This window comes from Phocoena phocoena, chromosome 6, assembly GCF_963924675.1.
Source record: "Phocoena phocoena chromosome 6, mPhoPho1.1, whole genome shotgun sequence".
Taxonomy (NCBI): Eukaryota; Metazoa; Chordata; class Mammalia; order Artiodactyla; family Phocoenidae; genus Phocoena; species Phocoena phocoena.
Genome location: NC_089224.1, coordinates 6456186 through 6528274, shown reverse-complemented (window position 1 = coordinate 6528274; position 72089 = coordinate 6456186). Strand labels below are relative to the sequence as shown.

General features: G+C 39.1%; 2 protein-coding genes across 2 annotated transcripts; one reads left to right on the top strand and one right to left on the bottom strand.

Annotated features, from left to right (window-relative positions):
* The first annotated feature begins 22447 nt into the window (after positions 1-22447).
* On the top strand, positions 22448-43209 carry SCRG1 (stimulator of chondrogenesis 1). The gene is made up of 3 exons (XM_065879593.1): positions 22448-22535; positions 40102-40357; positions 42717-43209. Exons 2-3 carry the CDS (start codon positions 40116-40118, stop codon positions 42769-42771), a joined length of 297 nt encoding a protein of 98 aa, XP_065735665.1. The 5' UTR covers positions 22448-22535; positions 40102-40115; the 3' UTR covers positions 42772-43209.
* Positions 43210-52860: 9651 nt separating this feature from the next.
* SAP30 (Sin3A associated protein 30) lies at positions 52861-58009 on the bottom strand. The gene is made up of 4 exons (XM_065879464.1): positions 57390-58009; positions 55737-55862; positions 55236-55334; positions 52861-53194 (listed from the first exon to the last, which is right to left on the bottom strand). The coding sequence occupies exons 1-4, from the start codon at positions 57708-57710 to the stop codon at positions 53072-53074; spliced, it is 669 nt and encodes a 222-aa protein (XP_065735536.1). The 5' UTR covers positions 57711-58009; the 3' UTR covers positions 52861-53071.
* Positions 58010-72089: the final 14080 nt, after the last annotated feature.

Below are 72089 nucleotides of genomic sequence, written 5' to 3'. Positions count from 1 at the left end.
GTTCTACCCAGAGCAATTAGGTAAGAAAAAGAAATAAGAGGCATCCAAACTGAAAAAGAAGAAGTAAAATTATCTCTGTAGATGACATTATCTCACATATAGAAAACCCTAAAAGATTCCACACAAAGAAAACTATTAGAACTAATAAATGAATTCAGCAAAGTAGCAGGATACAAAGTCAATACATAAAAATTAGTTGCATTTGTATATACTAATAATGAGCAATCTAAAAAGGAAATTACAAAAACAATTCCATTTATAATATGGAAAAGAATAAAATACTTAGGAATTAACTTTACCAAGGAAGTGAAACACTTGTTCAATGAAAAATATAAAACATTGCTGTAAGAAATTAAAGAGATAAATAAATGAAAATAGATCCCACATTCACTGATTATGAGACCTGATATTGTTAAAATGTCAACATTACCCAAAACAATCTACAAATTAAATGGAATCCCTATCAAAATCCCAATGACATTTTTTTTGCAGAAATAGAAAAATCCCACCCTAAAATTCATAGAGAGTCTCATGGGACCTTGAATAATTAAAACAATCTTGAAAAAGAAGAGCAAAACTGGAGTACTCACACTTCCTGATTTCAAAACTTACCATAAAGCTACAGAAATCAAAACAGTGTTGTATTGGCATAAGGACAGACCTAACAATAATAGAATAGAAAACCCAGAAACAGACCCTTGCATCTATTGTCAGCTGATTTTTGACCAGGATGCCAAGATGATTCAATGGGGAAAGAAGTCTTTTCAACAAATGGTGCTGGAAAAAACTGGATATCCACAAGCAAAAGAATGAAGTTGGGTCCTTAACTAACACCATATATAAAAATTAACTCTACATAGATAAAAGACCTAAATGAAAGGCCTATGGGAGGAAAAAACAACTCTTTGAAGAAAATCTGAGTCAAAGCTTCACAGCATTGGATCTGGCAATGATTTCTTGGATGTGACACCATATGGGACTTCATGAAAATTTTAAAATTCTGTGCATCAAAGACACTATCAACAGGGTAAAAAGGCAACCCACAGAATGGGAGAAAATATTTGTAAATCATATATGTGATTAATATCGGAATTAATATCCAGAACATACAGAACACATAGGGAACTCTTAAAACTCAACAACACAAAAAACAAACAACCCAATCAAAAACGGGCAAAGGACTTGATATACAAGTTTCAAAGATATCCAAATGGCCAATAAGCACATGAAAAGTTGCTCAATATCACTAATTATTAGAGAAATTCAAATCAAAACTACAATGAGATACTACCTCACACCCATTAAGATGGCTACTCTCAAAAAAACAAAACAATATGTGTTGGCGAGGATGCAGAGAAATTGGAACCCTTGTGCACTGTTAGTGTGAATACGAAATGGTACACCTGCTGTGGAAAATAGTATGGAGGTACCTCAAAAAATTAAGAATAGAATTACCATATGATCCAGCGATTCTACTTCTGAGGTATATATCCCAAAGGAGGCAGGGTCTCAAAGAGATATTTGTACACCTATGTGCACAGCAGCATTATTGACAATAAATAAAATGTGGAAACAAGACAAGGGTCCATTGACAGATGAATGGAGAAGCAAAATGTAATACATACATACATGAAATATTACTCAGCCTTAAAAGCGAAGGAAATTCTACAATATACTACAGTGTGCATGAAACTTGAGGACAATATGCTAAAATAAGGCAATCACAAAAAGACAAATACTGTGATTCCACTTATATGAGGTACTAAAAATAGTCAAATTCGTAGAGACAAAAAGTACAATGGTGGTTCCCAGGGGCTAGGGGAAGAGGGATGAGGGAGTTATTGTTCAGGAGGAATAGAGTTTCAGGTTTTTTTTTTTTAAGATTCTTTTTTTTAAAATTTTATTTATTTTTGGCTGCATTTTGGGTCTTTGTTGCTGTGCATGGGCTTTCTCTAGTTGTGGCAAGCGGGGGCTACTCTCCCTTTTGGTGCACAGGCTTCTCATTGAGTGCAGGCTTCTCTTGGTACAGAGTAGGGCTCTAGGCATGCATGCTTCAGTAGTTGTGGCTCACGGGCTCTAGAGTGCAGGCTCAGTAGCTGTGGCGCACGGGCTTAGTTGCTCCATGGCATGTGGGATCTTCCTGAACCAGGGATCGAATCCATGCCCCCTGCACTGGCAGGTGGATTCTTAACTACTGCACCACAAGGAAAGTCCCAGAGCTTCAGTTTTATGAAAAAAGTTATGGAGATGTGATGGTTGTACAATATTATGAATGTATTTATACCACTGAACTGTGCTCTTAAAAATGGGTAAGGTGGTAAATTATATATTATGTGCATTTTGCCAGATACACATACAATTGAAAAAAAATAATTCAGAGTAGCAAAACTAAAAAAAAAAGAAAAAAACCCTTAGGCATTTATCGAGTCTCTTGTATGTCAATATGGCAACATAGCACAACAGAAGGAGCAGTGGCTTTGGGGTCAGATAGGCCTGGTTTTAAATCCAGAAATCCAGCTCTACTGTATTATCACCTCACTTCTCCTGTATAAAACTAAGCAGAAGAGAGCACGTTTGTCTTCAGCTTCGAAGGTTTTCTATTACCTGGAGCAAGTTACTTAATCTCTCTGGTGTCAATCCCACCTATAACATAGGGAAAATAATACCAATCTCATAGATCAGCCATGAGAAATAAAGATAGTATGCCTACAGAGTAAGTAATCAGTAAAGGTCAGTTCTCTTTCCCTTTAAAGAAAAGGCTATTAGGATGCCCTTAGGTGTATCTGTCAGACAAGTTCAACATCAGCACAGAGACAGATACAAGGCCTTGGTTATCTGTGGGCACTTGTTGCAAGAACTGCTGAGCTCTCATGATGCGAGACACTCAAAAATCAAATCTATTAAGCTGGCCTGCAGCTTGAGACTGAGGGTATTCACTGGTTCACAAAAAATAAAGAGGAAGAAGGAGTTACACAATGCATCTCTGTTCTAATTACTCAATCTCTACCCAACTGAAAACTTGCTTCATGAGAGATTAGCCACAGCCCCTGGAAGCAATAAACATCCTGTGTTGCAAACCCCATTTTGCCATCTCACAGAACCTTCATAAATCTCGGTTGCAGTAAATGCATCTCTTATCTATGAAGCGACTATTTTAAGAACATTTTTACAACAGTCACCCTTATTAGTCCTTCGGCCAACTCTCCCAATTAGGGGAAGAAGAAATTAATACGCAATACTGATATTTCTATTTTACATTTAAAGGGAAGATGGCTTGCTGTTTTCAAGGGATACAGGGCAATTTCTGGGATGTAAGGCTAATAGGTAATTCCCAGAGTTGGGTCATTCCTGCTTCCATCTCATTCTGGAAATGAGCAAAAACTATTGGTCACCAAAGTGGACAAATGCCCTCCAGCAAACAACCAGTGTGGAGTGTCCACCATAGGAGTGCACGGTGCCACCAACTTACTCCGTAGGAAAGTGAAGACTAAGCAAAAGTCCTTGAAGCGATGGTGCCTTTGTGAGAGTCAGGGATGAGGATGCCAGGGCAGGTCACAGAAGGACCGTCTCTCTGATGGGGGAAGGGCCAAGCTCACAGCTATTGAGGGCACAGCTGACAGACAGAAGTGCCATTCTAGTTCTGCTCCTGCGGATGAGAACATGCACTCCTTTCAAGTTACTTGATCAAGAGGTACAGGGGGACCCTCAGTACATCCTCATGTGGCCTAACCATAGCCCAGCTCTCCAAGTGAAGAGGGCAGGAAGGACCACAGGAAGCTTAAAGTTTGCAACTGGGTAAAACTACATGGTCACAGTGTGATCACAGGTAATGCAACTTGTTTCCTAAGGTTCAAGGCTACAAGACACGAGAAGTCATTGCAGAGAAGATAATTTAGAATTACCCTCTGCTAATTTTAAAGAAGCGGTAGGGAGGTGACTATGGGGGATGGTTTATGCTGAATTTAAAGAGAGGCACAGACCCTGGGCTGTGTGGGTGGAGCCTCACAAGACTGCATATGGAGCAATGGCCAGAGATTCCGGGTTCTGGCACTCAGCTGTGCAGGTCCAAAGAGTGGATTTTGTCTGTCCTGGCAGGCATGTAGGTTGCAGGACTAACCTGTGCTAACCACACCTTCAAACGATTGACATAGCAAACAAAACACAAATTCACTTATTTGTAACAAGTATATAATAAGCCTTTCCAGTGACCTCCAAACTTGTTTCCTCAATCCCGCCCGTTATCAAGGTAACTGGGAGACCAAATTCATAATCAGAATGTTACTTGTTGAATGCAGACTCAGAACAAAAGAGCGGAAACACTTAAGGGGTGTTTCATCAGGTATCGGAAAAGCCTTCTGAGTGGGATGTACTTTCCAGGTGATCTGAACACGAGTAACCACCAGGAAAAGTATTAGATAATCAGCAACAAATTCTGAGGCCGTATCGCCCCTTTTCTAAACAAATGCGGATTACCTGTCTGCCTCATTAACCCCAGACAGGATTTCTTTAGATGGAGCACAATACGATTCTCACTGCTTTGTGTATAGCCAGTCATTTTTCTGAGCCTATACCTGTCCCTGATATTCTCAGCGTGTCATCACGGGCTCTCAGAGAGGGTTACGATGGGTCTCTTCACTTATGTCCTGATTCTTATTACCTCCCCGATGGAGTGATTTTCCAGTTCTGGGGGCACTTTCATGCGTGTGTGACAAGCTCCCTGAGCCTGTCTGGACGCAGGAGGATACCTCCCACTGCCTGGTTCAGCACCAATTATTCTGTTCATCTGTGGAATGTGCTTGTAACATGTTGTATTTGTTTTGCCTGCACACATTCCTGCCTTCCTAGAGGAAGAGGTGAATAAATCACCCTGGCTTGCCTGCCAAGAAAGTAATTTTTTTCACCTTAGGTGGGCCGTCTGTTTCTCCGGACATAGCTCTGCTTTGACTAGAATTGAATACATCTTGTCCCAGGCATTTTGCCAGCTGTACCAAAAAAAAAAAAAAAAAGCTGTAGGCTCCAGGAAATGAAGCAACTAAAAGTGGTTTCCTTGTGATGTCAAGTCTTTTTTTCTTTTTGAAATGCAACTTACAGAATTAACCTAAAGGAAATTGTGCATCACTGTCCATAGGGGTGGTTTACAGAGGGGCAGGAGGCCCAGATAACAACCAACCACGAATTTCCGAAGAATCAATCCGATTGAGGCATGTCGGTACATCCAGCACTGGGCCTACAAATGGAGGGGACAACTGAGTACGTGCTTTGGACCCAAACAGAGGGCCCCTAAGCTAAGGGCTCTTCTCTTAGATGTTTTTTGTTTGTTTGTTTGTTTGTTAATTTATCTTATTTATTTTTGGCTGCACTGGGTCTTTGTTGCTGTGTACGGGCTTTCTCTAGTTGCAGCGAGCAGGGGCTACTCTTCGTTGAGGTGCACAGGCTTCTCATTGCAGTGGCTTCTCTTGCTGCGGAGCACGGGCTCTAGGCACGCGGGCTTCAGTAGTTGTGGCTCGCGGGCTCTAGGCGCGCTGGCTCAGTAGCTGTGACACAGGGGCTTAGTTGCTCCGTGGCATGTGGGATCTTCCCGGACCAGGGCTCGAACCCGTATCCCCTGCATTGGCAGGCGGATTCTCAACCACTGCGCCACCAGGGAAGCCTGGTGTTCACCCTGGATGAACATCCAGGTCACCTATGGAGTTTTCAGTATTCATGCCTTGGTCCCACTCAAATGGCTGCTTCTGATGCCCACGTGTGTTGAGCAGAACGTCCTTAACCCATTGGGGATTAAAGACCTCTTCGTAAGCTACCAAGCTATTGGGGGAAGAAATGACCCAGAGTAGAAAGAGTGTCAAAATATTTAGGCTGTACAATGAAATTAATAATCAAGAAAATGAAATGACAACCCACAGAATGGGAAAAAGCATTTGCAAATCATACACCTGATAGGGGGTTAATATCTAAAATATATAAAGAACTCATACAACTCAACAGCAAAAAACCCCCAAATAATCCAATTTAAAAAGGGGTAAATTCTACTTATAGTTCCTTAAAAATGGAACTACCATACGATCCAGCAATTCCACTTCTGGGTATATATCTGAAAGGAACAAAAACACTATGTTGAAGAAATATCTGTACCCCTATGTTCACAGCATCATTATTTACAATAGTCAAAACATGGAAACAACTGAGGTGACCACTGAAAGATGAAGGAATAAAGCAGTTTTGGTATATACGTACAATGGAATAATCAGCCATAAGAAAGAAGAAAATCCTGCCGTTTGCAAAATGTGGATAGAACTTGAAGGCATTGTGCTAAGTGAAATAAGTCAGACAGGGAAGGACAAGTACTGTATGATCTCACTTACATGTGGAATCTTGAAAAGAAAAACGGCATAGAAAGAGAGATCAGATTTGTGGTTACCAAAGTACCAAAGGCAGCAGAAGCAGGGGGTGGAATAAGATTGGTCAAAGGTGCAAACTTCCATTTATAAGATAAACAAGCCCTGGGGATGTGACATACATCAGGGTGACGACAGTTAACCCTGCTGTATGGTATATTTGAAAGTTAAGAGGGTAGATCCTAAGAGTTCTCATCACAAGAAGAAAAACTTCTAAAAAAAAACAAAGAAGAAAAACTTCTTTTCTTTACCTATATGAGATGTAATGTTTACTAAACTTATTGTGGTAAGCTTTTCACAATATATGTATGTCAAACCATGACGCTGAACACCTTAACTTTATACAGTGCTGTATGTCAATTATTTCTCATTAAAACTGGGGGGAAATGTACAGGCTTAATCCAGAAGATGATGAGCTGTGTGGGCAACAGTCAGCTGCCGGGGTAGATGCTGGGGTTACTGTCTGGTATGGTTCCAGAGACTCAGGGTGCAGTGAGGAGCAAGTCACGAAGAGAATAAGGCAGCTCAGCCTGGCAACTGTGAGCCCATCAGGCCAGTGGAGGGGGCCTTCTCCTGCTTCAGCTCAGAGACAGAGCATCCGAAGGGCAACACTACCTGAGGGATGGTTCCAGGAATCAACACATCAACGTGGGAGCCACTGTACGGAGGTGAGAGACAGAGCAGGAAATGGTAGGTACCGTGAGACAGAAGGGGAGGGTTCGCGGCCTAGCCCTAACACATGCATAAGACTTCGCGACTCTCTGAACCACTCAGAAGGGATGGGGCCAGGGTTGATATTCAGCCTGCATGCACTGGCATGGTGTTCCTGCAGGTTATCACACAGAACTACAGTCCTGAAGGCTGGTAAACAGCTGAGGTTAGGCCACGCATCACCGAATGACATCATCCAGTGGCCACCGAGCAGGTGGCAATGGGACTTGGGACGGGTGCACCTGGACGCTGGTGCATGAGCCGAGCAGGCCAAGGTGGTAGCCGAGCGGACGCAGTCCCTGCCTGACCTCAGGAGGGGCCCAGGGGGGCAGAAGTGGGGGGGACAGGCTGGCTGGGGCAGTGCTGTAGGTGAGGGTGGAAGCAAAGGCCCTCCAGGTACGGGCTCCGTGAGATGCGCCAGCATCCAGAACATGAGGGACAGCCCGCCTGGTCACTCTCCCACTGCAGCCATGCCTGGCCCCAGGTCTAATGACCATCAAGTTCACAGGAAAGGCATCGGAAGAGCTTGTTTCCTCTGCAGAATCATAGCTTAGAGACGGGCAGCGTCCAGCTTCATGAGTGCTTATCAAACGTAAGACCACCCAGTAATTTCTGAACATCAGTAATGATTTAGAAATAATTAGAATGATTGGATGACCATTTTAATTTATACCACAGAGTTAGTAGCTTCAGGATGGTTTAGTTTAGTTGAGAGAATAAAAACAGAATTTTTTTTTAAAAGATTTTTTGATGTGGACCATTTTTAAAGTCTTTATTGAACTTGTAACAATATTGCTTGTTTTATGTTTTGGTTTGGGGGCCCCGAGGCATGTGGGATCTTAGCTCCCCAACCAAGGATCGAACCCGCAACCCCCTGCATTGAAAAGTGAAGTCTTAACCACTGGACCGCCAGGGAAGTCCCAAAAAGGGAATATTTTAGGTTTTTACTTATATAATGATTTATTTATATACATTTGTTTATAAAACTTACGTTGCCATACAGCTTGTTAAACACACTGCCCGTCATCCTTAGACGGGGCAATGCAGGGTTGGGGGGATAGTGATTCAGCTGGTAGAGCTTGAAATGGCTTCATTGCATCCCTGCCCCCGCCATGCCAGGTTGGTCTGACTTAGGTAGATATGGGTTTCATCTGACTGACAAATCAAACATTATTTTCCATGTGTTGCTGAGGACTGGGCCCACCAAGCCCAGTCAGGATTTCCCAGTCACTGCTTCTCTCACACTTCCTGAACCTTCACAAGGATCTGACCTGCACTGCAAGTCACAAACTATGCAAAGGAAACAATGTGTTAGGTTTCTAGTAACTTTGCCAGGACAGAGAAGGCCAGAAGTTCAGTGTTTAACACACAGTTATTGAACATTTAAACTGGGCCAGGCAGTCTAGGCACTGAGGATATACAGTAAAATGGATGAAAATCCCTACACCCAGTGCCAACGAGTGATTGCAGGGGGTTATTATTCAAAGGCCAAGGATGGATGGACAGAGCCAAGAAGGCTGTGATCTCAGCTCAGCACCCTCTCCTCTGCCCTCCTTGGGTTGGAGTTATTAGAACACTGTGATTAGTGCCACAGACCTGTGGGGCTAGTCTACCCTGAGACAGTCAAGCAATCATAAGGGCAGGTACCAGGAAAGAGCCCCTGCCCCAAACTGACTGCTCCTTTGTCATGATTTAGTATCTAAAATTCTGCCATTCGAGAAGCATTTTCCAACCAGTGTTCCTTGCAATCTAGTCCTTCAGGATTCTTAGTTTAAAAGAAATTTTTTCAGTAGTTAAAAAAGTTTGGCAAACACCTGAGCTCTTGGTGAGTCCCAGTGAATGGCATATTAATCTGTATGACCTCCATTGGTTTTGGATTCAAAACTTGGGCATCTCTATTTTTCTAAGTATTTGCTTAAGCCTCCAACCCTCTACATTGTAGGTAATTCAGTATCTCTCTCTTAAGGACTCTTCATTCCCCAAATTGTCCAGGAACCTGGGAACTTAGTCCAAAGGGAGTAGTCTTGTTTCAAAGTTCCAGGGGAAAGGAACTGATCAGTCTATTAAAAGTCCTGATTTTACAAAACACCATGGTATTGGCACAAAAACACACATATGGATCAATGGAACAGAGTAGAGAGCCCAGAAGTAAACCCACACACCTATGGTCAGTTCATCTTAACAAAGGAGGCAAGAATATACACTGGAGAAAAGACAGTCTCTTCAGCAAGTGGCATTGGGAAAGCTGGACAGCCTCATGTAAATCAATGAAGTGAGAATGCTCCCCCAAACCATGCATAAAAATAAACTGACAATGGCTTAAGACAGGATACCATAAAACTCCTAGAAAAGAACATAGGCAAAACATTCTCTGACATAAATCATACCAATGTTTTCTAAGCTCAGTCTCCTAAGGCAATAGATATAAGCAAAAGTAAACAAATGGAACCTAATCAAACTTACAAGCTTTCTCACAGTAAAGGAAACCATAAACAAAGTGAAAAGACAACCTACGGACTGGGAGAAAATATTTGCAAACAATGCAACCGACAAAGGATTAATTTCCAAAATATACAAAGAGCTCATGTAACTTAACAATAAAAAAACAAACAACCCAATCAAAAAATGGGCAGAAGACCTAAATAGATTTTTCTCCAAGAGATACAGATGGCCAATAGGCATATGAAAAGATGCTCAATATCTTGCAAATCAAAACTACAATGAGGTATCATCTCACACCAGTCAGAATGGCTATCATAAAAAGTCTACAAATAATAAATGCTGGAGAGGGTGTAGTGAAAAGGGAACCCTCCTACACTGTTGGTGGGAATGTAAATTGGTGCAGCCACTATGGAGAACAGTACGGAGGTTCCTTAAAATACTAAAAATAGAGTTACCATATGTTCCAGCAATCCCCCTCTAATCCAAACAAAACTGTAATTCAAAAAGATATATGCATCCCAATGTTCACTGCAGCACTATTTACAATAGCCAAGACATCAAAACAACCTAAATGTCCACTGACAGATGAATGGATAAAGAAGATGTAGTGTATGTACAATGGAATACCACTCAGTCATAAAAAAGAATGAAATAATGCCATTTGTATCAACATGGATGGATCTGGAGATTATCCAACCATAAGTGAAGTAAGTCAGACAGAGAAAGACAAATATCATATGATATCGCTTATATGTGGAATCTAAAATATGATACAAGTGAACTTATTTACAAAACAGAAACAGACTCACAAACATAGAAAACAAACTTATGGTTACCAAAGTGTGGGGAGGGATCAATTAGGAGTTTGGGATTAGCAGATGCAAACTAGTACATATAGGATGGATAAACAGCAAGGTCCTACTGTACAGCACAGGGAACTATATACAATATCCTGTGATAAACCATAAGGGAAAAGAATATGAAAACGAATGCATACATATGTATAACTCAATCACCCTGCTGCACAGCAGAGATTAACACAACATTGTAAATCAACCATACTTCAATAAAACAGATTAAAAAAAGAAAACAAACTTATGGTTACCAAGGGGGGGTATACATTAGGGGTTGGGGACTAGGATATACAAACTACTATATATAAAATAGATAAACAACAAGGTCCTACTGTATACCACAGGGAACTATATTCAATATCTTGTAATAAACCATAATGGAAAAGGATACGAAAAAGAATATATATATATATATATATATCTATCTCTGAATCACTTTGCTGTACACCAGAAACACAGCATTGTAAATCAACTGTACTTCAATTTTAAAAGTTCTGATTTTAATCACTTCTACATAGTGTCCCTGTTGAAAACTGATTCTGACAGGCTCCAGTGAGTCCCTGTCCTGCCATGAGGATGTCCTTTCTGCTTCAGAACCCTGTGCAGGCAGCAGGGTGGCCCTGAGGACACAGACTCCTAAGGCTTATTGGATTTATACTCACACAGTCAGCCACTGTTCCACAAACACGACCACTGTGCCAAGGTGCCCGGGTATAATTGGGTTTCTGAACACAGCTGCACACTGTATCTAGAACACGCTTTTCCCCTACAAACCTCTAGGCTCTGGTGTTGAGCCTAAGCTCCTGACTCAGACTCCCTCTTTTTTCCTGGGGGAAGTTTAATGTTTATTCGCTACCAGGGACCCTCCGTCAGGGCTATCTCAGCCCTTAGAAAGCTGAATCTCAGAAGAGAAGGGAACAGAGTGTCGATCCCTCTCCTCCTGGAGGATCCTTGGTAAGTTTAGTTTGGCACATCAGGGGGATACGGGGAAGAACAATCTCTGTAAATGTCCTTTACCCAGAGACCTGTATATCAACTCACCTGTACTGGCATAATTGAGAGTATTCGGGGAACAAGGCAAGAAGATCTAGGGGCTCAATGTCTTGTTCCATCTTGCTGCTTCTCCAGCTAAAAAACAAAATAAAAGAAACAAACATTTTTTTTGTGAAAGAGAGGCAGAAGAAGATTTTTCCCTGTTATAATTTTGTATATTAAAGGGACATAGTCTATCTATAAAAGCCCCCATCAAATGGATCATAAAGTATGTTCTGCTTCAGAGAGAATCAAACTCCCAAGAATACTCTCGTGAATTTCTTCCACTGAATTAAAGCCCTAACCACCCCACCCCCCGAGCTTCTTGGGAAGCCGGTCCTCACCTCTGAGCGAGTCAGGCTCCTAGTGGAGAAATCTCTGAAACTTTTAGGTCAGGTAAGAAAATTCCAGCATTTGCCAACATAGTTTGGACTCATTAATTTTCTGACACTAAAAAGGCTCTAATTTCTATGGAGAAGAGAAACACACTGAACAAGTATGATAGTCTTAAGTCCCTCATTCTCACTGATACTTGGCTTTCCCCGTTTTCTGAAATATTTTACATCGAGTAACTTAAGACACAAAATAAAACATAGCATACACTGTTTCTTTTTTAAATTAATTAATCTGTTTTTGGCCGCGTTGGGTCTTTGTTGCTGCGCGTGGGCTTTTCTCTAGTTGCGGCGAACGGGGGTTACTCTTCATTGTGGTGCACGGGCTTCTCATTGCGGTGGCTTCTCTTGTAGCGGAGCACAGGCTCTAGGCACACGGGCTTCAGCAGTTGTGGCACATGGGCTCAGTAGTTGTGGCTCGCGGGCTCTAGAGTGCAGGCTCAGTAGTTGTGGCGCACAGGCTTAGTTGCTCCGCGGCGTGTGGGATCTTTCTGGACCAGAGCTCAAACCCGTGTCCCCTGTATTGGCAGGTGGGTTCTTAACCACTGAGCCACCAGGGAAGCCCAGCATACACTGCTGAAGCTTTCCTGATGCAGGATATTTTACATTCAGCCTTGCTGGTCCAATCAGCACAAGTCACTCAGATTCTGTGGGAAAATGCAGTGAAAGTTCTGTAAGGTGGTAACAATGTGGGGACAATTTTTGCTACTTCATCCTCAAAGGAGCCCTGTTTGGAATATTAGTGATAAAAGCAAAGACTAACTTGCCAAGGACAAAAGACAGTGTTACAGAAAGGCTTTCTTTTGGTAGAATTGTTATCATGTTTTAGGCCAATTTTAGTGGATATATTTGCCTCCCACTCTAGTGCATGCCCACATCCTATGAAACAGTAAGTGATGTTTTAATAGGATTATATGTAAAAACATATCATGTATTTAGAGATGAAATATCCAGGGAAAATATTTCCATAGCTCACTATTTCTTGGCATTTCCTGTGTCCTATCTGATATGTATATACACAAAGGGAGCTGGTTTTAGTTATCTAATACTGTGTTGTATTTATTATTTCACCTTGCAAATGCTTCTATTTAGATTTACAAATATACAATTTTTAACATGTTTTATTAGTGACAGAGCAATAAAGGAACAACTTTGCAGCTAATTTAACACCTATAAATTTCCCTGCAGTGTAAAAGAAATGGCCTCGGCAGACCACATGTCTGCTCATATTTCAAAGAATATTAAATGTAAATACTTCTAAAATGCCCTATAGTTAGAGATCTCTTATTCCATAAAACACTTACAGGTTCATTGTTTATACTTTTATAAAAAATGGTACCTGATTCTAAACAGACTTATTATGTGAAAATTATTTTTTAAATAGCTAGATTTGAGAAGTCATATAAAAGCTAGATAATTACAAATCAACAATTACAATCAACCTGAAAAATGTTAAAAAGACATTGATCAAAAAATTCGAAAACGTATGTCAACATAAAACATGCACATAAACCTTTATAGCACCTTTATTTATAACTGTAAAAACTGTAAGCAGCAAAGATGTCCTTCAACAGGTAAAAGGATGAACAAACTGTGGTATATCAGTATCATGGAAAATTATTCAGTGATAAAAAGAAATAAACTATTGAACTCTAAAAACATGTGAATGACTCAAACACATACTGCTAAGTGAAAGAAGCCAGTCTATACAGGCTACATTCTATATGTTTCCAATTATATTATAGTCTGAAAAAGGTAAAACTATAGAAATAGTAAAAAGATCAATAACTGCCAGAGTTCCAGGCAGGGGGAGGACAGATTAGGTGAAGTCCAGGAGATATTTTAGGGCAGTGAGACTATTCTGCATCATAATGTAACAGTGGATAGTTATTTGACAAACACTATGGATTTGTCAAAACCCATAGACCTTTACAGCATGAAGACTGATCCTTAATGCATGCATGTTAAAAAAAAGTATAGTTAAGAGGTTGGGGTATCACAGGATGGAATGCAGAATGTGATAGGACAATATAACTGTATTACAAACGCACAAAACAACCTCACTGGAGCCTGGGGTAGAGGGAAAGGTGCTGACCTGAGCAACTTTGTAAATGGAGCCTATAAAACTGAGGGCAAAAGACACTGCACATAAGCACCGTATCCTAGTTGATAAAATTATTTATTGCAGGATACGGGTTAACAATTCTGACACTGCTGTACACAAATGCTGGAACAGAACAACTAAATGAGTGGCAGATGGTGGGGACAGGAGAGGGAGGTTACCCATCAGCAAGGGGAGAAGGTCAGAACAGTTCATCTAGAAACAGATTAGAGTTGGAGACGTCAACATAAACTCATGTGTAGCTTGATATAAATACAATGGTTACATAGAGAAATACCTACAGATGTGTGCACATAGATTACTATATGCACCTATATTTCCCAGCTCCATCAGCAGAGAGGGCCCAGAAGTTATGACACTCCAGAGGCAGTGAGTCCATCTAGTGCCTGGGTCTGCGTTTCCAATCCATTCTCCAATAAAAGGAACCAGCATTCCTTGAGGACATGGCTGATTCTAGGACTGGGACAGGAATTATACAAGATGAGCTTGGAGCTTCTTGTAGTGTCAGAAAGTAAGAAAATGCTGGGGGAAAAAAACTAACACCTGATGATGGTTTATATCAAAAGGACACAGGAGAAAACTAAAAGGACTCCCAACAGCCAAGGCTGGAACAATTTGAGCAGCAAAATAACATTTTTAAAGTACTATTGAAGGGAATTCCCTGACAGTCCAGGGCTTACGACTCCACTCTTTCACTGCCGAGGGCATGGGTTCAATCCCTGGTCGGGGAACTAAGATACCGCAAGCCAAACAGCCAGCCAAAAAAAAAAAAAAGAAGGTACTATTGGATTATAATCCAAAGTATAAAATAAAATATCCATGAGTTCATACTGATATGAATAAATGAGGGAGAATAGACACATCTCATGTGCAGAAGAATTCCAAAAACTGTTCGCAGATACTCAAGGAGGTGGAGCATATCCTGACTCCTTGGGTGTGGGCTGTACAGGCTGACTTCCTTCCAAAGGATGTGGCATGCGGTGGGGAGAAGACAACCAACTTTGCAGTGGAGAAACCTGACACACACTACCACAGCCAGGATCAAGGTCAACATCCACTGTTATGAGTCCGTTCCCAGTAAGTGCCCGTGATATAATGTGATGAAGATGGAACTTCACCTCTGTGGCCTTCTTCCCCCAAACACACAACCCAAGTCTAATCACAAGATAAATACTAGACAAATCTCAATTGAGGGACATTCTACAAAACACCTAATGAGTACTCCTCAAAAGGTGTCAAGGTCATCAAAAACAAGGCAAGTCTAAGAAGTGGTCACAGCCCAGAGGACCCTAAGGAGACTTGACAGTAAATGTAATGTGGTGTCCAGAGCAAGGACATTAGGAAAAAAAAACAAGAAAAAATGAATAAGGTATGGGCTTTAGTTAATAACAATTTATCAATGCCAATTCATTAATTGCAACAAATATATCACATGAATGTAAGATGTTAAATAAAAGAGATATAGGTATAGGTATACTGAAGTTTCTGTATTGTTAGCAACTATACATCTAAAACTATTCTGAAATTTTAGTTTATTTTTAAAAATATATTGAGAATCATATGCTCACAGAAAGTGGGAAATGGAAGGTACCATAAAAACTGTCAGTTAAACCTTTTATTGTACAAGGGAGAAAACTAAGGATTTATAGTGTGGTTTTGTAGCCTGCACTTTGAGAAAACAGTGGTGGCTTGCTGCTGAGCTGGTCCTCACTGACACTAAACATCAATCACAGTACAAAGTAGACACTCAATAAATTATTACTGAATGCTGAATAACTCCCAACAACCTACCATCTACCCAAGTATCTTATCCTCTCACTCATTCATTTATTAACTCATTCATTCATTCAACAAATGTTTACTGAGTGTCTGGCACTATCATTTTACTCCTAGAATTATAACCACTTAGAAACTCTATCCAAAGGATGGACATTTTGGCAATTTTCCATATCTGACTTTGTAGGAAACTGTTTAGCTGATTCAAGTTTATAAGCATCCAAGGAAGAATGGTCTCAAGCCAGGTTAATAGAACATAGACTAAGGGGGTATAAGAAGGAAGGTTCTGAGTCCTAGAGGGGATGTCTGGTTCGTTTATACTCAGGTTGTGGGCTGCAGTCTTTTTGAGTCATACTGTTGTTTTAGACTCTCTCATCTCTCATTCCATTCCTTCTACTACTCACTGAGACAACGGGCTAACAGCCTATTGTTGTCTTCTTTCCAGTTTCAGTTCCACTACTTACCAGCTTGGTGATCTTGGCCAAGCTGCCTAATCTTTTGGGGCCTCAGTTCCCCTATCTGAAAAATTACCTCATGAAAGAATGTTGCTTGGGTCAAATAAGCCCACATTTCTAAAATGTTTGGCACACTTGGCAATGACATTATTATTACTACTGTCAATACTGTTATTGTTATCATTACCGACCAACCAGAGGCTTGTACCTAGGAAGCTTCGACAGTCACTTGGGGTCTACAAAGAACACACGCTGGCACACTTAATCAATCTTTCCATCTTTCTCGGTTTGATAAGTAGGTTGTTTCCAACAAATCGCAAAATTATCGTTGTGATCTGGGCTATGATTCCATTTCCTGTCAGTCCAATGCCTCTTTTAGACTGCCAGGAAACCAAAGGCCTTATTTTCAAGTTCCCTTCCTTCTTGGCCTCTTTTCCTGCCAAAATTTATTTTCATGTTAACATTTATTCTAAATATTCCATGGGCTCCTAAAACTGGACAGTTCTCCTAGATTCAGTTCTCTCTGGAGGTCCATTTTTTCTGACTTTATTTCTATGATATTTAAAGGTCAGGTTCATCACAAGATAAAGACTGTAGCGTCTAAGAAATGTAATTAACTATTTACCAGTAGGTTTAGCTCCAAGCCTCAGGATTTACTGACCTCTTTAAATTTGCTAAAAGTCACCAAACAATTCAAAGAAATTTCTCCGTTCTGCTTTCTTCTCACTCTCCAGAAGAAGTCAGGTTGTTGGCCACTGATTGCATTTGGTATTTAAAAGGCCAAGTCTTGGGACTTCCCTGGTGGTCCAGTGGTTAAGAATATGCTTTCCAATACAGAGGACGCGGGTTTGATCCCTGGTCGGAGAACTAAGATCCCACATGCTGGGGGGCAACTAACTCCCGTGTGCTGCAACTACTGAGCCCGTGCATCACAACTAGGGAACCCAAGTGCCGCAACTACAGAGCCCACGTGCTCTGGAGCCATGTGCCACAACTAGAGAGAAGCCCACGTGCCACAACAAAAGATCCCATGTGCCACAGCTAAGACCCAACATAGCCAATAAATAAATAAATATTTTAAAAAATAAAAATAATAAAAGGCCAAGCCTTATACTAGAAGATCAATACATCTAAAATAAAAACATGGGTTTGGGGATAACTTGTATTGTTAGGGGGTGGAGGAGGTCAAGCTAACAAAAGTTTGTTTTTGGCATTCCACATCTTAGCTAGGGATTATGTAGAGGCTAATATCAGTAGCAGATTCCTGTTGCAATGAGTTATCTGTTCTTTTAAAGTCTCTCAACAGCCACCAAAGAAAAGGAAGGTTAAACCTTTATCTATCTATTAGGCTTTTGTTCATAGGTGTCAATGATGCCAATAGAAAAATATTGTCTTGTTATGTCTAAGTGCATTTAAGCAATGGGTGTTCCTTGAGCCATACTTTAAAACATAAAATACTTTAAACGTTGATTGCTATTGTATCAAACTATTTCACTATTAGATTACTATCATTATTGTGAAACAAACTGAATAAAAAGTTAGTATGTTCAAAACAAAAAAATAAAGATCAGGTTTGTCAGGGTGCTCACGACCTCTACATGCCAATGCTGTGAACAAGTCCCAGGCCCCCAGTGTGACTTACTGTCCGTGTCCAGGTAAAGGAGGCCATGTGTTTGCTCTTCTGATGAAAAGTTTCTGAGCAAGAAGATCCCTGCCATGAGCCCCGTTACAGCCACGGCTGCCTGTCTGGCATCCTGCCAGTTCCCAAGTGCATCCTAATTCCAGTACGAGGGCCCCTGGGAAGCAGGTCCCTTCCTACAGCTGCAGCAGCATCTGCTTGACATTGTAGGTGACAGCCCCTTGGTGATTAACAATGCTGTCTCCTCAAGGGCGTCACTGGGCGCTCCTTGGTGGAGTAAGTTTTCCTAAGTGTCACTGCAAAGGCAGAAAGCTAACTAAGTTTGGGTAATAGAGGTTACCTTCTTCAACCCAGTTGCAAAAACCATTCTCAGCACAAATGTCCCAGGTTCAGAGGAAATCTTAAGGGAAACTTTAAATAGTTTTAATCAAAAAGAATATCCTTGTACTGAGTTCAAAAATAAGTTAATAAAACAGGTTAACTTCTTTTTAACGGATGGAAGATTTTAAAGACATTCTAAAAGGCGATTTTGTCTGTAGCTCATTATTATTGCAACAAACATACTGTGAATTAGTTTTCCATTAGCGTCATTATTTTTTTTTTTTTTTTTTTTTTTTTTTTGCGCTACGCGCGCCTCTCACCGTTGTGGCCTCTCCCGCTGCGGAGCGCAGGCTCAGCGGCCATGGCTCACGGGCCCAGCCGCCCTGCGGCATGTGGGATCTTCCCGGACCGGGGCACGAACCTGTGTCCCCTGCTTCCGCAGGCGGACTCTCAACCACTGCGCCACCAGGGAAGCCCCAGCGTCATTATTTTGAAACTCCTTTTGTTAAGGATACTCACATAAAACAGGTCCTCCTTCTCTCCTGGGAGGAGCCTGCGAAGGTTGAAACCGCTGCTGCTTCTCTCCACACCCTACCCTCAGCAACTCCAGGATTTAAGCCTGAAGGAAACAGGAGAAAGGGGTCAATTAGGGAACAGAGAAGCAGCAGATTCTAAATCAGGGCACATGCATGAGCTCTCAGGTGGAAATCAGGGGAAGAGTTTATGTGTGTTCGCATTTTTTTCACAAGCTTAAGATGTCCAATGTGTACAATTATTTATACCTAAGACATCTCCTGAGACTTCTTCTGACTGGAAGGATTTTGTTGTTGTTATCATTTGTTTGCTTGTTTTTTAGGAAATACTAATCAGCTCGCTTTTCAAATTTAATGCCCATACTTTTAACATAGCTGCTTAAGTTCTATATCATGAATTGGCTCTGTCATTAATTTGGGGGCTTACCCACCTCACATGAGAAGTTTACTCTGGGAAGCTCCAGAGCTTGTCTCAAAGAGACAGATGGTCTCCAGAGCAACATAAACCAGGGCTCAACAAGAGGTCTCAGTAACAGGCCATCAGGAAAAAACAAAATAAAACAAAATGCCTTAAGTTTCCATATACAAGAAAACAAATACTGGTTTCAGATTTTTAAAAATTTGAGCCCCAAATTAAAAGTCTCAAGGGCGGGACTTCCCTGGTGGTCCAGTGGTTAAGACTCTACGTTCCCAATGCAGGGGGCCTGGGCTCGATCCCTGGTCAGGGAACTAGTTCCATACATGCCGCAACTAAAGATCCCAGATGCTGCAACTAAAAGATCCCACATGCCACAACTAAAGATCCCACATGCCGCAATTGAAAGATCCCGCATGCCACAACTAAGACCCAGCGCAGTCAAATAAATAAATAAATATTGCAATATTAGGGGGAAAAAAGTCTCAAGGGCAACCTCTCTAATTGCAGGCCTTGGTTTGCAACTCAACTGCTTCCCAAATGGGCAACTCTGTGCCATGGACATCAGGTTGAAGAGTTACAGAGTTTCTAGTTTAACAGTGTTCAATAATTCTCCCTAGAAATGATGGGAGTCCAGCCAGTGATAAGTAAATGTTTGAGACATAACAAAGGACTAGAAAGCCCAGATGCAAATGTGGTTTTGAGGGGAAATCTTTCCTGAGTGACTAGGAACATGATCTGGAGGCAATGGACAGTAACACCCTGAAGCAGGCCTGCAAGAAACACAATGCCAGGCCTACTGTATGGATTTGGATATTGCTGACCTATAAAAGGGAATCAACTATTTTGAACAACTATGGATTAAATACAAGGAAACAAAATGAGCAATGTAATCAGGGAAATAAAGAAGCGTTAGATGAACAGGGAAATAAGAGGAAGAGGAAAGTCAGTATGTGTTGGCACTGCACTTCTGGGCTAGGTCAGCACTGGGTAATCGAGATGGACAGCTCTTCAGATGGACTGAGGCCTGAACAGTTTCCACTTTCTTCCTCATACTCACGTATTTCTACATATTTAAGTCGTACAAATAAATTAACCATCTCTGTGGCATAAGCTTTCTGTAGTAAGCATCACAGGGAACGTATTTATAAACACGCCAAGGGAATGTGCGGTCAACTGCACACACGTCTCGCACCTGTTTCTTGGATCCCATGCCACCTGCTCCAGCCTCAGTGAAGTGGAGCTTGGAGATTCGAGCTCTCTCAGGCTGCTGACTGAGTCTGGTTTTGCAGGTCTTCACTTGGCTGTGTGCTCCTCCATCCCAGGGTGTGTACACATGGCTTCCCTAGAACAGCTGTCAGCAAGTCCTTCCACTCACCTCCCTTCTGGAAACGCCTTCCTCTGACTTCCATGCCAACCCTCCGAATTCTTCTACCACTCCCATTCTCTGCTCATCCCTTAATGCCAGTGGCCCCTGTGATTCTGACCTCAGCCCAGTTCTCTTCTCGCTCGGAGTCCATTCCCGGCATGTGGGGAAGCGCGTGGGCACTAGACTCAGAACCCGCAGGCTGCAGGCTGCGTGTGTGTGATCCTGGGCAGGTTCCCTGACATCTCTGACGTGTCCCCTCTTATAAAGTGGGGCCAGTACGCGGACCGACTTCATGGGGTCATAAGGAAGAGCGAATGAGTTCAGACGTGTGAATTGCCCGGCACCCAGAGTACAGGCTCAGCTTCTTTAACTGGGACAGCCATGGCTTCAACTATTATTTAGTTGAATAACTCGATCACTTACTTAGTTGATGGTTAGTTGACTAGCGGATAAACTCTGATTTTCTAGCTCATATTTCTTTTCTGAGCTCCAAGTCCATTTAGCCAACCGCCTACTAAACATCCCCAGTTACACCCAGGGCCCCTTCAAGTAATTCCACGTTCACAGACTAACCACCCTCCTCTCTCCACTCCTGCTCCACCCGAAACTACTCTTCTTTTTTATTCTTTTTCCGAGATGAGTAACGGCATCATCCATCCAAATGTCCAAACCTTCGAAAGTTAACAGAATCTCCCCTTTTCTCAACTACCCGTACCCTAAACATAAAGATCCAACTGCGGAGACTTCCCTGATGGTCCAGTGGTTAAGACTCTGCGCTTCCAATACAGGGGGAACAGGTTCAATCCCTGGTCGGGGAATGAAGATCCCATGTGCTGCAGGGCACAGACAAAAAGAAAAGAAAAGAAAATCCAACTGGTCACCACATCTTTTCAGTTTTGCTTCCTGACCATCTTTTCTTCTGGGTTACCGTCCTCCCTGCCTCTAGACTCTTCCCTCCCACACCGTCCTCCTTTGACACTGCAGTCAGTGGGTTCATCCTAGAAAGGATGGTTTTCATGATCTTTCCATTGACCTTCAGGATAAATCCACAGTTTTTAGCACAGCATGTGAGGTACTTCATCAACTTGCCTTTCTCTTCCCCTGTTTTATCTCCTCCCACCCCCCCAGCCCCCATTCCAGCCACAGGAAACCACTGTAATCCCCGACGTTATCACCTCTCCTTCACCACCATGCCCTCGTTAATACAACCAGGATTACCCCCTGTTCTCCATCTAGATAATCTTGCTCTGTTATCTTCTTTCTAACTCCTGGGACTCTGCTCCAGATGGAATTAAAACAACAACTAAAGGATAGTTAACAGATGCTACAACTCCAGTTCTGTTTGCTCAAAACACTGAAATTCCTTTCTTGCCTTTATTTCTGAGGCACAGAATAGATTTCTTTCTTGGTCGTTTTATTTTTTGCTTTCCAGTGACGGATAATGACCCTTTGCGTGAGGAGCTGGTGAGATGGGATAGACCTTCTACCAAAATGTCAAAATAAGAGATCTAGATGGTGAGGAAAACTTGGTGAAAACACAAAGAAACTGTGAGAGGGGAGGAGGTGCAAAGCCAGCCTTTCCTGAATCACAGTAGCCATTCTTCCTCCCACCTCCCTCCCTCTCCTCTGCTTTCTCTATCTCTCTGCTCTTTGTCCTTATCTGTCACACACACACACACACACACACACACACACACACACACACACACACACATACTTCTCTTAAGGGAAGAAGAGCTCTGTGTTCTCTTTAAATCCCTCAGGTCCTACATTTTATTGCTCTAACAGTCCGCCTCCCTGAGGTTCCTGTCCAGACAAGCTATTTCAAACTTCGGTAGAGAAGCTGTTGGTTCACTCGCCTGGTTTGGAAGCGTCTGGGGGGCAGGTCTCGCAGCCCTGTCTCCCGCCCCCCCTCCTCTCCCCAGTCCTGGCAGGTGGGCGACAAGGCAGACAAAGGTCCATTTGTAACCTCCTTCTAGCACCTCCTCTCTTCTCCTTTTGCCCAAACTCACCCAGTGAGTTGGAGCATTTCAGCAGATTCCTCTGTCAAGAAGACCAAAGGAAAGGAGAAGAAAAAGGGTATGGACTTTTTTTCCTTAAGAATCATTTTATGTCATTGATTCTACTGCAAACTACTGCTATAGACTAGAGCAGAAGTGTATTTGTGTCTTGAGTCAGAAGAGAAGGACAGAGAGGCAGAGAGTCTCTGAAGAGGTGATGTGTGCACTTTGAGAAAGATGCTGCTTTTCCAGGTTAGAGAAAAAGAATCAGATTAAAGGAGAATAGAAAATGTACATTCCTTAAGGGGAAAGGCATTTAATTGGGGACTTAAAAGGAGGCAGCTCCCTCACTGCTGCTCCTTGTTAAAGCCCCCATCTGCCCTGAATCTGGCTCCACCATTCCACCTCTCAGGACTATGCGAGGGTGATGAAGTACACAAATTCCTTTTCAATGCAGTAGCTGTTATCTCTGTATTCCTACTTTATGTAAAGTGTAATGGCAATGTCTAAGAAAGTGAATGTTTTCTGCTTTTAAAAATCCTGATTCCTTCTAGAAAAATGGTATCGATGACCTTAATTGCCAAGCAGAAATAGACACAGATGTAGAGGACAAACGTATGGATACCAAGGGGGAAAGGGGTGGGGTGGGAGGAGTTGGGAGACTGGGATTGACACATATATAACTATTGATACAATGTATAAAATAGACAACTGATGGGAATATACTGCATAGCACGGGGAGCTCTACTTAATGCACTGTAATGTCCTAAATGGGAGGGAAACCCAAAAGGGAGGGGATACATGTATATGTATGGCTGATTCATTTTGCTGTGCAGTAGAAGCTAATACAACATTGTGAAGCAACTATACTCCAATAAAAATTTTTTAAAATCCTGATTCCTAAAAAGTAACTGGCATAAATGTGTGAGACAAAGAGGGAATTCACGGAATTCATCCTTGGTGTCCCCACCGTGGAACACAACACAGTGTCTGTACTGCTGCAATACAGGGAACTCTTTTTCCCTTTGGGGCTTATAAAAATTCCTCTTTAAAATTCCTTGACTTAGTTACATAGACTGTGTAAAGCTCTCCCAAACACTGGTCCTTTTATCCAGTGATGATGATTTCTCATGGCCAGGGAAATAGTTAAAATGATGCAAGCCTGCATATTCATATCATTCTCTGAGGTGCTTGAAGGCAGACCACCTTCAGGGAGGACGTGGACTTTGTTTTACCACTGATGAAGGTCTCTTGGGTACTGGGGCTGATCGTGTCTATTTTAAAGATGTTTGGAAGGCTTAACCACCTTCTACTACCACTTCTTTTCCTTTAACCTACACTGTGAGAAGTTTCACTGCAGCCCTCAGTCATTCTAATACAAAACTCTTGTGGTACAGAGTGGGAATTTTAAAAATAATAGTTATTTTCATCTATGGAAAGATGAATGGAAAAACACCACGACTGGACGGCAGTTTTAATCTCTTCCAACTATAACTTTGATATTTTAAATGTCAAGTTCTGAGCTGGAATTTTCATTTGTTTGTGCAGCCTTTGCTTCCTTCTGGCTGTAATGAAAGGAATCTGAAAATGGGCTGCCCTTTCTAACTCATCAACTCTGTTTCATCCCACTGCTCTTAATACCAGTTTCCAGAACTGGCATCAACTGTCTGCATGAGCGCTGCAGCATAAAGGCCTCAACGCTTTCACGACATAGCTGTGTTTTGGCCATTAAATGAGATACTTTTTCTTTTTAAGTCTCCACTTAACTCCAACCATTCAAAAGCCTGCTGGTGCCAAATATCCTCACACAACCAAAATTTGCAATGCCCTACCCATATGATGGTGACAATGATTTGTTGCTTAATTGGAAACATCTTGTTCATAGTTCTGTATCCTTTGTATCCTGTATCCTATGTATCTTTGTATCTTTTAAAAATAATGCCACTATTGGGATATGAATGGTATCTTACATTAGTTAATTACATAAAATTGAATCCAAAAAAACCAATTGGTAACTATCTAAAGATCTCTAGTTATTCCTTCAGATATTCAGTTTTTAGCCTTGTTTTCTGTTGTAATTTGGATGTACTTCAGGAGGAATTTTAAATGCATCTACTTCAACAGAAAGAGGGGAAAAAAATAGAGCAATTTGCTTCGAATTGGTCAAAGTCATTTCACTCTTGTTGGCACTTGAAAAATATATGGTCTTGATGGACTGCCAAGGATGAAGGTCGGTGTCTTTTAATGAAACAACAAACCAATGTATCATGGTAACATACTGGTTCAGGCATTTCCCCACTTGCCAAATAATAGTTAAAGCTATTTATGTGCACTGAAGTAAAGGAAGAAGAGAAGACTTCAGTTCAAACATGTAATTTATAAAGTGTTTAAAAAAAAAAAAAAAAGACTACCAGGGAGTCCTTGCCTGGTGTGGAACTTTCCATCCCAGTATGTGACTGAGGTAGACAACAGACATCATTCTGTGCTCTGGCCTGGACACAGCCAGGAAAAGCGCATGGTGTGGCAACATACCCACTTACTTCTGCAGCAATTTACTTGTTCCTTCCTTCAGCAAATGCTTTCTGAATGCTTCCTGTGAGCCCAGCCTGGAAGCAGGCCCCTGAGAGATGCAGGAGGAGGGGAAGTACCCTGCTTGCCTTCTCGGTGCTGGCATCTCTTCCTCCAGTCCCCGTACATGGGCTGGCCCTGGTCTCCATCCCTCCCCTCTTCTCTTCCCACCCTGCACTCACTACCCTGCGGTCCCACAGCTATAAATACTATCGATAAATATCCTGATGACTCTCGAATTCATACTTCTGGCCCTGACTTCCAGACTCACATTCAACTGCCTACTCAGAATCTTCATTTCATGTCTGATAGGCATCTCAGATTAATTTGTCCAAATTCTTTTTTGTTTGTTTAAATTTGTATTGGAGTATAGTTGCTTTACAATGTTGTGTTAGTTTCTACTGTACAGCAAAGTGAATCAGCTCTACATATACATATATCCATTCTTTTTTGGATTTCCTTCCCATTTACGTCACCACAGAGTACTGAGTAGAGTTCCCTGTGCTATACAGCAGGTTCTCATTAGTTATCTTCTTTATACATATTATCAACGCAAATCAGCCAAGAATGTTAAGGCCAAAAGGAAAAAAGTAAACTATATATGCAGCAATATATATATTTATTTTATTTCGTACCTGTGTGAGATGATATATGTACACTGAACTTATTGTGATAATAACTTCATGATGTATGTAAATCAAATCATTATGCTATATACCTTAAACTTCTACCGTGCTATTTGTCAATTATATCTCAATAAAACTGAAAGGAAAAAAAATTAACTTGTCCAAAAGTTTACCCTAAGATCCCCCCCCGCCGCTAGATCGACTCCTTGCAATTCATCCTCAGCTCATGTCAGTAAATGTCAGTACCATTCAGGTCAGAAACCTAAGAGTCATCCTGGATTCTTTCCCTCACCTCATTCTTCAATCAACTTCAACTCTTTTTCCGACGTACCTCTCCCCCGCCAGCACCCCCAAACATAAATGTTAGAGTTTCCCACTGTCCCTGGCCATCTCAATTTCTCCTTCTTAACACCCTCCCCAATGCACATCAAAAAGAAGCACACAAAATGTTAACAACAGCCCTCTCCATGTTGACACTCCAGTTGAATTTTATTCTATCTGTGCTTTTCTCTATTTTCCATGTTTAAACTATTACTTTTTTTTAGAAAAATAATTGATATTTTTCTAAAAAAAATATCCAACTAGGATTACAGCTCTCATTAGAACCATCCGATGGAAAGAAAGCATAAGACATTAATAGTCATGAAGTGAGCTTAAGAACAAACTACACTTCAATGCAGGAAATATAAGAATGGTAATACGAGGTCAAATTGTCTAAATGCATGACTTTGTCCAAAGGCCACAAGGAATAGACAAAATTAAGATAGATCACCAAAAATAAGAACATGATTACACAGTAAAAAAAACTCAGAAGATCAAAGCTCTAAAAGATAAGAAATATGCCAAAGACCTAAAATAACAGAAAAATTCTATCGCATTAGGGCAAAAAGATTAAAAAGAGCTTACAGCTCCCTTCCCAACTCCTCCCCATACACCCCACCTTCTGATAGAGAGGAATCTGGTGAGGGGGGTTAGAGAAAAGCCAGGTGATGTTTGTTGTTGAATCTTCTGATAAAGGTACACATACACAGAAACATACACACACATACACACACACATATTTTTTTGCAGTACGTGGGCCTCTCACTGTTGTGGCCTCTTGCAGAGCACAGGCTCCGGACGCGCAGGCTCAGCGGCCATGGCTCACAGGCCCAGCCGCTCCGCGGCATGTGGGATCTTCCCAGACTGGGGCACGAACCTGTGACCCCTGCATCGGCAGGCGGACTCTCAACCACTGCGCCACCAGGGAAGCCCGAAACATGTATTTTTAAGTCAGGTATGAGCTAGTAGGCCAGAATAAATGCTAGTTTTGACAAAAAGCAAGCAAACAAAAGAAATTGGGAAGTACATTTTAAAGTCAAACTATTTAGAAAAAATTAAATACAATTAAATTAAAACAGTAGTACCTGATGACATGCAAATTTAAGGATTTGGTAGCTCACTAACCTCTTCCAGGCATAAATAGTTCTCTGCAACTAGATATTGAGTTTAGCAATCTGAGAAACTCCTCCTTCCCTGGCTATAAGCATCTAAAGATTAGGATACATTATTTATTCTTTCATTAACGTGCCAGGTACTGTTTAGCGTACTTGGATACATATCAGACAAAATCCTGCCTTCCTGGAGCTTACATTCAAGTTTGGGGAGACACAATAAGAATATTTTATAATAATTTAGAGGTTTATAAATGCCATGGAAAACCAGAGCAAGTAAGGCAGACTGAGAATCTGAAAGAGGAGACAGTTTTATTTTTTAATTTAAAAAAATTTAAAATTGAAGTATAGTTAATTTACAATGTTGTGTTAGTTTCTGGTGTACAGCACATATACTTTTTCAGAGTCTTTTCCATTATAGGTTATTATAAGGTATTGAATATAATTTCTTGTGCTATATGGTAAGTCTTTGTTTTTTATCTATTTTATATATTGTAGTATATATCTGTTAATTCCAAACTCCTTATTTGTCCCTCCCCCCGACCTTTCCCCTTTGAAAATCATAAGTTTGCTTTCTGTGTCTGTAAGACTGTTTCTGTTTTGTAAATAAGTTCATTTGCATCATTTTTTTAGATTCCACATATAAGTGATATCCTATGATATTTGGCTTTCTCTGACTTACCTCACTTAGTATGATAATCCCTAGGTCTATCCATGTTGCTGCAAATGGCTTTATTTCATTCTTTTTATGGCTGAGTAATATTCCATTGTATATCTGTGCCACACCTTCTTTATCCATTCCTCTGTTGATGGACACTTAGGGTGCTCCCAAGTCTTGGCTGTTGTGAACAGTGCTGCAGTGAACATAGGGGTGCAGGTAAGTGGAGACAGAATTTTAAATAGGACAGTGGGGTAGGTGTTATTGAGGAGCAAAGGCTTGAAGAAGGTGAGGTAGTTAGATATGCAGATATTTGGAGGAAGAGCTTTCCAAGCAGAGGAAACAACCAGTGCAAAGGCCCTGAGGCAAGAATGCATATGGCATTTTTGAGGAACAGCTGGAACAGAACAAACAAGGTGAAGAGTAGATGATTTCAGAGAGGTGATGGGGAGCCAGATTGCATATGGAGGTCACTGCAATGACTTTAGCTTTGACTCAAAGAAAGTGGAGTTGTCGGAAGAGGATGGGTTTAGTAATTGATATTTTCCTTAATTCCTTTGGTATTCCTGGCACTCTGGACAGTGCCTGGCATAAATGAAACACTAAAAAACATTTGTTAAGTGAAACTAAGTAAAAGCAGCTTGCTCCTGTTCTCCTCTCTCTCATGTGATTGCTGAATAGCTTGATCAGTGACCCGCACATTAGCACTGTTCACTCACTTCCCCACCTTCCCAGCAATGGCTGCTCTTCTCCTGAAAATCCTTGCTGGGTTGATGCTGGTCTGTGCAGAGGAAGTACAAGAAGATTTGGGCCTGAAGATTAGAGAGCGACTCTGGGCTACATTTCAGCAGCCTATTTCATCGAGGACAAAGTTTACAAGCACCATTGTAGAAGTAGAAAGGGCAGCCTAAATGAATGGCTCCTGTGCAACCATACTGGGTATTATTTGTTGAATTCTGGGACAAATAGCCACTTACCCTATCTAAGAGATGCACATCAGAGGAACTATATTTCAATTTGGGGAAGGGAGAGTAGAAGGAGGGAGAAACATACTTCTGAGAATTCGGCTTGTGTTAAAATCAACAGAGTACCACACAGCTCATTTTCAGAATCTGTAAGATTTGGGTACCTGTCCTTCATATTCCTCCCAAAATAGCTACAAATAGTGAGAGTGATATAGAAAGCTTTACTTCTGCCCAAGATGCAGTAACAGAAACCAGATCTGCCCACTTCCTTGAAACAACAACAAAAAACAGCCAAAATATATGAAACAATCTTTGTCAAAACACTGGATTTCAAGCAAGGAAGAACACTGATTCTTGGGAGATGCGAAGCAAGTGACGTCAGCCCTACAATTTCCCCCAGTCTACTGCCTTGAGGGAACCCAGATAGAGTCCAGAAAACTCCCTGAGTTGTAGAAATGGGGCTGAGAGTCAGGGAGACCAAGGCAGCTGGAGACCACAGAACAGAGTGCCTGAGAGAGGAGAGATACACAGAGACAGAACCCCGGAGTCTGCAGAGGGCCCCACCCAAGTATTTGGCAGAAAATTGATTAGTGTATGCAAATGAGGGAACTATGGAAGCGGGGAGGGGAGGAGGACTATCTGAAAGGATTAGAGAACAGAGTGCCTGGTACTCAAAAGGCCAGGAATACTCACAGAGAAAGAATGGCCTCAGTAGTGAGGAATAATTAGCCCTAGACTGAGAACAGATCTGGAACCACCTAACAAATCATCAAAGCAAGACTTGCAAGGATCAAACTGCTTCCGACTAACTTAGTTGCATCCCAAAACAAAGCACAAGAATACTTATAAGAATATAAAAATACCCAGCATCCAATAAGGCAAAATTATAAATTTCTGACATCCAATCAAAGATTACCAGGCATACAAAGAAGCAGGAAAACGTAACTCATAATTAGAATAATCAATCAATCGAGACCAACCCAGAACTGATACATGTTAGAATTAAAAAGCAACAATAAAACAGATATATCGGGCTTCCCTGGTGGCGCAGTGGTTGAGAGTCCACCTGCCGATGCAGGGGACACGGGTTCGTGCCCCGGTCCGGGAAGACCCCACATGCCGTGGAGTGGCTGGGCCCGTGAGCCATGGCCGCTGAGCCTGCGCGTCCAGAGCCTGTGCTCTGCAACGGGAGAGGCCACAACAGTGAGAGGCCCATGTACCGCAAAAAAAACAAAAACAAAAACAAAAACAGATATATCCTTAAGGCACTGAAAGAGAAAAACTGCCAACCTATCATACTATAACCTGTTATACTATAACCTTTGTTCAAAAACAAAGGTGAAATAAAGACATTTTCAGACATACAAAAGCTGAAAGAATTCATCACCAGCCAACCTACATGATAAGAATATTAAAGGATATCCTTCAGGTATAGGGAAAATGATATCAAACGGAAATATGAATTTACACAAAGGAACGAAAAGCACTAGAAATAGAAACTGCATGGATAAACGTGTAATATTTTTTCTTGTTATTTAAATCCCTGAAGTTTAAACGACTGTTTAAATGAAATAATATACTTGGGGTTTATAGCATATACATAAAAAATATATAACAATAATAGCATAAAGGATGGGAGGACAGAAATGTTAATATATTATTGTAAAGTTCTTATACTAATGTAAAGCATCATAATATCGTTTAAAGAAAGATAATGATAAGTAAAAATAGATAAAATAAACCCTAAGTCAATCATCAAAATAGCACAGTGAAGAATAACAGCTTATCAGCCAACAGAAGAAGTGAAATTATAAAAAAATTTCAGTTAATCCAAAAGAGCACATAAAAAGAGGGAAAAAGAAACAAAGAACAGATGGACCAAACAGAGAACAAATTATGACAGATTTAAATCTAACCATGTCAATAATCACATTAAATGTGAATGGTCTAAACACTGCCCTTAAAAGGCAGAGGTAGTCAGTTTAGATAAAAAAGCAAGACCAACCTATAGACTGCCAGTCTATAAGAAACACATTTGAAATACAAAGCCACAAAAAGTAAAAATAAAAGCATGGAAAAATATGTTCAGAGGTCAGAAGATCCAATATTATTAAGATGCTAATACTCTCCAAATTTATCTATAGATTTAATGCAATCTCAACCAAAGTTCCAGCAGGCTTTTTCTGTAGAAATTGACAAGCTGATAACAAAATTCATAATAAACTGCAAAAAACCTACAATTGCCAAAACAACTTTGTAAAAGAACAAAGGTTCGAGGATAATTCTACCCAATTCCAAGAATTACTACAAAGCATCAGTAATCAAAACTGTAGTACTGGCATAAAAATAAACAAATAGATCAATGGAAAAGAACAGAGTCCAGAAACAGGCCCACACGTATATTAAAAAATGATATTTGACAAAGATGCAAAGGCAATTCAGTGGAGAAACAACAGTCTTCTCAACTTATAGTGCTAAAACTATTGGACAACCATAGTTGAAAAAACCTAAAAAGGAATTTCAATCCATATGCACTATATACAAAAAACAAAAAAAACTAATATGGACCACGAAACTAAATGTGAAACATAAAACTACAAAACTTTAGAAGAAAACATAGAAGAAACACTTTGTGACCTTGGGTAAGGCAATAATTTCTTAGCTATGACACCAAAAGCACATTCCATTAAAAAAATTGAGAAATTAGACTTCATTAATTTTAAGAACTTTTGCTTTTAAAATCATTGTCAAGAAAGTGAAAAGGAAAGCCATACATGAAGAGTAAATGTTTGCAAAACCTATTTATTAGGGCTTGATCTCACTAAAAGACCAAGCCCTAATATATAATATCTCTATTAGATATTATTATATCTAATAAAGAACTTGTGTCCAGAATATATAAACAGCCCTCACAACTCAAGAACACAAGCCCAATTTTTTTAAATGGGAAAAGATTTGAACAGACAGTTCACCAAAGAAGATACACAAATGAACAAAAGCATATATGAAAGGGGCTCAATACCATTAATCATTAAGAAAATACAACATAAAACAACCATGAGACAGCTATTAGAATGGCAAAAAATAAAAAAGACTGACCATACCAAGTGTTGGAGAGGACATGGACAAACTGGACTACTGGTGGAAATTTTAAATAGTACAACCACTTTGGAAAAACAATTTAGCAATTCCTTAAAACGTAAAACATACACCTACCAGCTATTCTACTCCTACGTGAATACTGAGAAAAATCTCCACAAGGTTCTGGCAGGTTGTGGGAAAGGAACCCTCTTGAAATATGTCAGAACATTCTGTTCTTCTTACCAAGGCCTGCCCTTGGGAGAAACTAGTGAACCAGAGCCTAATCAACTGGAGTATTATCAGAACCCGACTGATCTGGGGTAAGGGAAATACCCAGCTCCAGTCCACCTAGCCATCCTGTCCCACCTAAGGGGAGAGGAAAGAACTGAGACACATTTGTGAAGTTCGCAGCCCAGAAGCACAGTCTCACTAAAAGAGCAAGCCCTAATTACAGGACCATGGAATGCTTCCTCTCCCTTCATATCTCACCACCACATTACCAAAGGCCTAGTTACAGCATTTCCTTTTACCTGGTACATAGTATCTGGCTATCAAGAAAAATTTACAAGTCATACCAAAGACAAATAGATAAAGCAAGCATGAGAACCAGACATGGAAGTGATGTTGGAATTATGAGACCAGGAACTTAAAACAACTGTGATTAAAGATGATGGACTGGAGTGGGGGGGATGCCCAATGCCACTTAAAATGCATACCATTACCAACAAGGTAGAACAAACTTACAAGCATTTTCCTGATACTAGATGGGTATTAGAAAGGGATATCCTATTTAAATGTATGTAGCATGCAAAATATTAAATGCAAATTAATGATACTATACCTATTACAGTAAAATTTTTAAATGCATAAAAACAACCCTGTGATTAATATGTTAAGGGGTCTGATGGATAAAGTGGACAGCATGAAAGAACAGATGGGCAATGCCAGGAGAGAGATGGAAATCCTAAGAAAGAACCAAAAATAAATAGTAGAGATAAAAAGAACACTGTAACAGAAATGAAGAATGCCTTTGGTGGGCTTATTAGTAGACTGGACAAAGCTGAGGAAAGAATCTCTGAGCTTGAGGACTGGTCAATAGAATCCTTGAAAACTGAAAGTCTAAAAGAACAAACATTGAAAAAAAAGCAGAAACAGAACCTCCAAGGGCTGTGTGACAACTATAGAGGTGTAACACATGCATAACAAGAACACCAGGAGAAGAAAGAGAGGAAGGAACAGAAAAAATACTTGAAACAATAATGACTGATAATTTACTTAAATTAATTTCACAAACCAAACCACAGATGCAGGAAATTCAGAGAACATCAAGTAGACCGTATGTCAAAAATCTACACATGGGGGCTTCCCTGGTGGTGCAGTGGTTGAGAGTCCACCTGCCAATGCAGGAGACGTGGGTTCGTGCCCTGGTCCGGGAAGATCCCACAGGCCACGGAGCGGCTGGGCCTGTGAGCCATGGCCGCTGAGCCTGCGCGTCCGGAGCCAGTGCTCCACAACGGGTGAGGCCACAACAGTGAGAGGCCCGCATACCACACACACACACACAAAATCTACACATGGGGAGATAATTTTCAAACTACAGAAAAACAAAGATAAAGAAAAGGTCCCTAGAAGATGCCAGAGGGGGAAAAATCACCTTACCTACAGAGGAACAAAGAAAAGAATTACATCCAACTTCTCAGAAACTGTGCAAACAAGAAGAGAGTGGAATGAAATAAAATGTTGAAAAAAAAATTACCAACCTAGAATTCTGTACTATGCAAAATTATCCTTCAAAAGTAAAGGAGAAATAAAGACTTTCTCAGACAAACAAAAATTGAGAGAATTCACAGCCAGTAAACCAGCCTTGTGAAAAATGTTAAAAGTTCTTTCAAGAGAAGGAAAATAATATAGGTTAGGAATTTGGATCTACATAAAGTAAAAGCACTGAATTAGAATAAGAGAAGGTAAAATAAACTTTTATTCTTCTTATTCTTAATTGATCTAAGAGGTAGCGGTTTGTTCAAAATAATAGCAACAATGTATTCAACTATCTATGTTATATGTGTATATAGATAAAGATATATATATGTATAGATATATATGCTTATGAATGGCAGCAATGATACAAGGAATGAGAGGAAGGAATTAGAATTATTTTATTATGAGGTACTCACATTACTGTACTGTGAAGTGTTATAATATTATTTGAAAGCAGAGTTCGGTTAGGTATAAATGAATACTGCAAACACTATGGCAACCACTGAAAAAGTAAAAAAGAAAAAGTATAACTAATACGTTAAGAAAGGGGAGAAATGGAATCATAGGAAATGCTCAATTGAAACCAGAAAAGGAGGCAGAAAAAGAGTGGAAGAGAAAAATAGGAACAATAGCAATAAACAGAAAACAATAATAAGCATAGCAGATCCTAATCTAACTATATCAATGTCAATGTTGAACGTCAATGATCTAAATGCACCAATTACAAGACAGAGGTTGTCAGAATGGATCAAAAAGCATGACCCTTACTGCTTCAGTGGAATATAGCAAAACCTTTCTAATATTTTGGCTTACTTTAAAATATCTTCAAGTTCATTTCAAAAATCTCTGAAAATAAAACCTAGTATATTATTCTTTGAGAACACGTACACACATAATTTTATTTCTGATTTCAAAAATGATGACATGAATATTAGCTATCAGTAAATCAAATGTAACTTTAATCAATGAAAATGAGTTACCATTAGTATGTTAAAAGGATTTTAGATTTGCTTCATTTTATGAAGGATAGGTAGACCTATCTGAAATCATTATTTCATTTACATAAAATTAAAGATTTAATTAAAAGAATATAACCATAAAAAAAAAGCATGACCCAACTATATGTTGTCTCACTTTAAATATAAATACACATATAGATCAAATGTAAATGGATGGAGAAAAATACATCATGCTAACAATAACCAAAAGAAAGCAGGAGGAACTATATTAATTTCAGACAGCTCAAACATCAAAGTAAGAAAAGTTATCAGGGATAAAGAAGGGTATTACATAATGATAAAGGGGTCAATTCTCCAAGAATACATAACAATTCTTAACAGTTACTTGCCTAACAACAGTGTATCAGGTTACATGAGCTAAAAACCAATACAACTGCAAGGAAAAGTAGATGAATCCACTATCATAGTTGGAGGTTTCAACACCCCTCCCTCAGAAATGGAGAGATCCAGCAGGCAGAAAATCAGAAAGGACATAGTTGGACTCAACAACACCACCAATCAACTTGATATAATAGATATCTGTAGATCATTTCACCCAACAACAGTAGAATACACGTCTTTCTCAAGCTCACCTGCAACATTCACCTAGACAGACAACATTCTGAGCCATAAAACACATCTTACCTAATTTAAAAGAAGTCACACAAGGTCTGCTCTGAGACCACAGTGGAATTAAACTAGAAATCAATAACAGAAAGATAACTGGAAAACAGAAGAACATGTAGAGATTAAACACATTTCTAAATAACACATAGGTCAAAGAAGAAATCTTGAGAAATTTTTAAATATTTTGAATTTAATGAAAATGAAAACACAACTTACCAAATTTGCAGGATGCAGCAAAAGCAGTGCATAGAGGGAAATTTATGAAGGCAATGAATGCATATATTAGAAAAGAAGAGAGATCTAAAATCAATCATCTAAGTTTCTACCTTAGGAAACTAGAAAAAGAGCAAATTAAATTTGCTCCAAAGTAAGCAGAAGAAAAGAAATAGTAAGAATTAGAGCAGAAATCAATAAAATTGAAAACAGGAAATCAACACAGAAAATCAATGAAGCCATAACATGGTTCTTTGAAAAGATCTATAAAACTAATAAGCCTCTAGCCAGGCTAACTAAGGAAAAAAAAGGAGAGGACACAAAATTACTAATATCTGAAATGAAAGAGGGGACATTACTACAGATCACATGGAAAGTTAAAGGATAATAAAGGAAAAGCCCACAAATTTGATAACCTAGATGAAATGAACCAATTCCTTGAAAGACACAATCTATCAAAATTCACACAGGAAGAAATACATGATGTGAGTAGATCTGTATCTACTAAAGAAATTGAATCAGTAATTAATAACCTCCCGAAACAGAAATCTCCAGGCCAGATGGGTTCCCTGGTGAATTCTATCAAACAGTTAGGGAACAAAGTATATCAAATCTCTACAATCTCTTTCAAAGCATAGAAGCATAGGGAATACTTCCTAACTCATTCTATGAGGCCAGCATTACCCTAATACCCAAACCAGCCAAAGACATCACAAGAAAACAAAACTACAGACCAATATCTCTCATGAACATAGATGCAAAAATCCTCAACAAATTATTAGCAGACTGAATCCAAACAAGTATAAAAAGAATGATACACCAAAATCAAGTGGGATTTATCCCAGGTATGCAAGGCTGGTTCAACATTTGAAAGTCAATTAATGTAATCCATCACATTGACAGACTAAAAAAGAAAAATCACATGATCATATCAATAGATGCAGGAGAAGCATCTGATAAAATTTAAACTCAAGCATGATAAAAACTCTCAGTAAACTAAAAATAGAGGGGAATGTTCTCAACTTGATAAAGATTGTCTAAAGAAACCTTCAGGTAACATTATACTTAATGGTGGGAAACTTGAAGCTTTCCTGCTAACATCAGGTACAAGGTAAGGATGTTGACTCTCACAACTCCTTTTCAACATCATACTGGAAGCCCTTGCTAATGCAATAAGGGAAGAAAAGGAAATAAAAAGTATACAGAGTGGGAAGGAAGACATAATACTATCTTTGTTTGCAGATGACAGGTTGTCTATGTAGAAAATACAAAAGACTCAACAAAAAACTACTGGAACTAAATCATAGCAAAGTTGTAGGGTAGAAGGTTAATATACAAAAGTCAACTGCTTTCTTATCTACTAAAAATGAGTAAGCGGAGTTTGAAAATTAGCACCTTCCCAAAATGAAATACTTAGGTATAAATCTAACAAAATATATACAACGAGATCTATATGAGGAAAAACTACAAAACTGTTGAACATAACCAAAGAACTAAATAAGTGGAAAGATATTCCATATTCCATGTTCACGGAGATAGGAAGACTCAATATTGTCAAGATGCCAGTTCTTCTCAACTTGATGTACAGATTCAATACAATCCCAATAAAAATCCCAGAAAGTTATTTTGTGGACATTGATAAACTGATTCTAAAGTTTATATGGAAAGGCAAAAGACCCAGAATAGCCGACACAATATTGAAAGAAAAGAACAAAGTTGGAGGACTGACACTACCTGACTTTAAGACTAACAATAAAGCTACAGTAATCAACACAGTGTGGTACTGGTGAAAGAATAGACAAATAGGTCAATGGAACAGAATAGAGAGCTCAGAAATAGAATTCTATAAATATAGTTAACTGATCTTTGACAAAAGAGCAAAAGCAATACAATGTGAAAGACAGTCTCTTCAACAAATGGTGCTGGAACAACCAGACATCCACATGCCCCAATATGAATATAAACACAGGCTTTACACCCTTCACAAGAAATTAACTCAAAATGGATCATAGACCTAAAAGTAAAGTACAAAACTCTAAAACTCCTAGAAGATAACATAGGACAAAATCTAGATGATCTTGGGTTTGGTGATGCCTTTTCAGACACAATACCAAAGACATGATATATGAAAAAATAATAAGCTGGACTTCATTAAAATTAAAAACACCTGCTCTTTGAAAGAAAATATTAAGAGGATTAGAAGATAAGCCACAGACTTGGAGAAAATATGTGCAAAAGGCACATCTGCTGAAGGACTGTTATCCAAACTGTACAAAGAACACTTAAAATTCAACAATAAGAAAACAAACAACCTGACTTTAAAAATGGGCCAAAGATTTTAAGACACTTCACCAAAGAAGATATACAGATGGCAAATAAGCATATGAAAAGATGCTCCACATCATATGTCATCAGGAAATGCAAATTAAAACAATGAGAGACCACTACACACCTAGTAGAATGGCCAAAATCCACAACACTGACAACACCAAAAGCTGCTGAGAATATGGCATAACAGGAACTCTCATTCATTGCTGGTGGGAATGCAAAATAATCCAGCCACTTTGGAAGACAGTTTGATGGTTTCTTACAAAACTAAACATAATCTTAGCATATAATCCAGCAATCATGCTCCTTTGTATTTATCCACAGAGGTTAAAAACATGTCCACATAAAAACCTGCATGAGGATGTTTACAGCAGCTTTATTTATAATTGGCAAAACTTGGAAGCCACCAAGATGTTCTTCAGTAGGTGAATGGATAAATAAACTGTGGTACATCCAGACAATGGAATATTATCCAGTGCTAAAAAATAAAGATAGCTCTGTCAAGCCATGAAAAGACATGGAGGAACTTTAAAAGCATATTACTAAATGAAAGAAGCCAATATGAAAAGGTGACATACTGTGATTCATCTATAGGACATTATGGAAAAGGTGAAACTATGAAGACAATAAGAAGGACCAGTCGTTGCTGTGGGGCTGGGGGTTGGTGGGGAGAGATGAATAGGCAGAGCGCAGTGGACTTTTAGGGTAGTGAAAATACCATGTGTGATATTTAAATGATGGGTATAAGCCATTACACATTTGTCCAATCCATAGAATGTACAACACAAGGCATGAAACCGAAGGCCAACTATGGACTTGGGGTGATTCGGATGTGTCAATGTAGGGTCATCCTTGGTAAAATGTACCATGTGGTGACGGATGTTGATAACATGGGAGACTGTGCATATGTGGGGCAGGGGGTACATGGGAATCTGCAGCTACCTTTCCATTTCATTGTAAGCCAAACTGCTCTAAAATAATTATCTTACCTAAGATAACTGACCTTTGAGGTGCATCTAATCACTGAAAACTTCATAGTAAAATTTCCTTTCAACAATATTGTTTTCTTTCATCGTACAATATACATATCTGTCTTCTTCCCTTTTTTTTTTTTTTTTTGGCGGTACGCAGGCCCCTCACCGCTGTGGCCTCTCCCGCTGCGGAGCACAGGCTCCAGACGCACAGGCCCAGCGGCCATGGCTCACGGGCCCAGCCGCTCTGTGGCATGTGGGATCTTCCCGGACCAGGGCACGAACCCGTGTCCCCTGCATTGGCAGGCGGACTCTCAACCACTGCGCCACCAGGAAGCCCTCTTCCTCCCTTTTTAATACTCCAGAGGTAGGAAAGACACTTCAGCACCTGCCAACAAGATGAAATCCCAATGGCTGTGGAGTCTGATTCTGTTTCCTCCAACTACTTTGCTAGTCTTCCTTTACTACAAGAGCCTCCATTTTCTTCATGTTTAACATGGAAGCCAGAAAAACGTGATTCAATAGATAATGCATATTCTATAGTTGTACGCAGATACGATACTTAAAGTGTTATCTCCTGAAAGAGGAATTAGACTTGCGGTATGACCCCAAGAGTTCAAACTAGAACTGGTGGGTGGAAGCCACAGAAAAATATTTTCCAGTAAGGGAAACGTTAGAACTGTAGCAGTGGAATATATGGATTTAGTCAACAATGAGTTTCCCATCACGGGAGGTGTTCAAGAACAGGGTAAATGCCTCTTATGGGGAATTCAAGCCTCTGTTTTCAACTGAGGCTAAAATGTAACCCATGTGGGAGACGAGTTCACAATTACTAAAAATATGCAACAAAAATGGGTCCCCAAAATAATTCTGAAAGTTTTAAAAACTTAACTATAAATATCTCTATAGAATATAATCTGTCAATGTCAGGATAACTGGGCTTTTTGTTTCTGTCAGGGCTGGACCCAGATTCTTGGACAATGTTGTTGGATAGGCAAGGTCAAGAATCACTGTACACAATGATGTTATTTGTTCCAGAAATTTACTTGAGTTTTATCACCTTACAAAGCAGTTTTTCTCTACTGAATATACTGAAAAAAATGACTTTGGGTCCTTAAAAACACAGATTCTGGCTCTTCCCACTATCTCCCTTTCCCCTCCCTCACATAACTCTCACTCAATATTTCTTTGTGGAGCTCAGGCATGTCATTTTTAACAAATATTCTAAGTGATTTTTATTGTAGGTGGTCATAAAACTAAACTTGAGAGACATTCAAAGATAGTGGAAAAAATCAATGCCCACTCTTTCTATTCAAGAGTTTATGAGAATGCTGCAGGACTTTATGTTCAGATGAATTCCATTTTTAAACCAAACAAACATATAAACACTGATACATTTTGTTTCTTCTTCTATCTCAGGGCCAAAAGCCAAAATGAAATTTATAGTACTTGCTGTCACCGTTGGACTAACTTTGCTGCTAGGAGTCCAAGCCATGCCTGCAAATCGCCTCTCCTGCTACAGAAAGATACTGGAAGATCGCAACTGTCACAGTCTTCCAGAAGGAGTAGCTGACCTGACAAAGATTGATGTAAACATCCAAGATCACTTCTGGGATGGGAAGGGATGTGAGATGATCTGTTACTGCAACTTCAGTGAATTGCTCTGCTGCCCAAAGTAAGGAAATGCAATCACAAAACATATTGCTGTGAAGTGTATGTACAACGACTCTTTAAGACACCTTCATAATGAGTGTGCTAAAATTAATCACCCTTTTCAGTAAAACCCTGTTCAAATCTCAGCTATTTTTTAGGATCATCACCATATGTACCGAAATGAATGTTTTCATTTAAGAGACAGAGTTTGGCAGATTTTAGTAAAACTAAATGAGATACAAGAAATTAATAACACTCCAATCTATTAAATTCTAATTTTCCTATCTGATTTTTAACCACACACAAAAATCTTCTGGTAGCTGAAGTCACCTTCAAGGCTGACATCTTAAACTAATTTGAAAACTAATAGAAGGCTTTAGATAAAAGATCCCAGTAAACAGATCAAGTAACTGGATGGAAAAGTTTGGTAATGGTGAAAGAAAAACTTTCTAGCTCTATGTATGAGTTAACCAGAAATTAACTGAATAGAGACTGTCCACTGACTTGGAAAGTAGATGTATTTTAAGTATAATACAAAGGTAGATAAATAAATAAATATTTATAGCTCTTGATTTTAAAATAATCTTCTCCTGGTTATTGAGGAAGCTCAAATACTATGATCTTGGCTACTTCATATTGAAATCAGCTTTTTCAAATTACTTTCAACATATCATCATATTTTTCATTTTTCTAAGAAATCTGTGAGCTAGAAAGGGCAGATATAACCATCTTATCAAAGAAAGGTGTACAGAGGTAAAATGACCACCAACCCACATAGCTAGCTAATATCAGCACTGAGACTAGAACACAGGTCTTCTGATTTGGCCTGGGTATTTTTTCTACCAAGCCAGTTGGTTCTTAAGTATGGTTCCCAGAACAGCAGCTTCAACATTACCTGAGTTCTTGTTAAAAACATAGTTCATCCCTGGGCCCCAGACCAAAGCAACTGAATCAGAAACAATGGAGAGAAAGCACAGCAATTATGGCTTAAACCCTCCAAGTGATTCTGATGCAAAATAAAATTTGAGAATCACTTGATTAAACAATGATATCAAGAGCTCAAGTTAACTGATTCCATAAAATGATTTAACTTTTCCTACATAAATGAAACGCCATCTAATATTAAAATATCATGTTTACTTTTTTGTAAGACTTGAAACTAATTTATTGAAATGTACTTACTTTATGATATAATTTTGTGATTATCCATTGTTAATGGATGAGCTAGAAGTATGGATATATGAAAATAATTTCTATCTGAGTTTGGGTTACAGTTTTCCCAGTAGCAACAAATATCTAAGTATATTTCTTTTTTTTTTTTTTGGCCTATAAACACAAATTTTATTTTGCCATTCTACTTTGCCAGTTGCATTGAATATAATTAAATACAGCACTGTATAAGTTTAAGGTGTACAGCACAATGAGTTGATATACATATACAGCTGACCCTTGAACAACACACGTTTGAATTGCATGGGTCCACTTATCCGTAAATTTCTTTCACTAAACATAATACATACCACAGTACTATCCCATCTATGGTTGGCTGAATCCTCGGATGTCGAACCACAGATATGGAGGACTGACTGTAAAGTTATGCACGGATTTTCCACTGCACAGAGGCTCAGCACCCCTTACTGCTGCATTGTTCAAGGGTCAACTGTATTGTGAAATGATTACCATAATAAGTTTAGTTAACACGAATCACCTCATATAGTTACAAATTTTTTTTCCTTGTGATAACCTGTAGGATCTATTCTCTTAGCAACTTTCAAATATATCATACAACAGTGTTAGCTACAGTCACCATGCTGTACATTGCATGCTAAGTATATTTCTAATGAGCCATAATCATAATACTACTTTGCACATATACACAATTTTATATTATACCGTGCATTTTTATTATACATAACCTTATGTGATCTTTCCAACAAGAGTGGATAGAGTTGAGTAGCTCAAAATTTCACCTCTCCCTATAAAACCTAGAAATTTACTTATTGACTTCCCAACAAATTTTTAATCTTCTGTTTCTTAGCTGTAGATTTAAATTTCATGGCATATCCCCACCCATATCAGAGAAATGAATATTTTGGTATGCTTGTAAGGTTTTGAAATCACCCAATCTTTCCTTCTCTTTATAGACAAACGACAGCATAATGTCCATGGCAGATGGGGGAAAGTAGAAGAATTGATTACCTTCTTGGTCTTTGCTGCTCTTGTGGCAAAAGTCCTCCCACTCACTCTCTTTGTACTTTATTCACCTAAAAAGAATAGCCATATCTGAAATCCTGGAAATCACCGTCCATTTCTTGCTCAGAAAAGTCTAACATGTATCTTAACTTTCAGCTGGATTTAATTCATGTTCTGCTCTCTTTCAGAGATGTCTTCTTTGGACCAAAGATCTCTTTCGTGATTCCTTGCAACAATCACTGAGAATCATCCTGTATTCCAGACAACACCATTCTTAATTCCCCACAAACCACACTCTAACAGTGTAGCTGTATTTCTGGTTCCTATGCAGTACAATAAAGCACAGATTCTATAAATTCTTACTTGCCTAAGTAAACTTGTGTTAAATTAGCAGTAATAAAAATTCCATTTAATTTTTCTCTGTGGAAATTGTTTAAAATTTTTGACTAGAAAATTTTCATCTACAAGGTGTTCACTGTGCTCAGTAAAAGAATTCTGTCCCTCAGAGGAAGAGCCATAACCCTGGCTCAAAGATGGAGAATACTTTCAGTTCTTGACAGATCATGTATACTTAATGAAAAGAACCAGAGATAAACTGAGGTTCTCGGAAGGGAAACTAGAAGTTTCCTAGTAAGAGGGGGAAAAGGGAGCCAATATTTGAGTATATACTATGTATGCCAAGTACTTTAAGCACATTTGCATTTTGCTCTCTTAAAAAACCACAAAACCATCAAGATAAGTATTCTTAAACCCACTTTTCAGATGCTAACTCAAGTTTAAGGTATTTGCTAAAAATCAAGACAGACTTTGAAGACAGTTCCAGTTCCAAAACACTCATATAGTTGTATCCTTAAAACTATGCTACATACCCCTGACGTGTCCATTTTTCTTGGGAATAACAAAACACATTAAAAGAAACGTAATGGATGAGAATTTAAAGTCACATGAATTTTAAAGGTAAATAAAACGGATGCCTTCAAAGATATTTTCTGGGTGTTAGAGGCAGTTTTGGACTATGCTCCACACCTTTGGAGGTGTGCACTGACGAGTAGCCAGCAGAATTAATTTCAGAAAGTCCTTCATGCTATAAAAATTTATTAGATACTCGCTAAGTGCCAGCTGTTATTAAGACTTGGGGATGTAGTAATGAATAAGATGGACTTCTCCTCTTGGAACTTGTATTCTAACAAAACTGTAATCATTACAAATATTTATAAATGTGAAGCCTGCTGCTACAAAGGAGAAGTGGAGGGTGCTATACAAAGTACTGCTGTGGGGAAACGTTTGAGAAGCACCACACTTGTAGTAAATCTAGGAGATAACCATTTTGAGTTACAGTGACATTGTTTCACTGAAATACATCCTTGGAGGTCCCTGATCTGTTTCTCAAGACCACACCCAGAATAGTTTCGGTGTTCAATAGGTGTTACTGGGCTAAACAAAACAATTTTGAGGTAATCAGAATTCAGTTCCTCTTAAAAGCTGCAAAAACATAAGTCAGAACATGTTTTCAAATAGGATGACTTCTACAAAAGTGCATGAAGAAGTGGAATTGTTTTAAAAAAAACTCAAATATATTGTTTTATCAACATAGTATATGATCTGATTGAGCTTTTTTTTCCTTCACTGAATTGACAGGTATTAAAGTCAAACTAACACAATAACAGAAGTCTTATATCCTTTCTGGAACAGTGCATAGAATAGGTAAATAAAGAAAATCACCAGTACATTTTCTACTTGGTATAGACTCTCTTTGAGGGAGAAAAAAACAAGGCAATTCAACAATGGCTTTTTACTAAATATTCCCTTATTACTGCACTCAAAACATGATGAGAAAAATAGTATTTGGAAAAAAGCTAAATATTTAATAAATGGAATTTTATAGATTATTATGACTGTTCTTCATATTCTCTCCTTTCTGGAAATAACTTGTAATATCAAATTGCATTACATTCTTTTAGAAATGAATGCATTATAGAAGCACACACTGTTTTTTATGTAAATTACCAAATAAATGTAAAACGTGAATGTTCACACAATGTACCTTATACAACTTTTTCTGACTTGGTCAATATGTTTTACCAAATAAATGTAAAAACATGAATGTTCACACAATTTACCTATGCAACCTTTTCTGACTTGATCAATATGTTTTTAAAAGCAAACATCTCATTCAGTCATTTAATGAATAGATCCTTTATTTTTTCAATAGCTTTTAGCTACAACAAAAGACAACTAAGCTTTTATTAAAAATGTACTATTGTGGTAAACACTGTGTTCAACTGAACGAGGTAGGTACTATCACAATTCCTGTTCTATGGACAAAAATGCCAAGGCTTAGAGATTAAGTAGCTCATATTAAGTTACATTATCAGAGCAGTAAAGCCAGGTTTTGAATATGACAGTTTTCCTCTAGCATCTAGAGTCTTAACCACTGCTTTATTTAATAGCATCAGATAATCTATTTCCTTTTTAGGAAAGCAAACTTTTATTTGTACGCGACAAGTACATTTCAGATAGCTCATATATGTTAAATGCTTAAATGAATAACAATTCCTGTATTTTTATCTTTGACTTTCTATATTCTTGTTCTTACTATGAATTCCATGGTGCTGAGCACAAAGTTGACAGTAATACTTACTAATAGCTCATCTCTTCTTGATAAAATTTTTCTTTTCCTCATCATAATCCATAGGGACTCCTTGAATATTTTTGTTTGCTGGGATTAGGTACTAATCCTAAAGGATTATTAGAGAATTGGAAGCAACATGGAGAAACAAAACAATGAGCAACAACTCTTAGAGGGAGAGGACAGGTAAGAACATTCACAGCTCATTCTGCAACCTTAACTTCCTTATAATTGCCCAGAAATACACATGAATTCTTTCAATAATAAATTGTCTTAGCAAAGTATTATGACAGGTACTTTTAAAATGTAAATAATCTTACCAGTAAAATACTAAGGGCTTTAAAATAATTTTCCCCAAAGGAAAAAATTATCAAATTCATATATTTCTAAATCATACTGCATTAACCACCTAAACCTAAACTTTTCTGTCAAAGAATTAAAGAGAAACTGATATTAGAAAAGTATAGTAAATTAACATTGAATTAGCTTTCTCAATTTACTTCTATAGAATGGTATCACCAAAGTGTGCTCAACTTGGTATAGTGGTATACCTGGAGAGAAATGCATGCCATACATATAGCCAATATACTCTCAGAATTTTATAAATAAAAACCTATAGTAAATTTTCAATGAAAGAAGTATATGTGATCTCCATTTCCAGAGTTTTAGAAGTCAAAACGTAAGCCTGTTGGGTACTATGGGTATAAAACTGACTTGATGTCTACTTTAAATATGCATTAAAGGGAATACACACACATACAACACACACACACACAAACACATATATGATAATCTAGTAGCAATTAATATGATTATTATTTGAGAACTATAGTTGACTATGTAGACTATAAATGCAACTGGGACATGATGCATATAGTAAACTAAAGTTTATAGTATCAGCTTTTAGCTACAAAGAAATACAAGAAATATCCTAATCCCCAAAGAATAAATTCTATAGTAAGCAGTACACACACTTAAAAAAATATATATGCATATAAGACATTTCTTGACACTTTTAAACTAACTCCAGTTAAATAAATAAGCAATAACATGACAAAAATTTATTTTTGAACCACCATCACTTGCCTAGATCATAATCTGAATTTTGCTATCAAAACTATGTAAATCCATACAAATAGCAGCTAAAAGAGAGCTGGCTGGCATGGCTATACAAATATCAGACAATACAGATTTTAAATTAAAAAAATTGTACAAGAGACAAGGAAAGACATTTTATAGTTAAAAGGGTCAATCCACAACAAGATATAAAAATTATAGATATATATGCACCAAACAACAGAGCCAGAAAATATATGAAGGAAACACTGACAGAACTGAAAGGAGAAATAGTTCTACAATAATAGTTAGAGGTCTCAATACTTTACTTTAAATAATGGATAGACATCTAGACAGAAAATTAAAAAGGAAACAGAGGACTTGAATAATACTCTAAACCACCTAGACCTAACAGACATATACAGAACTTCACCCAACAATAGCAGGAGACACATTCTTCTCAAGTGCACATGGAACATTCTTCAGGATAGTCTGTTAGCCCATAAAACAATTTTCCATAAATTAAAAAAATTGAAATCATACAAACTATCTTCTCTAACCATAATGGAATGAAGCTAGAAATCAATAACAGAAGAAAAACAGGAAAATCCACAAATATGTGGAAATTAAACAATGCATCCTTAACAACCAATGAGTCAAAGAAGAAAGAAATAGCAAAGTCAGAAAATACTTTGAGATGAATGAAAACAAAAATAAAACATACCAAACTTATGGGATGCAGCAAAAGAAGTACTCAGAGAGAAATTTATAGCTGCAAACATATACATTAATACAGAAGAAAGATCTCAAATCAACTGAACTTTGCACCTTAAGAAACCAGAGGGACTTCCCTGGTGGTACAGTGGTTAAGAATCCGCCTGCCAATGCAGGGGACACGGGTTCGATCCCTGGTCCGGGAAGATCCCCCATGCTACAGAGCAACTAAGCCTGCGTGCCACAACTACTGAGCCTGCGTTCTAGAGCCCACGAGCCACAACTACTGAGCCCATGTGCCACAAATACTGAAGCCCACGCACCTAGAGCCTGTGCTCCACAACAAGAGAAGCCACTGCAATGAGAAGCCTGCCCACCGCAATGAAAAGTAGCCCCACTCACCACAACTAGAGAAAGCCCGCACGCAGCAATGAAGACCCAATGCAGCCAAAAAAAACAAAAAAAAAATCAATGAAACCAAATAAAATATCAACAAAATTGACAAACCCTCAGCTAGACTACTAAAAAAAAAAAGAGAGAGAGAAAGTACATATAACTAAAATTACAAATAAAGGCAGGGACATTACAACCAACCTTACAGAAATTAAAAGTATTATAAGAGAACACTATGAACAATTGTACGACAAATTGAATAAAATAGATGAAATGGACAAATTCCTAGAAACACAAAATTACCAAAGCTGACTCAAGGATAAATAGAAAACCTCAACTGCCCTATAATAAGTAGAGATTGAATCAATAATCAAAATTTTCCATCAAAGAAATGTCCTGGACCAGATGGTTTTGCTAGTGAATTCAAAAATATAAAAGATAGGGGACACAGGTTCGTACCCTGGTCTGGGAGGATCCCACATGCCGCGGAGCAACTGGGCCTGTGAGCCACAGCTACTGAGCCTGCGCGTCTGGAGCCTGTGCTCCGCAACAAGAAAGGCTTCAATGGTGAGAGGCCCGCGCACCGCGATGAAGAGTGGCCCCCGCTTGCCACAACTAGAGAAAGCCCTCGCACGGAAATGAAGACCCAACACAGCAAAAATAAATTAATTAATAAAAAAAATAAAGTTATAAAAAAAAAAAAATATATAAAAGATAAATTAATGTCACTCCTATTCAAATTTTTCCAAAAAATAAAAAAAGAAAGAACACTTTCTAACACATTCAATGAGGCCAGCATTATCCTGATAACAAAGTCAGATAAAGACAGCAGAAGAAAATATAGAACAATATCCCTTATGAATACAGATGTAAAAATCTTCAACAAAATACTAACAAACCAAACCCAACAGCACACTAAAAGGATTATACACCATAACCAAGTGCTATTTATCCCAGGAATGCAAGGGTGGTTCAACCAAAGAAAACAATTCAATGTAATACACTAAATTAACAGAACAAAGGGGAGGAAAATATGATTTCTTCAATAGTTATAGAAAAAGTATTTGACAAAATTCAACACCCTTTCATGATTAAAAAACTCAGCAAACTAAGAATAGAAGGAAACTTCCTTAATAAAGTAAAGAGCATTTACGATATATCCACAATTAACATTATACTCCATGGTGAAAGACTGAAAGCTGCCTTCATAAGATAAAGAACAAGACAAGGATGCCTGTTTTCCTCCCTACTACTCAACATTGTACTTTAAGTCCTAGTCAGAGCAATTCGGCAAGAAAAATAAATAAAAGGCATCCAAATTAAAAAGGAAGAAGTAAAATTATCTCTATTTAAAGATAACATGATTCCATATATAGAAAATATCATAAAATCCACAAAAATACTACTAGAGCTAATAAATGAATTCAACAGGGTCAACACACACTAATCAGTGTTTTATACACCAGTAAGGAACAATCCAAAAAAAGATATTAACAAAACAATTCCATTTATAATAACATCAAAAAGGATAAAATATCATGAATAAATTTAACCAAAGAGGTGAAAGACCTGTACACTGGAAACTACAAAACATTACAGAAAGAAATTAAAGAAGACCTAAAAGTAATGGAAAGATAATCCATGTTCACTGATTGAAATACTTAACATTTTTAAGATGGTAACTGTCAAGCGATCTACAGATTCAGTACAATCCTCATCAAAATTCTAATGGTCTTGTTTTTTTTTTTTTTTGCAGAAATAGAACAGCCAATCCTCAAATTCATATGGAACTGCAAGGGGCCCCAAATATCCTAAACAATACTGAAAAAGAAAAACAAAGTGGGAGGACTCAAACCTTCTGATTTTTTTTTTTTTTTTCTGAGGTATGCGGGCCTCTCACAGTTGTGGCCTCTCCCGTTGCAGAGTACTGGCTCCAGACACGCAGGCTCCGGACACGGCTCACGGGCCCAGCCGCTCCGCAGCATGTGGGATCCTCCCGGACGGGGGCACGAACCCATGTCCCCTGCATTGGCAGGCGGACTCTCAACCGCCTCAACTCTCAACTGCGCCACCAGGGAAGCCCAAACCTTCTGATTTTAAAACCTACTACAAGGCTACAGTAGTCAAATGTGTATGGTACTGGCTTAATATAGGCCAAAGGAACAGAATTGAGAATATAGAAATAAAACAAAATATCTATGGCAAACTGATTTTTGACAAAGGTGCCAAGACCATTCAGTGGGGAAAAAACAGTCTCTTCAACAAATACTGCTGGAACTGGATAACCTCATTCAAAAGAATGAAGCTGGAACTCTACCTCACTCCATATACCAAAATTGACTCAAAATGGGTCAATGCCCTAAATTTAAGAGCTAAAACTATAAAATTCCTAGAAAAAACATACGGGCTAATCTTTATAACATTGGATTTGGCAATGGATTCTTAGGCTTGACACCAAAAGTATAAGCAACAAAAGAAAAAAATTAATTGTACTAAATAAAAATTTAAAACTTTTATGCATCAAAGAACATTAACAAGAATGTGAAAAGGCAATCTACAGAATGGGAGAAAATATTTGTAAATCATATATTGGATGTAGAGTCAATACCTAGAATAAAGAACTCCTATAGGGGCTTCCCTGGTGGCGCAGTGGTTGAGAGTCCGCCTGCCGATGCAGGGGACACGGGTTCGTGCCCCGTTCTGGGAAGATCCCACATGCTGCGGAGCGGCTGAGCCCGTGAGCCATGGCTGCTGAGCCTGCGTGTGTGGAGCCTGTGCTCTGCAACGGGAGAGGCCACAACAGTGAGAGGCCCGCATACCGGGGGCGGCGGGGGGGAAGAACTCCTGCAACTCAGCAACGACAAAAACAACCCAATTTAAAAATGAACAAAGGAACTGAAAAGAAATGTGAATCAAAACCACAGTGAGATACCACTTCGCACCTAGGATGGCTTTAATAAAAAAAAAAAAAAAAAGGAAATACAAGTATTAGCAATTTGGAGAAATAGCTGTTAGGAATGTACAATGATACAGCCACTATGGAAAAGTTTGGAGGTTCCTCAAAACGTTATAGAATTACCATGTGACTCAGCAACTCCACTCCTAGATATATATCCAAGAAAAATGAAGACATGTCCACACAGAAACTTGTACACGAATGTTTATAGCAGCATTATTCATAATAGCCAAAGGTGGAAATCCAAATATCTAAATGTCCATCAGTGGATGACTGGAAAAACAAATTCACACAATGGACTGTTATTCACCATAAAAAGCAAAAAGTACTAATATATGCTGCAATTTAGATAAACCTTGAAAATATTAAAGCAAAAAGAATCCAGAAACAAAAGGACATGTACTGTATGATTCCCTTTACATGCTATATCCATAATAGGCAAGCCCATAGAAACAGAAAGATTAGCGGTTATATCAGGGGATGGGAAGAGGTGGAATTGGGAATAGTTACTTATCAGTGTTTCTATGGGGTAAGGAAGAGTTTTTAAAATAGAGCTCTGGTGGTTGCACAACATTGTGAACACACTAAATACTACCAAATTGTATTAAAGGCTAACATCAATTAAATAAAAAACTTTATGCAGAAATAATAGAGCTTACTTTCTTAAAGAAATTTATTTCAGACATTTTTAGCCTTTTGCTAAATTATTCAGTAAAAGTTAGTTACCAAATAACTTATTTCTTGAGCTGCTGCTACACATTCTACCCCAATGGTAGTCAAATTTGGATTCTTTTCCTGGTGCTCTAATATTAAAAGTAAACCATATACTTATAGAGATTTACTTTTTCTTGTTCAGATATAGGTAAGTAAAAAGATTTCCACTAAACTTGTAATTTTTAAAAGCCAACAGCAAAGAATTAAAATTTTTATGTAAAACTTGTACACTGCAGCTTCTTGAGTCTCTCATCTTTGGGGAGGCTCTTAAGTTCTCAATTTTTCATGTTTTACATTGCTCTAACGAGGATTTAATTTCACTGGATAATCAACACTCAACTCTTACTCTTTCACTTTTTTATACAACTACATTTTATGCACATAATTCTATGAAACTAACATTGATTCATTGTATTCATAAACATACATTTTAATGTCAGCAAATAATTTCAAGCTTTTTTCATAAGAACGGAGTGTGGTTTTATAGGAAAAAATAAGCCTACAGGCAAGTTTCGATTGAAAAACTAAGTCTTTATAGATTTAGGTAAAAATATAAAATATACAGGTAATACTTTCTTCAAATAAACCACCACATCTTGTAGCTATGTGGTTCATCTTCATACAGCTAAGAAAAAAACTTCTCATGGAGATTTCTGGAGTATTGGAAACCAGAGGTTTCTGTAATACCAATTATTACAAGCTCTGGCTCATCAATAAAGTAAGTAAATCTTTAAATGGTCACAGCAAGAACAAAGACCAGTAGCGTTAGAGTTCACCATTATTTTCTAGCTGTCAATACACTCAGAACACTTAAAAATACAAAGACTCACCTTCTATTGAACCAGTATGTTCTCTTTTTTTTTGTTTTTGAACCAGTATGTTCTTTAAATTTGGCTACATAGCAGTTCCCAATCAGGGGTGATTCTGTCCCCACCAGGGACATTTGACAATGTCTAGAGATATTTTCGGTTATCACTTTTGGAGCTCTACTGGTTCTAGTGTGTGGACTCCAGTGAGTCTGCCAAACCTACAACACAAAGGACAGCCTCCCACAATAAAGAATTATCAGGCCCAAATGTCAACCTTGAGATATCCTGAGCTACATTAATGGTCTCGGCCATTTCCATCCTGAAATTTGTACCACAATCTCAGAACACTTCACTGAAACTGTTGTTCTGTTCTGATGTCACAAGCTATAAATTTGATTTGTAACTCTAAGACCCTGGTTAAATAATACAATCTCAGGAAAAGCAGAGGTTAAAAATATTTAAGAGAAAACTGATAGAGAATGAAATATAAAAAGGAAATAATATAGAACTCAAGTCAGAGCTATGTATGACCAAAATTTTAAGATCTTGTTAGATTTCTAGATCTCTCCAATTTATTAGCTTTAATCTGCAGTGTAAACAGTACAGAACATGACTGAAAATTAAGGGGCAGTGCAGAGGTTCTTTCTATATTTGTGCCATATAAATACCTTTTCACTAAAACAAAATTTAAAGAAACAACAAACTATTTAATTCAGGTTTCAATTTTCAGCACTGTGTTTACCTTTGCTGACACATTACGTCTTCTTTCGAAGGAGGCAGGCATTAAACTATTCGTTCTTCCTGATATTTCAAACCTGTTAGTACTAAAAAGCACTTTAAAAAATAATAGTTATTTAGGATATCCTTAATTCCAAATCAGACTGTCCCAGAGAAAGCAAATGTGCTACATCTGTTACTTCTGTTAGTTCCTCAGAATTAAAAAAAGAAAAAAGGTAACAAAATGATCTTCACATTAAAATCTCAATTAATACTGATCCCTAAATAAAAGTCAGTTTAAAATAAAAATCAAGTTTCACAAAATAAATACACTGAAGCAACTATAATAGTAATAACCTTTATTTAAAATATTTTTTAATCTAGGAAAGCTCATTTTACATGAGTTTCCAACTAAATATTAGACTCAGAAACAAAGAAAATAAAACCAGAGAAAATCTTCTGTAGAAAAAATACACAAGGAACATTTCTACATGTGAAAAAGCAGTAAGCAGTCTTAACATGAACATCCAAGTCTTACTCTCAATTCCATCTCTCCTAGTGAACACCACTATCAACCTTGAGATCTGACTTGTTCTTGTCATTCTTCACTGAGTAGATGAAATATGTTAAGGTGTCTTTTTCATTCACTGGAATTGACCTAAAGTGGCAACCAACTATCTATAAAGAAAAAAAAAAATTGAGGAAATTAAATTATAGATATTAACAGATTTTATAAACTAGGTAAAAAATACTGTCATCAAAAGAAAATGTGTGATAAGAGCTATTTCCTTTTAAAAATAAATTTAACAAAGAACCAACAGGATGAAAAGCATATAAGAGTAAGATATTATGAACAAGAGATAGTGTGATTTCAAAGGATCCCTTGGCCCACTCAATTAACTATATATTAATTAGAATGTGTATTTCCTTTTACTTATTTTGAATTTTATAATTGAGATCTAGATTAGGATTTCAGTAGTTTTACTTTTAAACTTCAAATATCAATGAAACAGAACAGAATGTAGGAGTCCACATGCATCATATAATGGTTTAGTCTCTACTTATGGAAAAAGGATAAACATTAAGTTGAAAAAGCTTTGGTACTATAGAAACAAATAATGAATTATCTTACAAATATGTCTGCTACAACTTACATTCATTCATTGGCAATATTTTTTGTTAAGGTTCCCTGAAAATTATTCTGAATAAAAATTATTGATGGAAAATGAGAAGGGAAAAAGGGATGTCCACTGAAGAATGTTTACCTGCTTTCTTGCCTTTTCATTCTGTGCACTGCAACTACCAATAGAAGTATAATAGACTAAACTGGGGCGCTGATATGCATATTTAGATTCTAGAAGATAAAACTTCTTAAAGAGAAAGATAATTAAGAGACTTAAGGAGGACAGTCACTCAACTCTGGAATCATTTGTAAATACCTGCATTTCTGAGTAAGTTACAACACTCGTGACTATTTGGATTTCTCATTTCTAAAAAAGAAAATAGCTCTAGAAATAATTTAACTTTTTAAAAAGAAGATCAGATTATCAAAAACTTCAAGTTTGATTTCTGCATTTAAAAAATATATACATTTAAATGTAACATTTAAAATAATCATTTCTTCAGTTCTCATTTGTCCCAAAACAAAGGTACCTCCACTTGATTAGTAAACTGTATATATATCAATATAGTTTCATCATGGCAGGCAATATCTATATTTATGTTAATATTAATGTACTATACAATCCAAAAAGGATGTGATCTTTTAAATCAAATTTAAAGAAAAATTAGATTTTTGTTGCCTAGGCAAGAAGGAAAGATGCAGCTCTGGCTAAAGCGTTAATATACTGGACCTTAATGTTAAAAAGCATTCTACTCATCTTCTATCTTATTCAATATGCACGTTTTAGAAAATGTTCGATTACTAAATTCAAGCTGAAGAATATAAGAAAACTTATTTATGTATTTACTTATATCCTGTTGAATAGGTTAAGCATTTTTCTTTTAAATATGATTGAAGTACAAATATATAAATCTATAAATATCTTAATATGATGTACAGATTTCTTGGCTCTATTATTTCCTGAGAACACAAACACACTCAATTTTTTAAAATTCACTGAAGTAATAAAACTCCTATATCAAGAAACTATAAGTAAAAGCTTGGATACAAGTCTTTGCATATTCTAGATGTAAAAACATGGGTGCTTCAAGTAAAACTAACATCAACCAGGACAAGTTCTGAAATAGTTAAATCAGCCAGGGATGGGAATACTGTTTAGGGGCTTATCTGTAAAACCTACTCCATCAAAAACTTCAAAAAATAAATTCTAACAAAGACATCAAAGTTTATTAATTTATTTTATTATGCCTCAATTAGGTGTTCAATAAATGTTTACTTAACAAATAGAATTTTAAAATAAACAGGTTTCTAGAATGAGAATTAAAAAAACTTTCACTCACTATTTCTGAAAGTCATTATTGGAAGATGCTTAGAAAACTGCACACAATCCATTGAGTAGTCATTACACAAAGGAATTTCCTACGTGGTAGACAAACATTTCTTCCACAATAGATTTTTTACTAACTTTGATTTTTCTAACTCCTGATAAAAGGTATTGTTATATATGCTACATTAACAACGTCATTAGCATTTAATGACCCTTTTTTATATCAACAGGCTCATTTAAAGGTTAAATAGCTTAAAACTCATATATACCTCCACCAGCTGTGCTTTATTAAGTCCTGGTCTGGTTGGGAGTTTGAAGTGTCTTTTGTATCTCCTAAGTGTATTCACCTGTAATTGGTATAAATCAACCTGGAAAAAATTAACATATCATTTGTTAAAGACTTAGCTTTGTTATATATAACAACAATGCAATTTCAACACAATGAAAACTTAACTCCATTATTAAAAATGTCTTTTATATAATCAAAACTACAAATGTATTAAACACTTCAATCTTTTGAGCATAATTATTAAAGACCAGGGACCAAAAAAAAGAACTTATAAGACAACAGCGCTCTAAGAGTTGTCAATTGAAACTGTAACAAGTCCAAATGTGTAACTGCATGTTAACTGGCCATATTTAATTTTGCTTTCATTTTCAGATTTTTCAAATGCTTTAAGTATTTTTAAAATTTGTTCATATTTTTTAAATAAAACTTTCAGAATGGAGGACTTAAGATTTACATTTAACATATGAAAACTTTCACCTACCTCTGGAGTATCAATATCTTGAACAGGTGAATCTCCTCCATCATCATCACTCCCTTTTCTCTTTCTTCTGTTTCGAACGCTCTGAATTAAGTTTTTATGATAATCACAAATGTAAAGATGCCTTGCCTGAAACAGAAAAGTTTCAGACTACTTATGATTGCCGTAAAATGTGTCTATGTATTAAAAATACGTAACAGTGAATTATTAAAAATAAAAACAACAGTCCTAACAGGCCATTGTTAAGACAACGCACGTTTCTTTCTACTCCAGTCCTGAACCCAGTTAAAACCTACCATGTCTGGTAATATTGTTAAGAAGATTGGGGGTGGGGTGGGGAGAGGTGCCAGTAAGGGAAGCGAGACGCAGAGAAGAACGAGAAATTCCTACCGTCTGGATTCTGTCATCAAATTGCAGCGATGGTGAACTAGATTAGTTCAGTCATGCTGTTTTTTTTTTTAACAAGGGGAAAATGATGCTGTTCACAATTTTGCTATTTGATAGCATCTTCTCTACTTAAAGAGCATTTTAATTAAAATACCGTAATGTATGCTTCCTAACCTTGCTAACTTAATACTCAAATTATAATCGAGCACAAAACTACCCATTTTTACAAATAAGTTGCTGATTTCACATCCTAAATTTAAATTTGAATTATGAACTTCTCTCCGTATTAAATAAATGCATTTATCAGTAATACGTTTTTCCAACCAAAGCAATGTGAAATTATTCAAGTATACCTGAAAAGTTTCTCATGAACACGACGGAGGAACTAACTGAATAGGCAGAAAACCTTAATTACATAGTTCTGAGAGCTGTACGGTAACATCCGAAATACCGGGTTTCGTACATTAGCAGTTACTCCTTAAAAAAAAACAATTGAGGACTGAGCTAATAGGCTTTTAAATTAAGCTAAGTGCAAGCTAAAAAGATGCACGATGTGTGCCGGCTCTTGCATCTTGTTATTTATCACGGTCGCCCAGAGCTCCGGTAAGTGGAAATGGCCGTTTCTAAAAACCTCAGCGACGGTCAAAAGAACAAACGTGCGAAAGGACGAAGAAAGAAACCCTGATGGCTGCCAAACGGAGGGCAAAACCGCAGAGGCTGCGCGCTCCCCACGTTGGGAGCGGCTGCCCGGGATGCTGACACGGCCGCTCGGCTCGCAGCCAGGCGTCCCCTGCACCCGCGCCCGCGGGACGGGGAACGGGATCCTTGTCGCCCACGGCGTCAGGCCCTACCAGCACTCCACTGTCCCCAGACCGGGGGAGCTACTCCCCGGGGCCGAGCGCCGGCTCGGGCAGCAAAACAAAGAAGGCGCCTCCGTTCCACCAGGAGCCGCCGGGCTGCAGGACAGCTACTCCGGGCCCTCTGCTCGGCCGCCCCCTTTGTTTCGCGCCCCGGCCCCCGCGGAGGAGGAGGGGGAGGCAGGGCGCGGGTGGGGTCGCGCGCGGGCGCGGGTCCGCGGCGCGCGAGCCTGTCGGCTGCGGGCGGAGGGCCGAGTTGCAGCACTTTGTTGTTTGCTTCCTACTAGAGACGCCGGAACGGGCTCGCGCTGCGCCCAGGTCTGGGGGCCCCGCACCCCACCGACGTCGCGTCTGCTCCACTTCCCAAGCGCCCGCGGGGCGCGCAGGGCAGGCCCGTCCCGCCGTCACTTACGCTCTTATCCAGCTCGATCTTCACCTTCTTCTGGGAGATGCTCTTCTGGATCCTCTTGCTGAAGCTGGCGTTGCCCGCCGCCCGGCCGCACCGCTCGCCGTCCTCGCGCAGACAGCACAGCTGCCCCGGGCCCGGCCCGGCCGCTCCCGGGGGCCCCGCTGCCGAGACCCCACCGGCGCCCGGCACCTCGGCCCCGGCGCCCGCTCCGGCCCCGTTCCCGGCCGAGGCGGCGGCGGCGGCGGCAGCAGCAGCGACCACGGCGGCCACGGCGGCGGCCGCGTCCCCGCCGCGGCTCATGTCTTCGGGCGTGAAGCCGTTCATGTCCCCGCGCTCGCGGCGACGCGCTGACAGAAGCCCCGCTCGCCGCGCCGCTCGCCTCTCGGGAGACGTCTGGGTCTAGGCTGTCCCTCAGGCACCTGCCCGGCGGCGGCTACTCACTCTGCGCCCGCGGCCTCCGGACAACACTGCGGGCCCCCGGCCTGCCGGTGTCTGCTGGCGCCGGGACAGTGGACGGGGCTTGGGGTCGGGAACCAAAATCTGGCGTCGCCTGGAGCCGGGACGCCGCTCACTGTCACATGGAGGAGACTCCTCAGCAGTTGGACCACTGCGCCTCCGCCTCCCTCCGGCCCTCGACCTGCGCAAGCGTGTTGCGCCCTTGCCCGTCCCGCCCCTTCTACTCTGTCGCATGGCACCACGGGAATTGTAGTTTTCTTCCGGGGAGCCAACCAGAGCTCCAATCTGACCCAGCGCTTCGCGGTTTAGGGGAACTACTTATCCCAGCATTCATGGCGCGGAGGCGGGTCGGGCCTTTTTTTTTTTTTTTTTTTTTTTTTTTGGGAAAACACAGGGAAAACAGAGGCGTGTAGTTGGGGTTGCGAGGTTTTCTGGCTTCTGGTCTCTCCCGGGAAGTTGGGCTGTGTTTAGCTTCTGAATTTTGCAGAGCTGGCATTCTATACGAAGAGTTCACTCAACTCCTGAGGCGAAGCACAAAACGCGGGGGGGCGGGAGTAGGAGGGAAGGGGAGGGAGCTTGTGGGAAAACAAGTTTCGGGCTGTTTTCGTATCTGTGGAAAAAGTTTTTGGTATGACTACATTTTTATGGGAAACCCAGACCGAGGAGAACGGGCGCCCTGGTGTTTTTCGGGTCCCGGAGGTCCCGCAGCTAACACCACGGTATCTGATAGCAGTTCCGCCGACTGACGCCCCAGACTGTCTGTGAGGGCGCCTGCCGGGGGGAAACGCGCGTCCCGACCTCGGCGCCGGGATGGGGCCGATGTCGAACTGGAGGCCGCCTCCAGATCCTCGCATTGTCCCTGCGAGGAACGCGCTGGCTTGCGGGGCGCACACTGCCGCTTCTTGAGGTGGAGCTGCTGACAAGTGGACTTAACCCGGCTGCTTTTCGCTTCCACCCCCTGCCTCTCCGCTTTCTCCTCGAGGGAACTGGGAGCCGGTCTAATAGCATTTAAAAGGGACGTGTAGCCCCTCCGAGTCTAGGTCAGCCTGGGGCTCCCGGAGCCCGAAGGCGCGCGCCCGACCGAGAGCGCAGGGAAAGCGCAGCTCCGGGGATCGTCGTCGGCGCGCGCGTGTCTGTGTACGTGTCTCTGTGCGCGCGCGTGTGCATGTGTACGTGTGGGTGCGTGCGTGTGGAGGGCGGGGTGGAAGGTTGGGAGAGGCTAGTACGAAAGCTGCGCCTTTGCTAATTGCAGCGCGTCATTATTTATCAGTACGTATATCTTGTTTATCCCATTGTTTAAACAAAGGTAGAAAGCAGTAGGGTTTTTTTTAAAGTTCTCTTATATTTACTGAGTAAACTTATTGATAGATGAATTTTTAAAAATGTAAACTGTCATCTGCCCTGAAATTCAGTGCCATTCAGTCCATCTGTGCACTTATGTTTTAGGATATAGCAAAGGAAGAAAAAAAAATGTAGTGGGCAAAAGAAAGATGCTGAATGGTATTTGTGTTATCTTTTCAAGCTGCACTGCCCAACAGTGTGTCTGCTAGCCTCATGTGGATATTAGCACTCGAAATGTGGTTATTGTGACTGAAAAACTGAACTGTTAATTTTAATTCATTTAAATTTTTAAAACTGATTTCAGTTATTGGAAAACTGTTAAATATGTTTGGAACAACTTGGATAGGAATCTATTTTTTCAACTTAAATTTTATGAAATCTAAATTTAGCATCTGAACTGTGATGTGCTGGTATGTATAAACTACCAGCAGGATTTCAAAGACTTAGTACCAGACTTTTTTTTAAAGAATATTGATTAGCTTAGTAACATTTTTTATATTGATTACATGTTCAAATGATTATATTTTGGCTATACTGGGTTAAATAAAACATTAAAATTTACCTGTTCCCATTTTTCAAAATGTGTCTACTATAACATTTAAAACTACACATGTGGCTCACATTATATGTGTATTTAGATATTGTTGGCTTAAAGTATTAAAACGCAGAATAATACTATCTATTGTTTATAGATGTATTTTCTTAAATAGTGAAAATGAGACTATATCGATAGAATGGACACACACCAGCTTCAAGGTGGTGGTCATCTCTTAGGAGAGAGGCCAATGGATGGTATCTGGGAATGGCTAAAAGGTGGTTTCCATTTGTAAGTTTTTATTTGTTAAAAACAGTCTAAAGCAAACATGATATTGGGATGTTGGATTTTCATATTTTTTGTAATTTTATATAATTTAAAATAATTTATAATATTGTTTGGTTCTTGCCCTTAAAAGTTTATGGTCTACCTTCTGCAAATGTGATCCAATCAGTTCATGTATGGTATAGTTATATATCAATTTCATATGAATTTTACTAAAGTGACGAATTGTGGCTATGCTTCCTTTACAGACAATACAGTAATTTTAGAAGTTTCAGTCACTCATTTATTGCATGCTAGGATCTTTTCTAGGCTCTGGGGATACAAAAATAATTGGGAGAGGGTCCTAGCCATTTTGGAGCTCACAGTCTAATAGGGAGACAGGTAGCTTAACAAGCACATGATACATGCTATAGACTGAATGTTTGTGTCCCCACAAAATTCATATGTTGAAACCTAATCCTCGTGTGATAATATTTGAAGGTAGGGTCTTTGGGAGGTGATTAGGCCATGAGGGTGGAGCCCTCAGGAATGGGATTAGTGCCCTCAGAAAAGAGGCTCTAGAGAGCAACCTCACTCCTCCTGGCATCCATGGGAGAAGACGCCCATCCATCAACCAGAAAGTGGACACTCACCAGCCATGAACCGGTCAGCACCTTGATCTTGAACTTCCCACCCCCCAGAATTGTAAGAAATAAATTTCTTTTGTTTATAAGCCACCGACTCTATGGTATTTATTTTTTATAGTAGCCTAGACAGACTAAGACACATACCTCAATAAAATTAGAGGAAAAGTACAGACTTAGCACACAGAAGGAAATGATTCACCTCTGAGAAGTAGAAAACATTCCTGGAGTAGGTGACATGTAAATTTGAGATTTAAAGTATCTCTTCAGTGAATCCGTCCTCCCTACAAAGAAATTTTCTTAACAACCATGGATCATTGTTTATGTCTAAAACTCCTCATATTCAGGGCAGGTAATAATTTCTTGCTCTAAGTATAATTCACAGTCAAGGTTGGAATCAGGCTTTGGGGAGCTTCAAGTTTATATAATCTGAGGGGTCTTCTTTAAGAAAAATATACAGAATTATGAATGTAAAATTAGATACAAGCCTTTTAAGGGACTCTGAACCTTACATCCATTAGCTTCATGGTAAATTTACCTCACAATAGACAATATGGAAAATGATTTATGAAACCTAAATTATAAGAGTGTTTTTGACATCATCAAAATATTCTTTGCTTTCTGAAAGGGTTCAAAATATTCTTTGAAAAGCATTTTCCCCTGCCTTTCTTCCCTCTAAAGCTTTTAATATGATTGAACTTTTCTGGTTTTATTGCAAAATAAGCAATTAAATAATTTCAAAATATGCAAATTAGTACATAATCTTCACATGAACGTGATGGTAAATTCAAATAATACAAAAAGTTTCAATATGAAAAATAAAAGCCTATTTCCTCTCATCTCCCCAAATCTGTGTCCCTAAAAGCAACCAATGTTAACAAGTTCTGTGTTTCCTTCTAGAAAAACAATTATATGCATATACCAGTATATACATGTCTATACATGAATAATTCTATTTTATTGCAGCTAAGGATCATGCTGTTTTATACCATGCTTTCTTTTACCTAGTTTAAAATACAGCAAGCACACGAAAAAAGTGCACAAAACATAAATGTCCAATTTAAGCAGTTTTGGTAAAACAAGCATCTATATAACTACTACCCAGGTCAAGAAATAGAACATTGTCAGCAGGGCCAGCTTTCTGGGCATGCAAACAGCGCAGAGGCACAGGGCAGAGGCTCAGAAGCCCACCCCTTCTGACCCCTTACTCTCTCCACTCTGCTTGTGGTTCAGTGCTCATCATCATCATGAAATTCTTAACCATTCATCTTCGAATTTCTGGGTTCTGGCGGATCTCTCCTTGCCCATCTCTGCACTGGCCTGAGCACTCCGAGCTGACGCAGGGAGTGACCAATGTGGTGCGCAGCCCCTCCCTCTCCCCGCCCCGCGCTGAGTTGGGGGTCAGGCCGCGGCTGCCTGTGAGGGTCTGCCTTTGACCAAAAAGAATCGCTATACCCAAGGGAGAGCGACGTTAAATAGCAAATTAGAAAACACCATGACAGGTCGAGAGAGAGAGACGACGGAAGAAAGAAAGAAGATTTTTGCATTGGGTCCCACCAGTTGTGCCGCTGGCCTTGATTGACAGCCCTGAGTGACCGCATGTGCTCCTCCTCCATCTAACCCCTCACCGGCCAGCAGCAGCTATCCTGATTTCTGGTATTCACTACCTGCCTTTCCTTTATAAATTTACCGCACAATTATGAACTCTAAAAAGACATTTTAGTTTTTTGTGTGTTTTTGAACTTTTTAAAATTGGAATCGTGTACTTTGTTATTGTTTTCTCTGGCTTCTTCACTGTCTTAAAGATATGCTTGTACCTCGCTTAACTAGCTCTTTTCATTGTGGATGAATAAAATACACTTTATTTAACCATTTTATTGTTGATAGACAGAGGGGTTGTTTCCAGTTTAGGGATATTGAAAGCAACCTTGCCATGATCATTCTTGTACATGTGCCCTGATACCTCTGTGCTTACAGCTTAATAGGACAGGTATTTAGGAACAGAATTGCTGAGTCATAGAGTATGCATAGCTGCAACTTTACTGGGTACTTCCAAACTTTGACACTTCCACAAGCCTTTTTTTTTTCTTTTTTAAACGATCCAGTGGATTTGTCTGTTATCTCGCGATTTTACACTGAGTGTTCCTGATTACTAATGAGGTTATATGTTAATTGGTCTTTGGGCTTTCCTCTTTGGAAGCTTCTGTTTAGGACTTCAGCTGTTCTTCTATTGGGTTTGTGACTTTTTCTATTGATTTGTAGTTCTTTATATATTCTGAATAAGAGCCATTTCTCGATGTATTGCAAATATCTTTCCTACTCTATCACTTGCCTTTTGACTGTAGTGGCGACTTTAGGTTAAAGTCTTTTAATTTTTTTTTTAATATTTATTTATTTAATTTGGTGGCACCAGGTGTTAGTTGCGGCACTCTGGCTCCTTAGTTGTGGCATGCGAACTCTTAGTTGCAGCATGCATGTGGGATCTAGTTCCCTGACCAGGGATCGAACCCCGGCCTGCTGCATCGGGAGTGTGGAGTCCTAACCATTGCACCACCAGGGAAGTCCCTAAAGTCTTTTACTGTGGAAAAAAATATATCTTTTCTTTTATGACTGGTCATTTTTGTGACTTAATAGTTCCTTAGTATCTTAGTACCTTCAAAATCATGAAGATACTTTTCTATATTACCTTCTCACCAGAGTGTTTTTTTCAATTTCATTAGACCTTTCAAAGGACTGATTTTAGTTTTGTTCATGGTTTCTATGGTATTTTTTTCTATATCAGTTCTTCTCTTTTATTATTTCCTTCTACTTTGTTTATTTTGCTATTCTTTTACTAATTTCTTTGCAAATATGTTCATTAGAAGGTATACGTTTCCCTATGAACACTATTTTGTCTACATCCCACACATCATAATATCTAAATTCCTTCATGATTATTTTTGATGCCTAAATTATTTGGATGGAGATGTCTTAATTTCCAAACATATACAGATGGTCTCGTATCTCTAAATCCACTAAAATTTAATGAGGTTTGCTTTTTAACCAATATGGTTGATTTTTTAAAATATTCTGTATGTACTTGAAAACAATTTATATTGTGCTGTTAGGTCAGTGTTCTATTTATGCCCATTGGGTATTATTAAATGGACTAATCAGTCTTATGTATCCTTACAGACTTTTTGTCTCCTTGTTCCAACTAATTACTAAATTAAAATGTCCCACTTAGCTTGTAGATTTATTTCTCTTCTTAGTTCTGTCAATTTTTCCTCTGCATATGTTAAGACCATATTATTTATACAAATTAAAAACTGTTATGTAAACCCAGAACTGAACATTTTAACATTCTGTAGTGACCTTCATAATCTCTGTAATGATTTTAGCCTTAAATTCTATTTTGTCTGGTTGCTATCAATATAGTTACAACACCTGTCTTTTACTTAGTGTTTGCATGATATATTTTTCCATCTTTTTACTTTCAGCCTTTCTGTATCCTGATGTCTTAGATATGTTTCTAAAACATGTGGTTTTGCATATTTTCTTTTTAAATCTGGCCTGATAATCTTTGTGTTTAACTAGGGCATTTACTAGGGTTTTAACTAGTCTATTTACAGTTATGTAATTACTAATATATTTCAATATATTTAAACCCAAACATGTTAATCCTTCACTTTTTGTGCTTTATATTTGTTGTGCCTACTCTACATTTTTGTTCTCCTTTTTTTGCTTTCTTTTGGATTTCTTTTTATAATCCCGTTTCCCCCCAATTATTTTGGAAATTATACACTCTTTTTCTATTCTTTTGACCCTAAAACTTATAATGTTTTCTTTACTTTTTTTAGCCCAGTATTAATCTTTACTTTGCCCTCCTTCTAGAAAATGCAAAGTTCCTTTCAGAATCACTTTTCTTTTTTTCTGGCTTCTTTTAAAAATTTTTTTCTCTCTTTGATTTTCTATGGTTTCACATAAAGTAAAATGCCTTTTATTTTTTATAATCCTGTTTGTACTTCACTGGGCTTCTTATAGATTAACATCTTTAATTAATTCTCAGAAATTTTCAGCCATTATCTCTTCACATATTTTCTGGGTCCTTATTCTCTCACTCATTTCTGGGACTCCAGTTTGATATATATATTAGGCCATCCCAGTGTATCCTCCATGTCTCTTGCTCTATCTTCAATATTTTTTATTTTTAATTTTGTCTCTCCTTCCCTCATTTGGGATGTTTCTTTTAACCTATCTTCCAGTCAGTCATTCTCTATTTAGGTGTGCCTAATCTGCTCTAAAATTTACCCATAGTTTTTTATACCTTTAACTATTCTATTTTCTAGTTTTATAATTCCCATTTGGTTACTTTTCAAATCTTAAATGTCACTTTTTATGATTTCCAGTTCCTTGACAAAATTTATAAGCTTGACTTATTTCCATGAACATAACAAGCATAGTGGTATAAAGACTATGTTTGTCATCAAGTCTTTTTGTCTGTTGTTTCTGTTGGTACTGGCTAATTCTTGACCCTTCTTTCATCCCATTATCTTTGATTGTTTTCTATTCATTTTATTTGAAAACTTAATTTTGGAAATAATTTGAGGCATTGGATCATGTTCTGTTCTTCCAAAGAGGAGTTTCATTGCCTTCTTTCAGGTCGTTAAGGGTTCCAATAGTCCTGAACCCATGCTTGAGGATTTCTGAGTCAAACAAATGATTATAGTCCATATCCCCACTTTTGGCCTATGCTTCTTGGGGGTCCTGTCACAGAGTGGGGGATATTTCACTAGGGTTACCCTCCTTAATGTGTACTGGACTCACGCCTAGATCCAAGTGACTGCCAAATGCTCAGCTTTTTTCTCACCTTTCTTAAGTTGCTTGTTTATGAGTAGTACTGTTTATGTTAAAACAACATCTGCAACCTAATAGTGTTCAGAGTCTAACATCTTGGTCAGCCCATCTCTGCTGCTTCCACCATGATTTTCTTCTCACTAGAATGTGAGGCATACAAAATGCAGAGGTAGTTCCCAGGTAATGCTGGAGCTTGCTCTACAAATACAAAACTATCTGTGGCTGACTACCAATTTGGAATGGTATTAATCTTCAAAAATAAGTTGAACGTAGCTTTAAATCCCCAGGATCAAAACAAGAATTCTTGGGACATCTCATCCATAATCCAACTAGATTATGATAAGATCCAATAAGACCTTCTTAAACATTCCCATACAATGCTCTAGTTTCCCGGGTTCAGGAGAAACATTTTACTAACAGTTTTCTTTTTAGCATATCAAAATAAAATGCTGCTTCTCTCTGAGCCTCTTGCATTAAAATTTTTAAATCTAAACTGTAGGCCTTATATGATTTTCCATTAAACTACTTTGTCACATTATCTTCTAGACATAGCCTTAATGTCATAGTAGGTGTGAACATCTATATAATTGGCTCTAATTAGGCTGGTGATAACCAGAACATTCTTGTTCATTATCTAAAGCCAATAATCATAGTACTTTCAGAGAATTTCTTCATTTCTTTTGAGAACATGGGAGAAAAATTAATTATATCATCAATCTATAAGAACATGGGGTCTGCTTAGTTCTTAAACCTCTTATTCCTTTTCTTGAAATCTATCCACAGCAACAAGGAGAATGAAAATAAGTTCATGGAAACTGAATTTTCAGCAAACAGCTGACTAACAAAACCACAAGGCTCCAAAATTACATGTGAACACTGTAGTAGGCAACTGAGACCAGAAGCACAGTGCAGCAAGTGTACGTAGGAATTCAAGAAAACACTTTGGGAGAGATATGAGATTGAATAGGGTCCAAATACCCAAGAGGGAGAGAGAGAGGATAGAAAGTGCCTAATCAGAGATAGCAGATCTTAGAAAGCACCAGTAAAATAACTTTCTAAAAGTGATAATATTATTTTGGAAGGCAAAGCCTCGGTCCCTGCAGCCTGTGAATGAATCAGGAAATTGAGAACTGTGCAGAAGCTTTTCAGAGCCAGGTTAGGTTCTGAGAGGCAGAGGAAATGTGATTGCACAGAGTTGCCATCTTTTACGGAAGTAAGTCTTTTGCTATAGCAATGGAGGAGAGAGCCCACGAATGATTAGTTCTGTAAAGCTATCCTGGCCCTTCTTTCCACCTCCTGATAATAGTCTATGAAAATTCAACTCTTCCAAATATGAGGATTATGAAAATCATATGCACAACAGCTACTCAAAAATACAGTAAGAAAACTGTGAAACAGAATAAAACGATTTTCTTACAGAAGATGAAAATTTACTGGGAAATTGTTACCATAAAACAAATGAAATTTATAACTCAACATGAATTTGAAAAACTTAATGCAACAATCCTAGCTATGAAGTAAAATCACAAAGAAGTAATAAACATAAGACTCGGGTAGCTGGGAGCCAGACAATAGGTTATTAATGCCTACTTTTTATAAGAATATAATCAGAGAATTGAGTATTTTGACCTTTTGGGGATGTGTAGTAAAGAATTAACCTGGACTTCCCTGGTGGCGCAGTGGTTAAGAATCTGTTTGCCAGTGCAGGGGACAGGGGTTCGATCCCTGGTCCGGGAAGATCCCACATTTTGTGGAGCAACTAAGCCCGTGCACCACAACTACTGAGCCAGCGCTCTAGAGCCTGCAAGCCACAACTACTGAGCCCACGTGCTGCAACTACTGAAGCCTGCGTGCCTAGAGCCCGTGCTCTGCAACAAGAGAAGCCACTGCAATGAGAAGCCCGCGCACTGCAACAAAGAGTAGCCCCTGCTCACTGCAACTAGAGAAGGCCTGCGTGCAGCAACAAAGACCCAATGCCGCCAAAAAGAAATAAGTAAATAAATAAATTTATTAAAAAAAAAAAGAATTAACCTTACTGGTCTGGTCTTTGCCCTCATGTCCTGGGAGGTAATCTCTAGGAAGAGTAGGTTTGTTTACCTGGGGGCCTTGGGCCACACGGTATCCTCTCTACATCCCAGAGGGGATGGAGACTAAAAATCAGCCATGAGGGCTGTCAACCATGTCTACATAACTGAGTCCCAATAAAAGCTCTGGAAACCAAGACTCAGATAAACTTCCCTAGTTGGCAATATTCTGTGTGTGTCGTTGCACAGTTTCTGGGAAAGTAATGCTGTCCGTGACTCCACTGGGACAGGACAACTGGAAGCTGCACGTTTGGACTTTTTCTGGACTCTGCCCTGTGCACCAATTCCTTTGGTTGATTTTAGTCTGTATCCCTTTGCTGTAATAAGCCATAAGTGTGAATATAACCACTTACAGTGAGTTCACTGCATCATTCAAATATATTGTCAAACCTAACAGGGTTCTTGGAAACTGAACTCTGAAGCTGGTGTCAGATGTGAGGGTGGTCTCTTATGGACCACTTCCCTAACTGTGCAGGAAATTTTTGAAGTTTTGCCACAAAGTATATAATCAGATTTTTAAGTCATGCCTACTGATAGGACATATTTTGTTTGTTCACAACAGACTCCTATGAGAGGTTGTGTGGACTATTTGTGTGTTTCTGTGAATTTTTGATTATAATACCAATAGTTCTTGCTACATTTGTTTTAATGCTGTGTTACCTTTAATGTGGGTGCTATATATGGTTCATAAAAGGCCTCTTTTTGTTTAAAACAAAGAATGAGGGTGAATTAGATACTGTTCTGATAAGCAAACATAAATAAATAAAGTCCTTTTTTTTGCCATTGGCACCTTCAGTCCCACTAGAGAAAGTGTCACTCCTATATCCAGCAACAGTGCCTTCAGGGTGTGGCTACAATGAGGAATTAACATTTTTCAGTTACTCTTCTATTCATATCCTATGTTCTGTCACTTTAGCCACTTTCAATTCTCTTGAAAACCTTCCTTCTCATCTGCTTGGCAAAACTCAGCTCTTGTTCAGTCCAGGCCTAGTGACCACTCTTCCTCCACAGTGTTTCACTGCAGGTCCTTCTGCCCATCCCTAGCGAGTACTGAATTGTTAGTACTCAAGAGTATTGAAATGTCTCTGGCCTCCCATTCCACCATCTATCTCCTCATTTTCACCCAAAGACCAACCTGCTATTTAACAAGAAAACTGATACTAATAGACAGAAATTTGTTACCTGTGCTTACCAACAAATCTGTATTCTAATAAAACTTGGCTTCTTTGGTGGAAGAGAGAAGAATCCTTTTATTTGTGTCCTAGATGTTATTACCTCTCACCTCCCTAAGTGTTTTGTCCCATTAGTTATCTTCCCCTCCATCCTACAGCTTCAGTCTTTTCCTACAACCTGCAAGTTGCTCAAGTTTCTTGCATGTTAAAACAACACCCCATACAAGCCAATCCTCCCCTTAACTCTAAGAGGCAGTCTAGATATTTATCTAAGCTCCCTTACTGCCTTAATAGTCAAGCTCCTTAGAAGGGTAGGGAGCATTTTTCTTCAGTTCTACACCTCCCAGTATGTTCTATGCTTGAAACACTTCTTCCATTCTCTCCCCACCCTGCTGTTTCCCATCACCTACAGGATAAAGTCTGAGCCCTTCCAAAGTTGGCCCCTGCCTAGCCTTTTTCTACCACTTCTCGCCTTGCACTCCACGCTTCTGCATTACTGAGCCACCCAGAACACACCACGCTGTCAAAAGCATCTGTGCTTTTGTGTGTGCTATTTCCTTCTTTGGCAACTGTCATCCCTTGCTTTTATGCCATCCATCTATTCATCCTTCAAGCACTATGCTGGAGTCATCTTATCTCTGAAACCAGCCTCTTAGAAATTCGATGGAACCAAGTAGATAGTACCGGTACTCCTCATCTGAATCTTGAATCTATTTATAAAGAAGACCAAAAAATAGGGCTGGTAGAGAACCATAGGATCTCCTTTATTACTGATAAAGCTAATATTGGGGAATGCAGTCCCCCTCTGTAGGCAATAACAATGAACTGGTCAAATCACAGGTGAGGTGGAAAACCACAGACTGCCTTTCCTTTGCCACGTGGCAGAGAACAGAGCAGAATGTGTGCAGTCTGAGGCAGGCTGACTCCCAAGACGGACGGAGGAGGGGCTGGAAGAGGAATACCCAGTTTCTTTCCGACTCACCAGATAAGTCATCCCACTTCCTCAGGGCAGGAGTGAGTGAGGGAACTGAGTGAGGTAAGGAATCATTTCCCCTCCCCTACTGGCCATTCTGTGGGTTTCCTTCTGTTGGTCCACCGTGCTTAGACCTTAAGCCCAGAGTCCTCTGGGCATGGGGTTGTCCTCTTCGGGAGGAGCTCAGCATTCAACCAGGGTAATTTTGCTCCCACTTTCAGAAGTCTGTCCCCCTCTCAATACTCGTCACCACCGCTTTGTGATTTCTCCTAGATCACAAAGTGTGTGGTGTAGGTCTGTTCCCACAGAAGGCTCTGAAATGGTTCAAAACATGACATTAATCCAATCCCTTCCAAGGTCTATTCTGTGCCCAAGGCTGAAAATTCACTCTCTCTTCTATTTCCTACCTCGAATTCTATCTAGGCACGTTGTGACCATAGTAAGCAGAGACTCTTTACTGACTTAAAATTAAAACATAAAGATACTTCAATAATAAAACCACATTTGAATATAAACAACCTCCCATTGTCAAGTTCCCAAAGAAAAATTAAATTCCCTGCAAGTCAAGCCCCAGTCTTTAAGAAGTGCTTCCCTAATTGTCCTTACAAAGTCTATCTATGCCCTTAGAAACTGCATCTCAGTTCTCTAGATCCTGATTCCTTTTGGGGAGTCATTCCAGTCTGCCCCTTTGAGATCTTGCCTTTCTTCCTCTGTCAGATTTCTTTGGGCCACAGTCATTTTCTGATCTAATAACAGTGAAGGTGTTTCCCCATTTTATAAAGTTTTAAGAACACTTAGATCCAAGTGTATCTCCATTTCTCTCTTATACTTGTCTATCCTGGAATTCAAGATCTCATTTTTCCATTTTGCATCTTCCTAGTCTGTTCCCCCAGAAGCTGTCTCTCCAAGAGGTCAGATAGTCTCCTAAGGAAACCTCTCTCTTCCTCCAGTGCAATCAGCCCATCTTCCTTATTTTTTAAAAAAATTAATTAATTTTTGGCTGCGTTGGGTCTTCGTTGTTGTGCACAGGCCTCTTCTAGTTGCGGCGAGTGGGGGCTACTCTTCGTTGTGGTGCGCGGGCTTCCCATTGCGGTGGCTTCTCCTGTTGTGGAGCACAGGCTCTAGGCGCACGTGCTTCAGTAGTGGCACACAGGCTTCAGTAGTTGTGGCGCATGGTCTTAGTTGCTCCGCGGCATGTGGGATCTTCCCGGACCAGGGCTCGAACCCGTGTCCCCTGCATTGGCAGACAGATTCTTAACCACTGCACCACCAGGGAAGTCCCCCATCTTCCTTATTTTGTCTCTATCCTATTATTACTGTTCAGAAGACAAGACTGACGCATACTTTTCAAGCCACCCTAGCTTCTCCTTGACTTTCTAAGCACATCTGATTCCTAGAGACAATATTCTAAGCACAGTCTTCTAAACTCCCTTTTTAACCTTTGGATTTGTAATCATTTCATTGAGTTATTTTTCTAACTCCAACTCAAAAAGATGGCATAGTCTTTATAATAAGAACTCCCATTATTTATTAATATAAGTCCTCTCCCTTCCTATAAATGAAGCTACAATTTGACTGTAGCATGGCAGATAAAGCCATGGTCAGAACAAATGGAGTCAAAGAATTAAAGTCAACCTAGTAGGTAATGAGTGACTCTCAAGAGCCTGTGGACAAGCCACATGAATCCAGGAGGTTAGTACTGAATAGTTTCCTCCTTTGACCCTGTAGGTAGACAAAAATAAAATACAAATGGGTAGGATTTAGATATGCCTATCCACATTGTCTAACTAGGCCTGGCAGTGACAATTTGAAGCTAGAAGTTCAAACATAAGTCCTTTATAACACACATGAAACTTGGGTGCAGGATATGTCCTTGACTGTAGACCCAGCTGAAAAAATACAGTATAAGCAGCAAATAATTGACTGCCTCTCATGTCTGATGGGTCGGTATAGGGGAAGACTCTTTCGCCTACAATCATGTCCTTGTTTATTAGGGTTTCCACAGGCTGTAGAAATCAGCTGATTTGTGGGGGGGCTGCACATCCACAAGTGGGCAAAGGTGCTGCTGTCTGCTAAGACTCCTGTCTGCTAAGGTCCTCTTGGCCTTCCCTTTACTGAGGCCTCTGAAGGTCTTATAAGTTTGCTGAGCCTAGCTTGACCTGAGAAGCTGAGGCTTCACTTGCTTAGGCCAGCCAGCAAGGCCCACCTGTCTTTGCTGGAGGTTATTTGCTTGTTAGAGGTATTTTCTTTGCTGGGACTCATGCATGCTTCCTATGGCTAGCAGGGCTCTTATAAAAACAGCTATTTGCCTATTACCATAAATTTCAGTAGCCCACCAAAGTGAAAGACCCACATGACCTAAGAGTTAAAGACACCCTCAGAGAGCACAGCAGTTAAA

Excerpts from the sequence above, each read along its gene's own strand:
- SCRG1 (XM_065879593.1), top strand. The coding sequence starts at position 40,116 with ATGAAATTTATAGTACTTGCTGTCACCGTTGGACTAACTTTGCTGCTA. Across the intron at positions 40,358-42,716 it reads GAATTGCTCTGCTGCCCAAA|AGATGTCTTCTTTGGACCAA; the intron begins GTAAGGAAATGC and ends GCTCTCTTTCAG.
- SAP30 (XM_065879464.1), bottom strand. The coding sequence starts at position 57,710 with ATGAACGGCTTCACGCCCGAAGACATGAGCCGCGGCGGGGACGCGGCC. Across the intron at positions 55,335-55,736 it reads AAGATATTGATACTCCAGAG|GTTGATTTATACCAATTACA; the intron begins GTAGGTGAAAGT and ends AATTTTTTCCAG. Across the intron at positions 53,195-55,235 it reads ATAAAGCACAGCTGGTGGAG|ATAGTTGGTTGCCACTTTAG; the intron begins GTATATATGAGT and ends TTTTCTTTATAG.